Genomic DNA, 72,089 nt, shown 5'->3' with positions numbered 1-72,089 from the left:
TCTCATTGTGGGGCTTTTGAAAGGCACTGTAGATTTTCTATTTTGATGTAGTATTATAAAATGGGAAATCGACCCCTCCGAACTGGCCCCTTCCCAGCCAAGGTTATCTGGTTTGACTATATCATTTACATGAAGAAGTTAAAATGTTTTCATTAGTCTCTCTCTGTTCTGCTGATAGGCAAAGAGTGACATTGTGTAATTTAATTCCAGCTAGGAGTTGGATGGCACCCGACATTAGAGTTGCCAAGTGGTAGTAACAGTCTCTGACCTATGGCACCCAAGGCTAAAAGTCACTACCAATATTCTGTGACACATCAGGTAGCAGCAGCACACTTAACACTTTACGTTTCTTTGCCACCAAATTAAGGTGTTTAACTTGATGTTTATATTTTCTCTATTATTTGAAAGGTTTAATTATTAATGCTCATTGTCGGAATTATTTTTCTGAAAAATTTAATGCAACTCATCTTTATTAGCTTTAGCTGGTGGTATTTCCTTACAAGGTTGATATGACTTAATTGTCAGTACTGTGGTCAGCTTTAATAATCTTAGTTTTGTTTGGTGTCTTTGATTAACAAATACAAGTCTTTTGCAAAATAAATATTGTTTTCTTCTTAAATAGTTGTGTTTAAATTTACTTTTAGAAAATATGCTGGGATGATGTCATCCACCAAAAAAGCTAAGCCCCACATTTCCACTTGGAGTATAGTTTTAGATATGAAATGTAAAACTGAGGTATTAACTCTGTCATTTACAAAAAATTAATACTGATTTAGGGTCAAGATGGCAGAGTAGGTAACTGTTGTGCTTGCTGCCTTTCATGACCACATCAAAATTACAACTAAACTACAGAACAACCATCAATGAGAATTGCCTGAAGTCTAGCTGAACAAGAGCCGTACAAGTAAAGACATACAGAAGAAGCCACCTCAACACTGGTGGGAGGGGTGGAGATTCAGAAAAGGCCAGTCCCACACCCGTGTGTGACCATTAAATATCAGAAAAGATAGCTCAGCTACAGAGGCCCCCACTGAGGAGCGAGGAGGCCCAACCCCACACCAGGCTTCTTAGCCCAGGGTTTCACTGCTGCGGAGGGAAGTCCCCATAACTTCTGGCTGTGAAAACCAGGGGAGATTGTGACTGAGTGAGTCAAAGGGAGATTGCAGTCCCAGGCATTACTCTTAAAGGGCCCATGCATGGATTTACTCGCTGATGGACTCACTCTGAGCTCTAGCACAGGGGCAGCAGTTGAAAAGGCGCCAGGGACATACAAAGAGGAACTGAGTTGTCCGGAGGGGCAGCTTTCTCCAGGAGGGAGGAGCTGGTGGAAGCCCTTGTTTCTTCATGGAGGCCTCCCGCCTCCCGGAGTACGTACACTGGCAACAGCCATAGCTGAGTCTCCATCAGCCTGGTTAACACCATTCATTTGCCCCGCCCTGGTAATTTGCATCATTAGGGTATCAGAAGGATAAGAGTGAGAACAAGGAATGGAAAACCTAATTGAAGAAATAATGATAGAGAACTTCCCTGACGTGGCGAAAGAAATAGACATATAAGCCTTGGAAGTGCAGAGAGTCCCAAACAAGATGAACCCAAACAGGCCCACACCAAGACACATCATAATTAAAGTGCCAAATGTTAAGACAAAGGAAGATTCTTAAAAGCAGCAAGAGAAGGACAGCTAGTAATTTATAAGGGAGCTCCCATGAGATTGTCAGCTGATTTCTCAACACAAACTTTATAGGCCAGAATGGATTGGCACAAAATATTCAACATAACAAAAAGTGAGGGACTACAGGCAAGATTACCCAACACAGCTGTCATTTAGAATCGAATGACAGATAAAGAACTTCCTAGACAAGAAAAAGCTAAAGGAGTTCATCACCACCAAATCAGTATTACAAGGAATGTTAGAAGGACTTCCTTGAGAGGAAAAAAAATGTCAAAAACATGAACAATAGAAGGAGGTCATCACAATGGAGACGTGAAGTGAGCCTCTGCAAATCTCCCCTGGAATTTAGAACTCATTGAACAACAATAACTCCACAAGGAACTCCCTGCACAGCAGACAGGCAAGACGAAGAGGCCCACTACTGCATTCACCTAAAGGTGGGCGAATCGCACTAGTGGGGGAGGAGGGAAGGGAGAAGTATGGAGACGGAACCACGTGGGTGCAGGACGCAGACCTAGCTCAGTGCTCTGAGCTCACTGCATCCCGGAACTACCGCAGCTGCGGGAGAGGGATGAACTCGGACTGCTAGGGCTCCGCTTACGGCCCACAGGGCTGAGGGGGCAAAATATAACATGGCTGAACCCAACACTCACAGCAGACACCTCAGAGAAAAGACTGAGGGAAGAAGGCTGAAAACCGTGGTTTAAGCCCTCACTGCTGAGCAGAGAACGGAAGCCTTAGGCACTGAGACTATCAGCCCCCTCCCTACCCTCACAGAGCTCGCCCCACCCCCACCTGCCCAGTGCTAGAAGCAGAACAGTAGCAGTGTCAGATCAAAAGAACAGAATATTTGCTGTTCTGAGAACTATGGACCACAGACACAGATTCGGAGCCCAACTAGTTCCGGCAAAGGGGAGGGAGCTATGGAAGCAGGACCGGCTGTGGTGGTGGTCGCCGCCATTGCTCTGGGCCACCTCTCACAACTCACACTGCCCCTGGCCCTACCTATCTGGGCGGATCCCTGCAGGGGTAAACAGAACTGCTGAAACACACGGGCTCTGAATCTGGTGCAGGAAGAGCTTTGGAACTTCAAAAGCTCTCCGCATACCCAACACGGACACTGCGCCCTGTGACCCAGGCGAACTATTAACAGAGGAGAACCCCGTCACCCAGGGAACTGCCCCATTGTGTGAGAAGCTGGAATAGTGCAGATAAAACATAGCACTACCCTGTGAGAGAGGAAAAAAAAAGGTTGCAATCGGAGAGAAAATAAAACATTCTAACAACAAGTACTGGAAAACAAAAGAAAGACTTCTTCCTATCAACCTGTTGCAGAAGCCACTCCTGCAGATGTCTAGGAAGAGAAATAATAAATCAGTAATTGCAATGAATAACCAAGGCAACAAGACAGCTCAGAAAGAAAGTGAAAAGTCTCCAGAAAAGGAAATTAAAGATATGGAAATATGTGACTTAAATGACAGAGAATTCAAGATTGCAGTTCTGAAAGAACCCAACGAGATGCAAGAAAACACAGAAAGGAAGTTTAATGAACTCAGAAACACAATCAAAGAACAACATGAGCATTTTAAGAAAGAGATTGAAATTTTAAAAAAGAACCAAATAGAATTTCTGGAGATAAAGAAATCAATAGAAGAAATTAAGTACGATATAACCAGTTTAGTTAGTAGAGTTGACCAAATGGAGGAAAGAATCAGTGACATCGAAGACAGAAACCTGGAAATTATACAGATGGAAGAAGAAAGAGACTTGAAACTTAAAGAAATGAAAGAACTCTACAAGAACTTTCTGACTCCATTAGAAAGAGCAATATAAGCATAATGGGCACCAGAAGGAGAAGAAAGAGAGAAGGGAACAGAGAGTATGTTCAAACAAATTGTTGATGAGAACTTCCCAGACTTGTGGACATAACTGGATCCTCGAATCCAAGAAGCAAATAGAACACCTAACTATATCAATCCCAACGGGCCTTCTCCAAGGCACATTGTATTGAAGGTGTCTAAAATCAATGACAAAGAAAGAATCCTCAATTCAGCCAGGGAAAAGAAGACGGTAACCTACAAAGGAAAGCCCATTAGATTATCATCAGATTTTTCAGCAGAAACTCTACAAGCCAGGAGGGAGTGGAATCAAATATTCAAACTATTGAAAGACAGAAATTATGAGCCAAGAATAATATATCTAACAAAGATATCCTTTAGATATGAAGGAGGAATAAAGACCTTTCCAGACATGCAGAAGCTGAGGGAATTTTCTAATCACGACCCGCACTACAAGAAATACTAAGGAGGCTATTCGAACACCATCAACAGGGACAATTTGTGGCAACCAAAACATAAAAAGGGGGAGAGTAAAGGCCTGAACCAGAATATGGGAATGGAGAAAGTAAGTGTGCTGAAGAAAATGGAATACTCTAAGTATCAAACTTTCTTTTACATAAACTTAAGGGTAACCAATCAAAAAACAATCCAGAACTGAAATGCATACTGTAATAAAAGAAGAAACAGAGGGAAACATCATAGAATATCACCACACAGAAATAATAGACAACAAAAAGGAAAAAAAAATGGAGGTACAGTCTTACCAGAAAACCAAAGATAGAATAGAATGATAGGAAATCCTCACATATCAATAATCACCCTAACTGTAAATGGACTCAACTCACCAAAAAAAAAAAGGCACTGAGTGGCAGATTGGATCAAAAAACTAAACCCAACCATATGCTGTCTCCAAGAGACACCTCTCAGCTAAAAGGACAAGCATAGACTCAAAGTGAAAGGGAGGAAATTGAAACTCCAAGCAAATGTTAGCCAGAGAAAATCAGATGTTTCCATACTAATTTCAGATGAAACAGACTTCAGGGTAAAAAAGGTAACAAGAGACAAAGATGGACATTTCATAATGGTAAAGGGGACTATACAACAAGACGATATAACAGTCATCATTATTTATGCCCCCAATCAGGGAGCACCGAAATACACCAAGCAACTACTAACAGAACTAAAGGGAGAAATTGACCAAAACACAATTATACTAGGGGAATTAAATACATCATTGACAGTTATGGATAGATCATCCAGACAGAAAGTAAATAACAAAATAGCAGCCCTAAATGACACATTAGATGAAACGGACATAATTGACATATATAGAGCACTTATCAAAATTTTTGGGATGCAACGAAAGCAGTTTTAAGAGGGAAATTTATATCATTACAGGCCTATCTCAAGAAACAAGAAAAATCCCAAATAAATAACCTCATGTTACACCTTAAAGAACTAGAAAAAGAAGAACAAATGAAACCCAAGGTCAGCAGAAGAAAGGAAATAACCGAAATCAGAGCAGAACTTAATGAAATGGAGAAGAAAAAGACAATAGAAAAACTTAAATGTGACAAAGAGCTGGTTCTTTGAAAGATTAACAAAATTGACAAACCCTTGGCTAGACTCACTAAGATAAAAAAGGAAAAGACACTAATTAACAAATTCAGACATGAAAAAGGGGAAGTTATCACGGACACCCCAGAAATACAAAGGATCATCCAAGAAGCACTATATGCCACCAAATTCAATAACCTAGAAGAAATGGACAAGTCCTTAGAAACATATAGCCTTCCAAGGCTGAACGATGAAGAACTGGAAAATCTAAACAGACCAATCACCAGTAACGAAATTGAATCAGTCATCCAAAACCTTCCCAAAAGCAAAATTCCGCAACCAGATGGCTTCCCTAGTGAGTTTTACCAAACCTTCAAAGAGGATCTAATACCAACCCTGCTCAAACTCTTCCAAAAAACTGAAGAAGAGACAATACTTCCTAACTCATTTTATGAGGCCAACATTACCCTGATACCAAAACCTGGTAAGGACAGCAGAAAAAAGAACCAAAAAGAACTACAGACCAATATCTCTGATGAATACAGACACAAAAATCCTAAACAAAATTCTAGCAAATTGAATAAAACAATGCATTAAAAAGATTGTTCATCATGACCAAGTGGGGTTCATCCCCAGGGCACAAGGATGGTTCAACATCCGCATATCCACCAATGTGATACATCATATAAACACAATAAAGGACAAAAAGCATATGATTATATCAATTGATGCAGAAAAGCATTTGACAAGATACAACATCCATTTATGATTAAAACACTTAATAAAATAGGTATAGAAGCAAAATACCTTAACATAATAAAGGCCGTATGTGACAAACGCTCAGCTAATCTCCTTCATTAATGGTGAAAAACTGAAGCCCTTTGCTCTACGTTCAGGAACACGACAGGGCTGTCCTTTATCACCTTTGCTTTTCAACATAGTGTTGGAAGTCCTTGCCAGAGCAATCAGGCAAGAGAAAGAAATAAAAGGCATCCAAATTGGGAATGAAGAAGTTAAATTATCACTCTTTGCAGATGACATGATGCTATGTATTGAAAACCCTAAAGACTCCACTAAAAAGCTATTAGAAACAATCAACGAATACAGTAAAGTTGCTGGCTACAAAATCAAGGTACAAAAGTCCATTGCATTCCTATATACTAACAATGAAATCTTAGAAAAAGAAATACAAAAAAACAGTTACTTTTGCAATTGCATCAAAAAGAGTAAAATACCTAGGGATAAACTTAACCAAGGATGTGAAAGACCTATATGCTGAAAAGTATAAGACATTTTTGAAAGAAATTGAAGAACACACAAAGAAATGGAAAGACATTCCATGCTCATGAGTTGGAAGAAACAACATAGTTAAAATGGCCATATTACCCAAAGCAATATACAGATTTAATGCAATCCCCGTCAAAAGCCCAATGGCATTTTTTAAAGAAGTAGGACAAAAAACCCTCAGATATTTTTGGAATCACAAAAGACCCCGAATAGCCAAAGCAATCTTAAGAAAAAAGAACAATACTGAAGGCATCACACTCCCTGACTTTAGCTTGTACTACATGGCTACAATAATCAAAACAGCATGATATTGGTAGAAAAACAGACACATAGACCAATTGAATAGAATTGAAAACCCAGAAATAAAACCACATAAATATGGGCAGATAATTTTTGACAAAGAAGGTAAAAATATTCAATGGAGAAAAGACAGCCTCTTCACTCAATGGTGCTGGGAGAATTGGATAGCCACGTGCAAAAGAATGAAACTGGACTGCTATCTGTCACCATGTACCAAAGTTAATTCAAAATGGATCAAAGACTTAAGCATAAGACCTGACACAATAAACTGCATAGAAGAAAACATAGGTACTAAACTTATAGTCCTTGGGTTCAAGGAGCATTTTATGAAAATGACTCCAAAGACAATGGAAGTAAAAGCTAAAATAAATGAATGGGACTATATGAAACTTAAAAGCTCCTGCACAGCAAAAGAATCCATCGACAAAATAAAGAGGCAAACAACTGAATGGGAGAAGATTTTTCCAAACAGTGCCTCTGATAAGGGGCTAATATCCAAAATATACAAGGAAACTCATGAAACTCAACAATAGAAAACAAACAACCCAATTGAAAAATGGGCAGAGGACCTGAAGAGACATTTCTCCAAAGAGGACATACAAATGGCAAATAGACATATGAAAAAATGCTCAACATCACTAATCATCAGAGAAATGCAAACAGAAACCACAATGAGATATCACCTCACCCCAGTCAGAATGGCTATCATCAACAAGACAAATAGTAACAAGTGTTGGAGAGGCTGTGGAGAAAAAGGAACCCTCATACACTGTTGGTGGTAAAGCAGACTGGTGCAGCCGTTATGGAAGGCAGTGTGGAGGTTCCTCAAAAAATTACGAATAGAATTACCATATGACCCAGCAACCCCTGTCCTGGGCATCTACCCTAAAAATCTGAAAACATTTATACGTAAAGAAACATGTGCTCTAATTTTCATTGCAGCTTTGTTTACGGTGGCCAAGACATGGAAACAACCAAAATGTCCTTCGGTAGATAATGGATAAAGAAGTTGTCATATATATGCACAATGGAATACTATTCGGCGGTAAGAAAAGATGATATAGGAACATTTGTGACAACATGTATGGATCTTGAGAGTGTAATGCTGAGCGAAATAAGTGAGACAGAAAAAGCAAAGAACCATATGATTTCACTGATATGTGGTGTATAAACCAAAAACAACAAAAGAACAAGACAAACAAATGAGAAACAAAAACTTATAGACAGAGACAATAGTTTAGTGGTTATCAGAGGGTAAGGGGGGTGGGGGGTGGTAGATGAGGGTAAGGGAGATCAAATATATGGTGATGGAAGGAGAACTGACTCTGGTTGGTGAACACACAATGTGATTTATAGATGATGTAATACAGAATTGTACACCTGAAATCTATGTAATTTTACTAACAATTGTCAGCCCAATAATCTTACAAAAATGTGAACAATAAAATGGCAATAAGGACATATCTATCGAAAATCATTTTAATGTAAATGCATTAAATGCTCCTACCAAAAAACAGGGTGACCGAATGGATGAGAAAACAAGACCCTCACATATGCTGCCTACAAGAGACTCACTTCACATCAAAAGACACACACAGAATGAAATTAAAGGGATGGGAAAAACATGTTTCATGAAAATGGAAACAAACAGGTAAAACAGCTTGGATAGCAATACTTAAACCAGACGAAATGTGTTTTGAAACCAAGGGTATAACAAGAGACAAAGACTCAGTAATCCCACTTCCGTGTATTTATCTCAAAAAACCCAAAATGCTTCTTCAAGGGGACATGTGCTTCCATATATTCATTGCAGCATTATTTACAGTGGCCAAGATGTGGAGGAGGCCTGGGTGCCCATGGATGGATGAATGGATAAAGAGGAGGTGGTACATATATACAATGGAATATTTCTTGTCCATGGAAGGGAATGGGTTCTTGCCATCTGGGGCAGCATGGATGGACCTGGAGGTTATTGTGCTGAGTGGAGTATGTCAGATAGATGCCATGTGATTTTGTGTATATGTGGAATCTAAAGAACAAACAAACAAAGAAACAAACCCAATAGAAACAAACTCATAGATACTAAGAACAATTTGAGGGTTTCCAGATGGGTGGGGTTTGGGGTAGTGTGTGAAAAAGAGGAAGAGATTAAGAAATTCAAATTGGTTGTTACAAAGTAGTCATGAGGATGTAGAATATAGGATAAGGAATATAGTCAATAATATTGTAATAATTATGCATGTTGTCAGATGGGTACTAGATTTATCAGGATGAAAGATGGGATGGGGGTTAGGGGCAGGGTGGAAATGGTGAAGGGATTAAGAAGTACAAATTTGTAGTTACAGAATAGTCATGGGGATGTAAAAAAAGCATAGGGAATATAGCCAGTAATATGGTAATAACTATGTATTGTGCCTGGTGCATACTAGACTAATTATGGGGATCACTTCTTAAATTATACAAATGTCTCAACAGTATGCTTTACACCAGAAATTAATATAAAATAAAATACTGAGTGTCAAGAAATTAATTAATTAAAAAAATTAATGCCTCTGTTTACAAAAACCTATTCCCTGTGTAAGGCTTACATTCCTTGTGAAATAGCATATTCTTAGTATTCTTCTAGAAACTAGAGATAAGATTTTTTTGATTATATAGTTTACATTAAGAAGTTGGATAGAGGGAGATGTAACCTCTACTTTCAGGATAATAAGGAAATTAATAATTAAAATTTGAGTTGATTTATATGCCACATATCAGTGAAATCACATGGTTCTCTGCTTTTTCTGTCTGACTTATTTCACTTAGCATCATACTTTCAAGATCCATCCATGTTGTCACAAATGTTCCTATATCATCTTTTCTTACCGCCGAATAGTATTCCAATCATGGGGGAATTCTTTGTTTGATTTTGGGTTTCTTCGTATACCTATTAGTAGAACCTAGCTCACCTCTGATTGCCACACATCCACACAGTCCTTGAATTCAATGGTAAGGGGGAGTTAATCACAATTACAACAAAAGTGGGCAAAAACTAAAGCAGTTATATATGATTAATAATGACTTTCAGGTGCATGTTTTAAAATGCTTGGCGTTAACTGCAGAAAGAGGATATTGTCCATTACAACATTTGAAAGGGATGATGTGGGGACAGAGTCCCAGAGAGCAGTTTTCAGGCTCTCGGCCTCAAGTGGAGGGGTGCTGGCTCGGGTAGTAGATGGCTGTCAGCTGTGGCTAATAGACCATCAGCTGCAACCAGTTAGCCAATTAGCCACTGATGTAACTGCTGCGGCTGTGTTGGTTGGTCGGTCAGTTGGTTGGCAGGCAGAGAAGCGGGCGGCAGGTTGCAGGTGGTGTGGATCCAGCCACCAGTGAGACTATAGTGGTATGACTCCCCTACCTATGGCTCCGTGGGTGTTCCTTTTTGGCCTCACCATGTCCTGTGTTCTTATGTGGGGAGCGGGACCAGAGACCCTGCAGGCCGCCCCGCATGACAAATGGCGCAGCGAGCAGGGTCTCCAGCACGACAGATGACTTTTGAAATACGAATGTAGAATGATAAAACAGTTGGAAAATAGTGGCTCTCCAAATGCAGTAAATCAGATTTTTTTGACTGTTGAAATTAATGAAGCTAAAGAAACAAATATTTAAAGGATAATCAGAGCAATTTTCAAATAGGTATTTTTCACTAGATGGGCTAGAAGAAACTTAAATTTTCTTTAAGTAGTTTTTTAAAGTTAAAAGTTTTCCCTCATTATTAAAAAGAAAAAAACTAAGTCATAGGTGTGGGGACAGAGTCCCAGAGAGCAGTTTCTAGGCTCTCGGTCTCCCATGGAGAGGTGCTGGCTCAGGTAGTAGATGGCCGTCAGCTGTAACCAGTTAGCCATTGGCCACTGATATAACTGCCGTGGCTGAGCTAGCAAGCATGGATTGCAGTTAGCAAGGGGTTGGTTAGTTGGCAGAGAAGCACGGATTACAGAGCCTGCTTCCTGTGTCTCCAAGCCAACCGCCAGCGAGAACATAGTGGTATGACTCCCCTATCTATGGCTCCATTGGTGTTCCTTTTTGGCTTCACCATATTCTGTGTCCACCCGCCGAGAGCGGGACCAAAGTCCCTGCATTACAATAGGAAATATAGAAAGTAGAAAAAGAAAAAAATAATACACCACACGTCACCCTTAAAGTGGGTTGGTGTACTTATTTTTAAGATGGGTTTATTTTGCATGGTTAGTTACAGAAGTCCTTTATAAGCCAAGGTGTGCATGTGCACACTGGACTGTAAAATTCACCTCCACCTTCAATGTGCCAAATGTATTCTAGGGGTTGTCTCACTTCCAGGGACCAGGTGATTCCTGCAAGGCGGCTCTGAACTCCACTTTGAGAAGCAGAGCTAGCATGGGTATATTATCCGAAGCATGGAAAGCTTGGCAGGTTTGGCCTATTCCTGTAGGGGGTTGGGTTTATATTGTAGGCATCAAACTTTTATGGCTATAAATAACTAATATAAGGTATAAATGCTATTGCTGTGTTTCCTCAGAGCTCACACAGGATTCTTTGAGATGTGATGTGTTTAACCTCCTGTTAGAATCCAGTTTGGTGCTTTGCCAGTGATACAGTCAACCCAACTGATTAAATTATGAGAAGTGAAATAATATATGCATTTTTTAATGAAACTGAGGAAACTTTGGTTCCTTGCACTTTTCTGTGAGGGCTTATGTTTGTATTTGTAGAAAAAAACTTTTAATATGGTATAAATACCATTTCTGCTTTCCCCCACAGCATGCATAATATACATTGAGGTTTGATTTTCATTAAGTTTGCTGCCCTTCGAGGTTGACACTTTGCCTATGATGTGGCAAACCAAACTTTTTAATTCAAAAAGGAAAACAAAAGACTGATATATCAGAAAAGTACATACTTTGAAACAGTTACAGGGAAATGAGACTTCCATTTTTAAGTCATTGGTCTACAACTTCGCCCAGATTCCTTGTGAGAGAAAAGGCATGATTTAATATGGCTTTTCTATTAGGTAGAGACCCCATGGCATTTTGTAGAGTTAGGCACTTGTAAGAGCACAGCAAATGTTAATGAAATAAATGAATGAGTGAGTGAATCTAATTGTAATGGCTCTTTAATGTTCTGTGTGAAATAAATTGTTGATCTAAATATCTCATTCCATGTAAGCCACCGTTTATATAATAGAAACCACCTGCCCAGCCAGAAACCACTTAAACTCAGAAACCACTGCTAACTTCCTTCTGGTCACATCACTTTAGCTGTTTCTCTTTTTTGGACTCACTACATTCAATGCCACTGAAAATCCTTGTTTTGTTTTTACTTTTGACCTTGCAATATCCTTCTTTTCTTCCTTTTTACTGCTCTTTCTGGTTTACTTTGCTGTTTTAATTTCCTCTTACTTTTCAAGTGTGGCTGCCCCCAAAGGCTTGCATTTGGCTTTCTGCTCTTAGGTCATGCTGACTTTGGAGGAATTAAATGTAGATGATAATCAGGCCTAACCCCTTGCTCTCTGGTTGAACTCTTTAGTTGTGTGTTGGTCATAGCATCTTGTTTGTGTCCTCCCGCTGTCACACCCAAAAGCTTAGCATTCTGATCTCTTAAAAATTAAAAAAAAAAAATCCTCCCATAACATTTGTCCATGGATAGTAGGCACTTATTTGATATTGAATGAACTGGCTCCATCACCAGGAATAACAGTTTATGGGAATTGGGGGAATCGGCCATTTACTCTAAGAGTCCACTATTGTTGGCTCTGCCACATGCATATATTAGGTGCACATGAGTTCTTTGGGTAAGGTTTTCCTACTTGATCTGGTGGTGGTCTCATTATCACGTCCTCAATGTTTTTATTTGAAAAAATAAAGTGATTTGTAAAGCCTTCTCCCCAAGTTTCTCACCAGATTATCTGGGTAAATATAAGACTAGTAGCAGTATCCTCAAAGCAAATGAAATGGGTATGGTGCTTGCCTGGATATAGACAATTCACAAATGGGTGTATACAGCATATAAAGAGGTGATATAGTCTCAAGATCAATCCATGTTGTCACAAATGTTCCTATGTCATCTTTTCTTACCGCCGAATAGTATTCCATTGTGTATATATACCACAACTTCTTTATCCATTCATCTATCAAAGGACATTTTGGTTGTTTCCATGTCTTGACCACCATAAACAAAGCTGCAATGAACATTGGAGCGAGCACACATGTCTTTATGTATACATGTTTTTAGATTTTTTGGGTAGATACCCAGGAGAGGGATTGCTGGGTCATATGGTAATTCTAGTCGTAATTTTTTGAGGAACCTCCACTCTGCCTTCCATAACGGCTGCACCAGTCTGTATTCCCACCAACAGTGTATGAGGGTTCCTTTTTCTCCACAACCTCTCCAACACTTGTTACTATTTGTCTTGTTGATGATAGTCATTCTGACTGGAGTGAGGTGATATCTCATTGTGGTTTTGATTTGCATTTCTCTGATGATTAGTGATGTTGAGCATTTTTTCATACGTCTATTTGCCATTTGTATGTCCTCTTTGGAGAAATGTCTCTTCAGGTCCTCTGCCCATTTTTCAATTGGGTTGTTTGTTTTTTGTTGTTTAGTTGCATGAGTTCCTTGTATATTTTGGTTATTAGCCCCTTCTCAGAGGCACTGTTGGCAAAAATCTTCTCCCATTCAGTTGGTTGCCTCTTTGTTTTGTCGATGGTTTCTTTTGCTGTGCAGAAGCTTTTAAGTTTCATATAGTCCCATTCGTTTATTTTAGCTTTTACTTCCATTGCTTTTGGAGTCAAATTCATAAAATGCTCCTTGAACCCAAGGTCTATAAGTTTAGTACCTATGTTTTCTTCTATGCAGTTTATTGTGTCAGGTCTTATGCTTAAGTCTTTGATCCATTTTGAATTAATTTTGGTACATGGTGACAGATAGCAGTCCAGTTTCATTCTTTTGCACGTGGCTATCCAATTCTCCCAGTACCATTTATTGAAGAGGCTGTCTTTTCTCCATTGTATGTTTTTTGCTTCTTTGTCAAAAATTTTCTGTCCATATTTATGTGGTTTTATTTCTGGGTTCTCAATTCTATTCCATTGGTCTATGTGTCTGTTTTCCTGCCAATACCATGCTGTTTTGATTATTGTAGCCCTGTAGTACAAGCTAAAGTCAGGGAGTGTGCTACCTCCAGTATTGTTCTTTAATCTTAAGATTGCTTTGGCTATTCGGGGTCTTTTGTGGTTCCAAACAAATCTGATGATATTTTATTCTATTTCTTTAAAAAATCCCATTAGGCTTTTGATTGGGATTGCATTAACTCTGTATATTGCTTTGGGTAATATGGCCATTTTAACTATGTTGTTTCTTCCAACTCATGAGCATGGAATGTCTTTCCATTTCTTTGTGTGTTCTTCAATTTCTTTCAAAAATGTCTTATAGTTTTCAGCATAACGGTCTTCCACATCCTTGGTTAAGTTTATTCCTAGGTATTTTATTCTTTTTGCTGCAATAACAAAAGGAATTGTTTTTTTATTTCTTTTTCTGAGATTTCATTGTGAGTATACAGGAATGCAATGGACTTTTTTACGTTGATTTTGTTGCCGGCAACTTTACTGTATTCATTGATTGTTTCTAATAGTTTTTTTGTGGAGTCTTTAGGGTTTTCTATATATAGCATCATGTCATCTGCAAAAAGTGACAATTTGACTTCTTCATTCACAATTTGGATGCCTTTTATTTCTTTCTCTTGCCTGATTTCTCTGGCAAGGACTTCCAACTCTATGTTGAAAAGCATAGGTGACAGGGGAGAGCCCTGTCGTATTCCTGAACATAGAGCAAAGGGCTTCAGTTTTTCACCATTAATTATGAGATTAGCTGAGGGTTTGTCATATATGGTTTTTATTATTTTAAGATATTTTCCTTCTACACATATTTTATTAAGTGTTTTAATCATAAATGGATGTTGTATCTTGTCAAATGCTTTTTCTGCATCAATTGATGTAATCATATAATTTTTGTCCTTTATTTTGTTTATGTGATTTATCACATTGATGGATTTGCGGATGTTGAACCATCCTTGTGCCCCGGGGATGAACCCCACTTGGTCGTGATGAATAGTCTTTTTAATGCATTGTTGTATTCGATTTGCAAGAAATTTGTTTAGGATTTTTGCATCTGTATTCATCAGAGATATTGGTCTGTAGTTTTCTTTATTTGTTTTGTTTTACCAGGTTTTGGTATCAGGGTAATGTTGGCCTCATAAAATGAGTGAGGGAGTAGTGTCTCTTCTTCAATTTTTTGGAAGAGTTTGAGCAGGATTTGTTTTAGATCCTCTTTGAAGGTTTGGTAGAACTCACTAGTGAAGCCATTTGGTTCTGGACTTTTGCTTTTGGGAATGTTTTGGATGACTGGTTCAATTTCATTACTGGTGATTGGTCTGTTTAGATTTTCCAGTTCTTCATGGTTCAGCCTAGGAAGGCATATATTTCTAAGAAAGTGTCTATTTCTTCTAGGTTATTGAATTTGGTGGCATATAATCCTTCATAGTATTTTTGGATGATCCTTTGTATTTCTGTGTAATCGGTGATAACTTCCCCTTTTCATTTCTGATTTTGTTAATTAGTGTCTTCTCTCTTTTAATCTTAGTGAGTCTAGCCAAGGGTTTGTCAATTTTGTTAATCTTTTTAAAGAAACAGCTCTTTGTCACGTTATTTTTTTCTATTGTCATTTTGTTTTCTATTTCATTTAGTTCTGCTCTGATTTTTTTTAATTAAATTTATTGGGGTGACAATTGTTAGTAAAATTACATAGATTTCAGGTGTACTATTCTGTATTACATCATCTATAAATCCCATTGTGTGTTTGTCACCCAGAGTCAGTTCTTCTCCTTCCATCACCATATATTTGATCCCCGTTACCTTCATCTCCCCCACCACCCCCCTTACCCTCTGGTAACCACTAAACTATTGTCTGTGTCTATGAGTTTCTCTTTCTCATTTGTTTGTCTTGTTCTTTTGTTGTTTTTGGTTTATATACCACATATCAGTGAAATCACATGGTTCTCTGCTTTTTCTGTCTGACTTATTTCACTCAGCATTACACTCTCAAGATCCATCCATGTTGTCACAAATGTTCCTATATCATCTTTTCTTACCGCCGAATAGTATTCCATTGTGTATATTTACCACAACTTCTTTATCCATTCATCTATCGAAGGACATTTTGGTTGTTTCCATGTCTTGGCCACTGTAAACAAAGCTTCTGCTCTGATTTTTATTATTTCCTTTCTTCTGCTTACCTTGCATTTCATTTGTTCTTCTTTTTCTAGTTCTTTAAGGTGTGACGTGAGGTTTTTTGGGATTTTTCTTGTTTCTTGAGATAGGCCTGTAATGATATAAATTTCCCTCTTAAAACTGCTTTCGCTGCATCCCAAAAATTTTGGTATGTTGTATTTTCATTGTCATTTGTTTCTGTGTATCTTTTGATCTCTCCTCTAATTTCTTCTTTGACCCGGTCGTTTTTTAAATGTGTGTTGTTTAATCTCCATGTATTTGTGTTTTTTTCCTGCTTTCTTTTTGCAGTTGATATCCAATTTCAAAGCCTTGGGATCAGAGAACATGCTTGGTATGATTTCAATGTTCTTAAATTTGCTGAGGTTAGTTTTATGTCCCAATATATGGTCTATCGTTGAGAATGTTCCATGTACACTAGAAAAAAAAAGTATAGTCTAATGTTGTAGGATGAAGTGCTCTATAAATGACAATTATATCCATTTCATCTAATGTGTCATTTAGGGCTGCAATTTCATTACTTATTTTCTGTTTGGATGATCTATCCATAGCTGTCAATGATGTATTTAGGTCTCGTAGTATAATTGTGTTTTGGTCAATATCTCTCTTTAGCTCTGTTAGTGGTTGCTTGGTATAATATTTCGGTGCTCCCTGATTGGGGGCATAAATATTGATGACTGTTTTGTCTGCTTGTTTTATAGTCCCCTTTATTATTATGGAATGTCCATCTTTGTCTCTTGTTACCTTTTTTACCCTGAAGTCTGTTTTATCTGAAATTAGTATGGAAACATCTGATTTTCTCTGGCTAACATTTGCTTGAAGTTTCAATTTCCTCCCTTTCACTTTGAGTCTATGCTTGTCCTTTTAGCTGAGAGGTGTCTCTTGGAGACAGCATATGGTTGGGTTTAGTTTTTTGATCCAATCTGCCACTCAGTGCCTTTTTATTGGTGAGTTGAGTCCATTTACAGTTAGGGTGATTATTGATATGTGAGGATTTCCTATCATTCTATTCTATCTTTGGTTTTCTGGTAAGACTGTACCTCCATTTTTTTTCCTTTTCGTTGTTGTCTATTATTTCTGTGTGGTGATATTCTATGATGTTTCCCTCTTTTTCTTCTTTTATTACAGTATGCATTTCAATTCTGGATTGTTTTTTGATTGGGTACCCTTAAGTTTATGTAAAATAAAGTTTGATACTTAGAGTATTCCATTTTCTTCAGCACGCTTACTTTCTCCATTCCCATATTCTGGTTCAGGCCTTTACTCTCCCCCTTTTTATGTTTTGGTTGCCACAAATTGTCCTTGTTGATGGTGGTCGAATAGCTTCCTTTAGTATTTCTTGTAGTGCAGGTCGTGTATTAGAAAATTCCCTCAGCTTCTGTATGTCTGGAAAAGTCTTTATTCCTCCTTCATATCTAAAGGATATCTTTGCTGGATATATTATTCTTGGCTCATAATTTCTCTCTTTCAATAATTTGAATATTTGGTTCCACTCTCTCCTGGCCTGTAGAGTTTCTGCTGAAAAATCTGATGATAAACTAATGGGCTTTCCTTTGTAGGTTACTGTCTTCTTTTCCCTGGCTGCCTTGAGGATTCTTTCTTTGTCATTGATTTGTGATAGCTTCAATACAATGTGCCTTGGAGAAGGCCTGTTGGGATAGAGGTAATTAGGTGTTCTATTTGCTTCTTGGATTCAACGATTCAGTTCTTTCCTCAAGTTGGGGAAGTTTTCATCAACAGTTTGTTTGAATATACCCTCTGTTCCCTTCTCTCTTTCTTCTCCATGTTTTATGCCCATTATTCTTATATTGCTCTTTCTGATGGAGTCAGAAAGTTCTTGTAGAGTTCTTTCATTTCTTTTAAGTTTCAAGTCTCTTTCTTCTTCCATCTGTGTCATTTCTAGCTTTCTATCTTCGATGTCACTGATTCCTTCCTCAATCTGGTCAACTCTACTACCTAAGCTGGCTATTTCATTCTTATCTTGTTGTAGTGAGTTCTTAAACCCCAGAAAATCTGTTTGGTTCTTTTTTTAAAATTTCAATCTCTTTGGTAAAATGTTCTTGTTGTTCTTTAATTATGTTTCTGAGTTTATTAAACTGCCTTTCTGTGTTTTCTTTCATCTTGTTTAGTTTTTCTAGAACTGCAATCTTGAATTCTCTGTAATTTAAGTCACACATTTCCATGTCTTTAAGTTCCTTTTCTGGAGACTTTTCACTTTTTTTCTGATCTGTCTTGTTGCCTTGGTTATTCATGGCAATTACTGATTTATTATTTCTCTTCCTAGACATCTACAGGAGTGGGTTGTGCAACAGGTTGATAGGAAGAGGTCTTTCTTATGTTTTCCAGTACTTGTTGGTGAGATGTTTTATTTTCTCTCTGACTGCGGCCCTTTTTTCTCTCTCACACTGTAGTGTTATGTTTTCTCTGCACTATTCCAGCTTCTCACACAATGGCGAGATTCCCTGGGAGACGGGCTTCTCCTCTGTTAACAGTTCATCTGGGTCATAGAGCACAGTGTCCATGTGGGTATGCAGAGAGCTTTTGAAATTCCAAAACTCTTCCTGCACCAGATTCAGAGCCTGTGTGTTTCAACAGTTTTATTTGCTCCTGCTGGGATGCGCCCAGATAAGTGGGGACAGGGGCAGGGTGAGTTGTTAGATGTGGCCCACAGCAATGGCTGTGATCACAACCACAGCCAGTGCTGCTTCCACAGCTCCCTCCCCTTTCCAGAACTAGTTGGGCTATGAATCTGTGTCTGCAGACCACAGTTTTCAGAACTGCAAATATTCTGTTCTTTTGATCTGAGACTTTTACTGTTGTGCTTTTCGCACTGGGCAGGTGGGGGCGGGGTGAGTTCTGTGAGGGTGGGGGGTGGTGGCTAGTCTCAGTGCCTACAGTTTCCGTTCTCTGCAACAGTGAGGGCTTAAACCACTGTTTTCAGCCTTCTTCCTTTAGTCTTTGCTCTGAGATCTCTGCCTTGAACGTTGGGTTCAACCATGTTATATGCTGTCCCCTTAGCCATGTGGGCCATAAATGATAAACAGAGCCCTAGCAGTCCGAGTTCTTCCCTCTCCCGCAGCTGCAGAAGTTCCGGGATACAGCGAGCTCGGAGCACTGAGTTAGGTCTGCGTCCTTTGCCTGCGCAGCTCTGTCGCCGCACTTCTCCCTTCCCTCCTTCCCTGCTCACGCAATTTGCCCACTTTTAGGTCAATTCAGTAATGGGCCTCTTCATCTTGCCTGTCTGCTGTGCAGGGGGTCCTTTGTGGAGTTATAGTTGTTGAATTTGTTGTAAATTCCAGGGGAGATTTCCAGAGGCTCACCTCACGCCCCCATTTTGATGAAGTCCGTTGGATCCCTTTTTTTTTTTTTTTTTTTTTTTAACTCTCAAGTCTCTCCTTCTTCCATCTGTGTAATTTTCAGATTTCTATCTTTGGTTTCACTGGTTCTTTCCTCCATCTGGTCAACTCTATTATGAAAGCTGGGTATTTCATTTGTCATTTCTTTTATTGAGTTCTTAATCTCCAGAAATTCTATTTGGTTCTTTTTTAAAAATTTTCAATCTCTTTGGTAAAATGTTCATTTTGTTCTTTGATTGTGTTTCTGAGTTCATTACATTGCCTGTCTGTGTTTTCTTGCATCTCGTTGATTATTTACAGAGCTGCAATCTTGAATTATCTGTCATTTAAGTCACATATTTCCATGTCTTTAAGTTCATTTTCTGGAGGCTTCATTTTCTTTATGAGCTGCCTTGTTACCTTGGTTATTCATGGCAATTAATGAATTTTTATTTCTCTTCCTAGGCCTGTACAGGAGTGGGTTCTGCAACAGGATGTTAGGAAGAAGTGTGTCTTTTGCTTTCCAGCACGTGTTTTTAGAGTGCTATTTTCTCTCCAAATGCCCCCTTTAATTCTCTCTCACACTGTAGAGTCACATTTTCTCTGCACTGTTCTGGGTTCGCACACGATGGGTGGATTCCCTGGAAGGTGGGCTTCTCCTCTGTGAATAGGTTGCCTGGGTCATAGGGCTCCAGCTCCGTTGGGCAATGTGGAGAGCTTCTGAAGTTCCAGAACTCTTCCTGCACCAGTTTCAGAGCCTGTATGTTTCACAGGCTCTGTTTACTCCTGTAGAGATCCTCACAGATAAGTAGGGACAGGGGCAGGGTGGGTTATGGGAGGTGGCTCAGAGCAATGGCAACACCACCAGCACAGCTAGTCCTGCACCCAAGGCTTCCTCCCCTCCTCCAGAACTAGTTGGGCTGTGAATCCGTGGCTGCAGGCTGCAGTTCTCAGAACTGCAAATATTCTGTTCTTTTGATCAGACACTGCTAATGTTCCCTTCTAGCACTGGGCAGGTGGGTGTGGGGCGAGCTCTGGGTGGGTAAGAAGGGGTGGGATAGGCTCCATTGCTAAGCCTTCCATCCTTTGCTTGGCAGTGAGGGCTGAAACTACTATTTTCACTCTTGTTTCCTCAGTCTTTGCTCCAAGGTCTTTGGTGTGAGCATTGGGTTCGGCTGTGTTATATGCTGATCCCTCAGGTGGGACCATGGGCCATAAGGGGAGCACTAGCAGTCCGAGTTCTTCCTTCTTCCATGACTCCCATAGCTCTGGAATGCAGGGAGCTCGGAGCTCCAAACTCTCTGCATTCTGCGGCTGGCATTGTGGCCCATTTCTCTTCACTTCCCCTTTCCGTCCTTCCCGACTCGCTCATTTTTCCCACCTTTAGATGATTTCAGTTGTGTGTCTCTTAGTCTTGCCTGCCTGCTGCACACGGAGTCCTTTGTGGAATTATAGCCATTCATTTTGTAGTAAATTCCAGGGAGATTTCAAGAGACTCACCTCCCACTGCCATTTTTATGACGTAATCTTTTGCCTTCATTTTTAAGGAATAATTTTGTCAAATATAGAGTTCTGTGTTGACAATATTTTCTTTTCAATACTTTGAATATATAATCCCTTTTCATTCTGTCTTCCATAGTTCCTGATGAGAAGTACATTGTTAATATTATTGAAGATCACTTGTACATGCTAAGTCACTTCCCTCTTGTTGCTTTAAAAAAAAAAATCTCTCTTTGTCTTTCATCAGTTTGACTATGATGTATATCTGGGTGTATATATGCTTGGGTTTATATTACTTGGAGTTTTTGGAGCTTCTTGGGTATGTTGATTAAGTTTTTCATGAAATTCAAGGAGTTTTTGGCCATTATTTCTTCAAATATTTTTTCTTCCTCTTTCTCTGGTCCCCTTCTTTTTCTGGAACTCCCATTATGTGTATATTGGTATGCTTGATGGTGTCGCACAGGTCTGTGAGGCTCTGTCTATTTTTCTTCATTCTCTTTACTTTCTTTTATTCAGGCTGGATAATCTTAATTGACCTATCTTTTGGTTCTCTGATTCTTTCTCCTGTCAGTTCAAATCTGCTGTTGAACCTTTCTACTGAATATTTCATTTCAGTTATTGTACTTTTCAACTCCAGAATTTATATGTGGATCTATTAAAAATATTTCTCTTTTCATTCATATTCTCTATTTGGTGAGGCACCATTGTCATACTTTTTCTTTAATTCTTTAGACATGATTTCCCTTAGTTTTTAAAATATATTTCTCAAACCTTTTTTGAAATGCTTGTGTAGTCAATCTATTGTCTGCGCTTCCTTAGGTACAGTTTCTGTTGACTTCTTTCCCCCACTGTGTATATAGGCCATATTTTCCTATTTCTCTCTGAGTCTTTTAATTTCTGTGGAAAACTGGAAACTTTAGATGATATAATTTGGCAACTTTGGATCACATCCTTCCTTCCCCAGGGTTTGTTGTTAATGTGTTTCCCCAAAAATAAGCCTGAGTCTTATATTAATTTTTGCTCCAAAAGATGCATTAGGGCTAATGCTCAGAGGATATCATCCTGATAAATCATGCTGGGGCTTATTTTCTGGTTAGGTCTTATTCTTGGGCAAACACAGTGTTGCTGTTTTGTTAGGTTCCTGTTTGTTTGTTTATTTAGTGACTTTTCTGGGCTAATTCTACTGTATTGACTCTAGTGTACAGCCATGTAAGTCTATTAAGTTTAGTGATTAGATAATGATTCAACAGATATTTCCTTAAATGTCTTGAATCAAAAATTCCCTCATCTTTTGCTCAGGACATCAGGATGGGGGTGGGGCTCTGTGCTGTTTCGGGCATGCCTTCAACACTCAGGCAGACAGCTTACAACTTTGCCTTCACCTTCACTTCTGGCTTGCATAGAACTTTAAGGTCAGCCACAGATGAGAGACTGGTGTTCTTTCAGGTCTTTCCTGGGCATGTACATAGCCCTGCACATACATGCTGCCTCCTACATCCCTTGGAATATATCAGAGCTCTTTAAAAACCACTATGGACACCTAATTCCCTAGATTTTTCTTTTAAGTTTTTTGCTAGGCTCTTACTTGCCCAAATTCGTACCCGTGATGTTAAACAATTGCTGCTGATTGCTTTCAAGGAATGATTGGCAAGTAAAGATTTTCTCATGGAGCAAGCTGTGAGTTAGGTCAAATAGTGAAAACACTATGAATAGGGTTTTCCAGGCAGCTATGAGACAGGCTAAATTGTGACAATATTCTACATTGGGATTTAATTTTTTTTCAATTGCAGTTGGCATTCAATATTATATTAGTTTCAGGTGTATGACATAATGATTAGACATTTATATAACTTGTGAAGTGATCACCGGATAAGCCTAGTACCCATCTGACACCATACGTAATTTTTACAATATTATTGACTATATTCCCTATGCTATACTTTATATCCTTGTGACTTATTTATAACTGCCAATTTATACTTGTTAATCCTTTCACCTTTTTCACAAGATGGGACTTTCTGAAGAGTTCCAGACCCGTTCTACTCCAAATCCTGTCTCCTCCAAACCCTGTATATATGGGCCATATTTTTCTGTTTCTTTATGAATCTGCTCCCTCTGGTGGCTATAATGCTGTTGTTGTTATTGTCTTTTTTTTACAACTATTATGTTTGTGAGTCTGCTGTTTTTCAAGGTTTCTTTGGAACTGGGGAAAGGGACATGAGAGTAAGGCAAGCTAAAAATGACATAAAGTATTCTTCCAGAGGTTAAACAGTTTTTCATGACTAAATGTTCCTCAGATTGCTCAGGCCTTTGGTTAATTTCCAGATTTCTAAAAAAATTGATTTTTTAAAAATTTGCCAGTATTATTGTTGCTTTTATGTTAGAGTGGAATTACAGAAGTCCTCTCTTTGCCATTCCGGAACTCCCACTGGTTAGCTATTATTTTTTGTATAAGTTGCTCTTCAGCCTACTTCTTTTTCTCATTTAAAAATACCTCTTGGAGATTTTTCTATGTCAAGTCATGTAGATCTTCTGTATTTTTTTCAGAGTGGGGGTCAGCATAACTTATTTAACCAGGCCCTATGACTTGACCATTTAGGGTTTTTTTCCTACCACAATTAATGAAATAAATACTCTTTTGAATTATCTTTTTATATATATTGCAAGTATATATGTTTAGGTTAAATTCCCAACTGAGGAATAGTCAAAGAGTATGTGCAGTTCTAATTTTGATTGATATTGTCAAATTGCCCTCAAAATAGCTGCGCTAATTACACATTCTCTACTACTATATCCAAGTGCCTTTCTTCACATATATCTTCCAACACTAAGAATCTTCTCAATTTTTTTTAATTTAATACTTCAGAAAATGGTGCCTCATTCCATTAATTCATTTATTTAGTTTTTATTTGGTTTTGATATAAATATGATTAAGCACTCTACTATAAGGCCAGCTATGCTTACCTCACACACACAGTTTGAAAAGTCCTTTGGATCTAAGCTTTGTTATAATAAGCAAAACGAGAGGAAAAAGCAGTGGCAGATGTGGGAGCATCACAGATAATGCCTTACTACCAAAGTGGTTTTTCCAGTGGTTTGCAAAAGCAGTCTGGGGATAAAGCCATCATTCAAAACCTGCTGTTTCATGGATTTGGATAACTTCACGCTGTTGAGATTAATGGTGGTTGCTGGAAAAATGGAGTACTGCACCCTGGAATTTGGCATCACGCCTTAGGATAGTGAATGCAGCTCCCTCTCATAAATTGCTCTGGAGTCCTGATAAGCTCTGACTAGAACTTACAGTTGCTCACAACGTTTTGAGTAGCTACTGGTGAACTTTTTCTTTCACAGTTGCCACTGGAAAGAATTACACATTCTGTGGGATCACAAATTGTTTGTAGAGGTCACGAGAAGCATACTATTATGTTCGGGCTGCTTTAAAAGTATTCTATGAGAGTGGTATAGAGAAGGAAATAGTGATGTTTAAAGTGGGATTTTAAAAGACGGAAAAAAAAATCCGAGGTCTGCAATTGAAGACCTGATATACCTAAATGCCCAGGTAAATTCAGGAGAGATTGTTTTATGGCAACTGTAAAGAAAACATCGCCCTTGTCTAGGCAGATGTTTTCAATTATGTTAGTTGTCTTTTGGGCACCATCATGGTTTCCAAAAGCCAAGCCAAATTTGCTTAATATGAATTTTATTCTTCTATATTCTCCATACACGGCCACTCCCGTGCTATGGATATTGTGCAGCTCAAATCAAGCCAGTCTGTAGAAGAACTGAGTGGAGAGCATGCAGGCATTAGGGGTGGAGGGGAAGATAAGTAGGTCTTAACTAAGCTGCCACCGTCAACTCTGTGGTGACCTTGGAAAATTTGCTTAATGTCTTAGTTTTCAAATCTCTTAAGTGAGACAATGAATTAACAGGGAACACAGAAACCATTGTTAAAACATTATGGTAGGTGTCACTGAGATCACATACTATTCAGGTAAATTGAACTTGATCAAGTAAGCCTCTGATAAGGGGCTATGCTTCAAATCTTTCTTTGCTCCTCACAATAATTTTGTACTTTTATGCCTTAGTGAGTAAAGTACAAATCATATAATCACAAAGGGAAAAACAAAACAAAACACGAGTACTTTCCCTTTTAAATGTAGACAGTTAGTAAAACATAGTGGTTAAGTGCATGGGTTTTGGAGCCAGACTACCTGCCTTCATATCCTGGCTCTGTCAGTTACAAGGTATGTGACTTTGGGCAATGTCTCAGTTTCTCATTTGTAAAATAATAATAATAATAATAGTTCCTACCTTATCCATAGGATTAATATGAAGATTAAATTGGTTAAAAAAAGAAAAGCACTTAGTACTGGACAAATAGAAAACATTCAATTAATGTTATTATTATTAATTACACATACTCTCCTTTGCCCCGGCACCTACCGGAGATAGTACACTTACTACAGGAGATAGTAAGGCAGGTAGAAGCAGAGAGCTGGTATTTATGAGAGCCAGGAAACCAGAGGCTTTCCTCCAGTCCCACCAGGGAGATCATAGGTCTTTTTTATTTTTTATTGGGGAACTGTGTGTTTCTCCAGGGCCCATCAACTCCAAATCGTTGTCCTTCCATCTAGTTGTGGAGGGTGCAGCTCACCGGCCCATGTGGGAATCGAACCGGCAACCCTGTTGTTCAGAGCTCATGCTCTAACCAACTGAGCCATTTGGCCAACCGAGATCATAGTTCTGATGATGGTGTTGCTGACATACAAGTAAGTCATTATTCAGAGCATAATATCGGGGTGTTTTGTAAAGAGTATATCAATGTTATTTAAAATGTATTCCTTGAGCTACTTGCATTAGGACTACCAGGAGAGAGGAGAATTGATAAAATGCAGATTCCAGAGCTTCATCCCAAACCTGCAGAATCAGAATTTCTGGGCCTCAGATCTAAGACTACGTTTTTTTTAAATTTTTATTTATTTTTTCAATTATAGTTGACATTCAGCATTATTTTATATTAGTTTCAGGTATATAGCATAGCGGTTATACATTTATATAATTTACAAAGTGATCTTGCCAATAAGTCTGGTACCCACCTGGCAATATACATAGTTATTATAATATTATTGACTATGTTCCCTATGCTGTACTTTACATCCCCATGACTATTTTATAACTACCAATTTGTACTTCTTAATCCCTTCATCTTTTTCACCCAGCCCCCCAACCTCCCTCTCATCTGCAACCATCAGTTTATTCTCTGTATCTATCGGTCTGTTTTTGTTGTGTTCGTTCATTCACTTTGTTCTTCAGATTCCACAAATAAGTGAGATCACATGCTATTTTTCTTTCTCTGTAAGACTGTACATTTTTTAAAAATTTATTTTTAAAATTTATTGGGTGACAATTGTTAGCAAAATTGTACATTTTTTAAAAATTTATTTTTAAAATTTATTGGGTGACAATGGTTAGCAAAATTACATAGATTTCAGGTGTACAATTCTGTATTACATCATCTATAAATCCCATTGTGTGTTCACCACCCAGAGTCAGTTCTCCTTCCATCACCATATATTTGATCCCCCTTACCCTCATCTCCCACCCCCACCCCCTTACCCTCTGGTAACCACTAAACTATTAAGACTGTACATTTTTAACAGGAACCCCAGGAGCTTCTGATGCAGACTGAAGTTTGAGAACCACTGGACCAGGCTATATTTAGATATGGTTTGGTCATAACACAGTAAGCAGCTAGTAACACCAACAATAATATCAAATGGTCCTAGTATAATGAGTCATATTAAGCTTGACCCAGGGCCTGCTCTGACTTCACTTGCTTTTACTCTCAGGCTAACGAATAATCTTTTCTTGTAATTTTTGAACTCAGTTGGCAAGAAACCCTCTTCCTAGGCATAGTAACAAAATTTTAATTCCTGGTCCTATAAGGCTTTTGTCATAAATTTTTGATGCTGACTGTACCTCTTGATTTTACCAGTAGGGAGCGCAGTCTGTCTATTGATCTTAGCTTTGTACAACAAGGAAGTCTGAGATGGTCTTTTCTCTATTTTAGTATGGAAATCTTTTCCTGGGGGTTGCATAATAAGAGACAAGGGCCACTTCTGTGTGGGGTAGGAATATGATTCTCAGTAGTGCGATTGCTCATTTTTCAAAGATAACACAGAATAAAACTTTTAAATCTAAAACTTTCATATCTGAAAATTATGGTCTTGTAGGCATGCTACCCTATAAATAATGAAATACAACCCTTTTTTTTTCACGAGTAACATGCATTCCAATTGAGCACTTTGGAACAGTGTGTGAAATGTAGAGAAACATAAGAAAAATTATGAGATTTTGAATTATTCTATTTTTGAAAACAACATGCTTTTTGACATGTCGAATTAGACACCTGGAGAGAAATACTGGAATGCTTGATGAAAGATAAATTTCAATTTTCTGTGGTTTGAGTTGTTTTTCTCAGCTCCTATAGACCATTTAATTATCATCTAAAAGGAACTGGAAGGGCAGAGGGTTTTGGGGCTTTGGGGAAAAGTTAAAACACAGTTCAGCTTTTCCTCCCCTTCTCCCAACCCTCCAAAAATAAAAATATCTGAGACCATGATAGCAATACCCTCAAATGACAACCTTTCTCAGTGTTTCCTGTATAACTTTTCATAAACTCAAAGAGAAGAATTAGTTCCTTAATAAAATGCAGACACCAGGAAAACAAGTTTTAGGGAAAAAAAATTGGACTAAATATCAAGACAAGTAGAATCTCTGTGCAGAACTCTCTCAGTACTTGAAGTAGGCTTAATTCTTAAAATGCCTAAATATAACAGTAGGTCAAAACACTGGAGAATGTTGGTTAATATTTATTGAATGCCCATAATAAATGTGCTGTAGTGAATCGATTTGTGTTGATTGGCCTGAAGACTTTGAATACATTTCAAACTAATAATGTTTTTTCTTTATTTTTTTTTTCTCTGGTGGTCTAAATAGTCATTGTAGTTTCTCTGTATATAAAGGCTTATGCCCCTGGGATTGGTCTTTAGATTGGATACAGCCTTTTATATCTCCAAAACCATATTCATTGGTATGATGGATGGGATACACTGATGGTGCAAAAACTGAAGATTTAGAAAAATAAGTGTGGATTATCAGATACTTGAAAGAAAAGGGAAATTTCCCTGGGTGACAGTAAAATAGAACTTGTTTTTTCTCGCTTTAGATTCTCACTTTTGCTCTGTGTATGATGTGTTGTGAAATTTACACTGCTTTCCTAGACACATTTTGATTCCCCATCATGTAGAAGATGAGCTTTCTCTAGTCGATTTAATTCTGTCAAAACAAAACCTCTTGATGAATAATATTCATTTTATAAAGGTCTTACTCCAAAAACTGATGAGGATTTTTGAAAAGACAAACCTGTCCCATACTTTTCTTCAAAATGGTGCTCTATTTTGATTCCAAAATAAGACATACGTAGTAATTTGGAAGTTTCTTCTTTTCTTTTCTCCTTTCCCAACCAGTTCTAAATCTCCTAGTACCACTCCCTCCCCAACACGCCCATGCTAGTAAAAATGAAAAACAAATAAAACCTTGCAAAAGATAATGGTAAATAGAATTCTTTGCTTTGTGATATAGTATCTTTAGGTATAACCTACAGACTACAGCGACTGTGTACCATTGTATCAACCTAGACCTGTGGGATTAATCCTTGCGAAACTGTGAAGTAAGAAAAATTGGTTTTGGTTCTCTCCCTACCTTTAGCCTTTCCACCTGTAGTGCCTTGACTTTACAGAGTCCTGCAGCTACTTTCCCTTAACATATCTGTTATTTGTTTCCCCATTAGTGTTTTTATTTCCCTTCACTTATGGGCACATTCTTCAGAGAAAAAGTTAATCTTATAGACTGGTTTGTGATCATACAAATAGGCTTTTTTTCCCCCTTTTCTCTTTTTTTAATTTATTAAGATTGTGCGGCATATTTTTTCAGTCAATAAGGTGAATTACATTGATTTTTTAAAAAATGTTAGACCAGCTTTACATTCCAAGGATACATTCTAGTTGGCTAAGATATATAATCCTTTTAATATGCTTGCTAGATGTGATTTGCTAATTTTCTGTTTATAATATCTGCAGCTATATGTTCATGAGGGTTATTCATCTATAGATTTTGGCTCGTTTTTTTTCTTCTTCTGGTTTTGGTATCAGGGTTATGCTGGCTTCATAAAACGAGGTGGGAAATACTCCTTTTATTTCTGAAAGAGTGTATCAGATGGTAGTATTTTTTTTTACTTAGATGTTTATCATTTATCTCCCTCACACTGTGTGAACCCCTTTCCCCCCATCCACTATCCCTCTGACATCTCACAGAGCCATTACATTTCCACTGTCTCTATTCCTAACAAATGGGTCTTAATTTGTTAATGTTTTACCACTTTTCAAGTAATGTATTTGCATTTAACAGAGATTTTGAGAGAGGGCAGCTTAATACAAAAGAAATGACTTTAATAGTAGGGATTCTAGATTCTGTAACAAATTACCAGGTATGGCGAATATGGGCACTTGCCTCCCCAAGCATGACTTTTCCCTTTCTTCCTCAGTAACAGAATCGTGATTTAATTTGGTGTAATAATGCACCCAGAGCAGAGACTACTGCCACTCTCCTTTGAAGCTACATTTGGCCATGGGGCTAAGTTCAGGTTACAACATGTAAGCAGAAATCTCCCTAAAAGGTAAAGAACAGCCTTTTGTTCTGCCCAGCTTCTTTGTGATACTAATCTGGAATGTGAAGATGATGGCTAGAACTGGAGTTAGCTCAGATAATGAGATGACCTTGAGGATGGAAACCACATACTGAGGATGGTGGAGGAGAATGATAGACGCGTGGGTCAGTTGACTGGACTACCTGACTACCTACTTCTACCTTGGTTAAGTCACGTCATTTGGGGGTTTTCTGTTATATGCAGCTGAATCTAATCCTAAGCAGACAGAAAACGCATATCTTTGGGAAATCAGGGCTTTGTGGTATCTCTCAGCAAAATTGGTAGGCAAATTCTGAGAAAACCATCACTGTTGGCTTTTGAAAGGGAGTTCTCCATTTCTGAGAGCATATGGAAAATTCTTGCTCTCGTGAATCCTTCTGAAAGAATTCTGTCTCACACTTTCTTAGTTGTTTAGAGTGTGTAGCTCTTATCATGCCAAATATATTGTAAATGACCAGACAACAAAGAGGATAACCTATTTTCTACCTTCCATGCCACAGTTCTAGCAGAGTGGAATGCTGGTTTTCATATCTTGTTGATTATATTGGGGTAACAGTTCCCCTAGATTGACATGCCCTGGTAGAAAGACATTCTCAAAGAGAGAAGTAGTTTGGAGGGACAGGAAATGTAAAAGGTCAACCACAAACCATTCTGATTTGAACATGATATGTTGTAGCGTAACCAAAACATCAAAAGCTGTTATTGGGAACATGGGGGATTTACATCACAGTGGTACACCAGATAGATACACATGGCTAGAGCAACACTGCTGGGAAGAGGTACCCCCCACCCCAAGGAATAGATTTCAGTGGACACAGTGAATTTGTGAGTGACATGCCCTATGCCAAATAACCAAGCTCAAGTCCCTGTGTTCTATTTGTAGCTAGTCACACTGCTGCTTTTTTACCTGTCTACTTCAGCAACTTAACCAGAGCTAGGGCTTGTACCCTAAATCCCCAACCTTTGGCAAGTGTCCTGTTCTTGGCTCACTGATGATTGATATGGGTATGAGACTGAATTGTGTTTTAGTAACCAACATCTCTGGAAAACCAGCAGAAATACTGCTGTCAGTGGCAAATTCAGAATGGTAAATGATAGCATCATCAGGGAAGGATAAATACAAACAGTATATTCATTTCACTGTTAGAGATCATCTCAGCACTATGGAGTTTATTTGTTTGTTTTGGTGGAGAGATTTATTGTGGCTTGGTCTGTTTCCCTTTCTTCAATCTGCCTCTCTCGATCTGAGCCCTTTTAGCAAGGAAAATAGGCCTGAGTGTCCAATAAATGAACAGAAGAAAAGATAGGCAAATGGAACCCAAATATCAAAGTAGTAGGTATACAAGTGACTAATTCACTCATTAGGTTACTAATGCCAGAGCTGACTATTGATCTAAATAAATTATCAGTGCAGTCCTTGGGTAAGTAGCTTTCATGCAAATTAATTAGACACCAGAGGTGAATTAGAAGCAGGACTTTGGAATGAGCCATGGACAATATTTTTTGTGTGTACATTCATACCTAGTTTTTTAATATGGAGCCACTTTGCTTTCTTGTTAGGGAACAGAATGTTGTCCACAAAATTATGCCCCAGAATAAAACTTCTTCCAAAAAAGGAAAGCCAAAATAAAATTATTTTTAAGGGTATAAATAAAATAGATTCACGCATTTCCTGATAGCCTGAATGAGAAGGTCCATATTTATCTCAGTAAGCTTTTAGTGTAAGACTTTAGGAGCCAAAGTGACAGTTTTGGACTCAGCCAGACAGTGAGCCTTATATATAAAGACTCAAAATAGATTTCCTTTACCCCTAGTCCTGCCAAAGAGCCATTTCAGGTGTGCAGGAAAGGTGCTGAGCACACTAATGCATAATGCCCTTATGTTGAGTGGGAGCAATGGATGGCTTCGCCTAACCTGACTTTTCTTGATTGGAATTTAGATCCCCAAAGAATCTGAAAGGTAATATATTTCTTGTGATTTCATGGCAGATGTGATTTTTGCCTTTTTTCTTTTTTTATACATGATATCATTGAAAATTGAGAAGAAAATGCAAAAAGCCTGCATTTGTATAATAGAAATAGATAATCGAGCTGTGGGCAATCATCTCTGCTTTTGATCATTCTGGGATTAGAGGAATTCTTCATGCTTGTAGAAATAGCCTGTGTCAAAAGATAAGGAACACCAAAATGGATTTAGTAAGATAAGAACTTTCATCCCAAATTTCAACAGAACTCAAGGCCAACTTTTTGTTATAATATTCTGAAGAGCCTTGTAGCTATGCTTTTTTTTATAACCTATTTTTTCTCTGCCTTCTTCCCTCTCTTCTTTCTCATAGGCTTCAATCAAAAAAAATTAAAGGCCGTTTACATGCTTTCGATACTGTGCTAGGTTTTGGACAGAGCAAAACAGGAGAGTGTATAGGCCCTCTTTTAAAAATTTGCAAGTTAAACTTGTATGTAAATGGCAAATACATTGAGCGATAGATTAATTTATACAGGCATGGAGTGAAGTAGAGAGGATTTAGGTTTCATATTTAGATAAGAGAGAAATGGCATTTTTAAATCTCTTCAAATTAGCAAGAGAAAACTCTGTAATCTCTGTAATCTAGAGCTTGAAGAGAAAATAGAGCTTGAAGCTAATGTCCCTGAGACAAGCAAAGGGGGTAGGTAGAGTAATAGGAGAAAAGGGATATGAGATGGTGGTTAAGGGTGATTTGAGGAAGGACTATTTAAATGCAAGTTAGGCCTGATCCTTAACGTAAAAAGTAGCTATTACAGACTTTCAGGCAAGGAAATGGCATTCATAAAATCTATAAGTGAAAAATAAACTTTGTAAAAGCATTCATTGTACCTTCTGTCTATAGCCTGGAAACTTCAGCAGGGAGGAGGTTTTAACAGCTGTGCTAAGAAGTAACCTGTGGCTTGGACAATAAGCATAATTGAGGGGTGGTCTAGGAGAACAAGCTGGATGTATTTGTCATGAGATGAGTGGAGGACAGAGATACGTTAGAATTACTGCTAGGTCTCTGGCTTAGGAGGTCAATGTGACTTTGGTGTCATTCCTTGTGATGGGGAGGCTGGATTTAGGGAAGGGTGGTGGAAGAAAGAGAGTCTGCTCTAGCTTCTGTGGGGTTGGCCTGAGACAAGTGCAAGGCATGAGGTAAGGAGTCTGCGTAGGATTCGAAAGAGGAGCAAACATCAAGGACAGGAGAGCGATACCACACTTTCTCCGTTCTCAACCTGCCCTGGGCCTATAGGAAGTGACAGGCTAATGTGTTTGGGTTTGTTTGCTGTTTCAGTTTGCTTTTTCCTAAGTCTGAGATGATTTGAATGCTTTCTAAAGCATGTCCCTGTATTTTCTTTTAAACTCCTGGTCTGCCTCATTAAGGGGATTATATTTTCCCAATGTAAAATTATGTGGTGGTTAAAGTATCTCATTTGAACATGAAATGCTTCCTGAATTAAAATATGTGAATAGGAACTCTTAGTCCTAAAATGTGACGTGGAACCTTCTATACCTTGTGTATGTGTCTGTGTGTGCAAATGTATATAGCATACCACCTATAACTGTAGTTAGTTGTTATATATAAGTTTCTGTACTTGGGCTTATATATTTTGGATGTCTTCTATTTTTTGGGAAATAAGGAGTATATCTTCTACTTCATTTGTACCCCCCACAGAGCATAATATATATAATATAATGTAGACTGCATAAAATTGAGCATTTCAGGAATTTAAAATTATTGGCTGATCTTAAAAATCAATGTTAAAAATGAATAATTTATTATAAAAACAATGATAGAGAACATCATAAATTCCATACAACCTCAAATTAATTTCATATCTTTTACATTTTTCTATTTCCACTATAAATTAATGCCTGTTATGATCACTGAAGTACTCCAAAATTCTCAGATGTCTTCTAAATCATTAATAACAAGAAAATATTTTTAGTAATGTTGCATTGTTAGGTATTTTTACTGTGCTCTCATTCTGTGAAAAGTGGTAATCCAACTATAGTATGTATGCTAATTTTCAATCAATGCATACCTAACCTTAACTCATCCTTGGGCAAATCCATTTCTATTTGCTTCCTCAACTGAATGGGGGAAAATGACTCCTGGCTCACAGGCATCTTGGTGAAGATTTTACTCTTTGAAAATGCTTTTGTGATGGAAAGTGTCAGACAGAAACCTTCATGACACAATAACTTTGAAGTTGAGCAATGCAGAGATACCCTCAAATGAAACTGAAAGGGGTGACAGATTGGTCAAACAGGAATTTTGAAACTAGAACTGGCTGAGACATCAAGGTTAACATCACCCTCTAACTACTTTTCCCTCTCCTTTGCCTTTCCTGCCTCCCCAAGGTGATCGGGAACTAGGCCTTACCCTTCCTTTTAAGAAAGTGGCATATTGCTAGTTCCTTGTGGTTTTGGAGGACAAAAAAATCACATTTGATTCCTCACCTCAATAATTTCCTATGATGCCTATTTCTCTGAATGATATTTATGGGTCCACCTTTTCCAGACAATTGCCTTGGAAGGTTATGTAACCAGACGCTGATCTAAAGAGAAGTCAGACCTGAAGGTTATGAAGTGTTGAATTTGTCCAAAGTTGAGTTCCTGTTCACAGGAGGAGAGCCTGGGACCCTTTTTTGCTAGGTTAGCTTTCTCCTTTGCTGAGTCTGAACACTTGGAATATTTTAGTGTTGGCCTGCTGTGACTCACAGCCTGTCCAGCAGCTTAATAGATGCTTAAGCAAGTCCACAATATGTCTCTCACATAATTAAACATTGGGGCTATGCACAAAAGGACAAGTTTTTATGCATTAATTATAGGGACATTTTTATCATCAGCCTCTCATTTCCACTTTCTCAATACAGCACAATAAAACATGGTATTTGAGAATTCTTATGCTCTGCCCTTTCCTACTCCCCAAACCTGATGAAATTGCAAGTTTCTGTTGTTGTCATCCATGTTAGACAGATCTGTTCAATCTCAGTTGCAGGAAATAATCTTAGCAAACACTTACCCAGTGTGTTCAGCAGCAATCAGGCCATTGATGATGATGTAGAAGTTTATTAGAACATGAGAGAGGAATTACTTACAAGTAATTCCAGAGTACTGGCTACCAGGAGCCAAGTGCCTCATAGGCAGAAATTCATTGAATAGCATGCATTTATTATATGTAGGCTGCCAGAAATTTAAGCAAGGAGCTCAAACTTGCTCTTAGACCCTCCCCAGCATGCGGGCCACCCACCACTTGCAAGGCATGATGACACGACAGATAACCCGCCCTCCTTGGTAGCAGTATGGATATGGGTAGTAACCTAGCAAAGGTTCACAGACGCGGCGGCAGTAGCGGTTTCCTCGACGGCAGTAAATACAACAATAACCTCTCTCATCCAGCATGGGATCAAATTCTATTCCATTTTCAGTCTGAAAGAAGAAGAAGCCAGTGTTGGAGGGAAAGGGTCACTAGGAAGAGGCCCACCAAGCAGGGGAGGACTATAAAACTATATGAGTTGGGGACTGGTGAGAAACAAAGTTCCTTAGCCTGATCATGGAGAGATACCTCAATAGACATCAAGACTGATTTTGAATGAGCCTCTTGGGATTCCAAGTTTTTTAAATATTTTTTTGTTACAACAATGACCATTCTCCTTTCAATGATTTTGATCTGAGGGGTAGTGTGTTTTGTGAGGGTTCTTTGTTTTTCCTCTAACAAGAATAACAGGAACATAACTCACATAGTCATTTATTGGAAGTTCTTCTTCACTTGCTTGTCTGGTGTGACGCATCTTCTCCGCCTTCACCTGAGGGACCACCCACTGCTCATTTTGTTCAATCCCTTTTTTTCCATTGGTAGGAAAGTGAAGGTCTTCACCATCCTCCTCAAAGTCCTGTAACTCTGAAACTAAGGTAATAAATACAAAGTTGGGATAGATACAGAAATAAATATAAAACTGCTTTCAAACATTTCTAAAAGACGCTCTTGGGGAATAGCATTTGGGGGTAGAGATTTTCCTTGAGTCCTCTCTCTGCCATCATTTAGCATACGTGACTACTTTTCAAAGATCCTCCAGCTTATATTTTAAGATGTAATACAGAATTGTACACCTGAAATCTATGTAATTTTACTAACAATTGTCACCTCAATAAATTTAATAATAAAAAAAAAAAGATTTTCTGAAAGAAATCGGACTATTTACGTGGACACAGACTGCTTTGCTCATTTGGCATCATGCACTTGCTCTTTTGCATACTAAATTAAAAACTGAGGACAGAGGACCTTTGAGTCTCCCCCACTGATTTTATCCACGGTAGGTATTCAAATATTTTTTGGTTGCCTGATTTAATTAAGTGCCCTCTGACCTCCTCTCCTCTCCTCTTTCCTGTCATACATTTTTTAACTTCCTATTTAGAAATAATCTTTGATTCACAAAAAGAGTTGCAAAGATAGTGCCGAGTTCCTGTATATCCTTCACGCAGTTTCCCCTAATGTTAGCATCTTACATAACCATAAGGCAATAATCAAGCCAAGAAATTAGCATTGGTACAATACTATAAACCATAGACTTTGTTCAGATTGCATCATTATTTCCTCTAATGTCCTTTAGAAAAAGAACACTGAAGCAGAAGTTCTAGCATCCAACCCAGTATACCACATTGCATCTAGTTGCCCTTTTCTAAGGCCAAGGAGTACCAATAGATGCCTGCATTGGTTAGAATGTCCTCTCTTGGGTAATATAGTGATGTATGTTGTCCAGAACCAGGGAGGCAAGTTCTACATTAGCGGGGCAGAATAAGGCATCCAGGAATCTTTGTCTTCTCTGTGGGCTCACTGGAAATTTAGAGCTGGACTCTTCTACTCTGGACCTCTAGTCCTCAATTACTTTTATCGTGATTCCTAAAACAGCCACAAAGACATTTGTTTTGCAATGACTGTCCTATCTTCTGGGGAGAATGCCACCATTTGACAAAGACAATCCTTCTTGAGACAATAGAGCATTGTTTTGGTCCTTTTCTCTTCTGGTCTTGGGTTGGGCACACAGAGGTTTGAGCAATAGTCTGGTATCCTGACTGCAATGAATATAGATGTACAAAGAAAGACAGATTAGCTTTTTGCCATCACTGGTCACATTAGGGTGGTGTTACCTTTGCTGGGATATTTAAAAGCCTGTCAGCATTAATTTATCTGATTCATAAGTTGGCTGTGAAAAATTCCCTCCTCACTGGCAGTCGGCATATACACTTTCATCTAAGAAGATGTAAGCAGATCATTTGTTTTTCTAGAAATATAGTCTCTGAATGCTGGGAACATTAACCTGTTACTGACTTTGGGAAGAGGAGGAGGAGGAGGAGACGGTGGTGGCCATACCTGCTATTAGAGTGGGATTGATCCAATACATGGTCACGTTATGACAAATCTCCAGAATTTTGGAATTTTTAAGGAAGTCTCGGTTTTCAATAGGCTTTTCTGCTGGGACCCAAATCACTGACTGTTCAAAGAAAGTTGTGGTAATTTCTTCATTCTGAGAGAAGAAAGTAGTTCAGGGTGAGGATGGGCAGAGAAATTAATCAAATGAGTGAGACATTATGGGCTACTGAAAAACAAACAAACCCAGTTATAGTTTGAATCTGAATAACAATCTCAGTCCCAGGGCTGCCAGTGAACTAGCTATGTGCCTTGCATACAGTAGATGCCCTTGGGAGAGTTAACAACCCATTTGTCTTTTAACAGTAAGGCTGCTCACTGAGACAGGAGCCTTGTCTACTACCTTTTCACTTAAAGTCAGGAAGGCTCTCCCTCATTATCTGGGCCATGTATGTTTTAATTTGGGCTTCTGAATCCTGAGTGGTTTGCATTTGTTTTTTCTCTTCTACGCTTAAATGGATGTTGCGAGTGCCTGCCTTGTTTTAGGTTTGCAGCTAGGGTTGCAAGCCAGATTTGATCTCAAACTGAAAAAAACTGCCACAATCAAAATTGGTGAGATCAATGAAATAACAACCGAACCTAATATTTTGGTTTTTCAAGATTTGCCTGTTAATGCTAACCAGGTGTAGTACAAAAAAATGTCCTTTTAGTTTTAAAGTCATGACTCCAGATTGTGCCTTCACTGGCCTCACCACTATTTTACTCCTTTCATCTTCTAGATGCGTAGTTTGTCTCACAAAGTGTTCTTTCTTTAGGTAGATTTTCTTATATTATCAAGAGAGCCACCTTCTTTTTCGGTTTCTAGTATTGGAAGTAGCTGTCTTGTATACCTAGTTCTTTCTTACTCATTTGTCTTTTGTGTGTCAGTATGTTTCCCCTTTCTCCTAATAAGGTTTTTCCTTTTCAATTTTGTTTCTTTTTATCTTTATGATTTTGGTGTTTTATTCTCTGAGATCTGGCTTTGTATAATCTTACCCTAGTCATTTAAAACTCCAGTCTTAGCTCCTTTGCCCTTGAGTCTGTAAAGACCTTGGGATGCATTGAAAGGGACTGTATAAAATGAAGTTGATATGCTGACTAGCTTTGTTAGCAAAATCAGGGCTATTTATGTACCTGCTCTGCGTGTTTAACATACACGAACCATGGATACAGAGGTGAGGAAAATACAGACTAAGAGGGTTTTTGTCATTCAGGACCACAAATTTGTCTCATAAAAAAATCCGTAGCCTGAATATAAAAAATAGGTTTATCTTGAAGATAAAGTAATCTCACTATCACGAGATGAATACTTGTGTTATTTAAAAGATTTGGCAAAAATAACTGAAGAATAAATTAGAACCAGACATTATGGGCCTTTGCCTTTATTTATTTATTTATTTTTTTCAGAAAATAAATACTGTCGTGTCAGTTTGGACTCTCATTACTGGCTGGCCCTACTCAAATGCTTATATTATTTTCTGCAAAATGCAGCATATGATATTGGGTATAGTAGATTTTATCCTAGTCACTCTACTTTCATATTACCCTTGCCTCCTATAGTAATTCTAATATCCTGGAAGTTATTCTAATCCTCAGATGCATCTAACTTCTACATATTTGAAAAAAACAAATCTCCCCAATTTTTCACTACTGCAGACCTTGGGAGTAGATCATCTTCTTTGGGGGAAATTCTAGTAATAGGGGTCTGTAACTTTTCTGGCCATGAGGAGATCAGTAGCATGCCCATGGGAGCCCATGACAGGTCTGAGACTTGGGTAAGAGAAAGGAAAAAGTGCTCCCCACCCCACCACCCCCAAAATAAGAAAAGCATAAATGGGTAGATGAGAATTAAGATAGAGAGAGCTGGGTAGGAGAAAAGTGAAAAAGGACAGAGGAGAAAGAGAAGAAAGAGAAAAGAGGTATTTATAGTATATAAAGAAGCAACCATGTCATTGCTATAATATCATTTTAGATTTGCCAGTTAAACTCTAAAACAAGCCAAATAAACATTTGTTTGTTCCTGGCTACGATGTGGGTATGCTGTCACAATATGGCCTTAGCTAAGGTTCCCCTTCTTCCTCAACTGATAACAACATACTGTGATTGCAGACAGAATCTCAAGGAAAAATTAAGAGCCTCAAGGGCTTTATTGATGGCTTTATTTTAGGCAATAATCCTCCATCTCTCCCTAGGCTTTCAGGGGCCATTCAGTGATTACTCCAGTACCCTAGATTACCTCACCCAGGCCTAGCAGTATGTTTTCAGAGAAATTGTATTACACTGTAGTTCTTACTTTGATTTAGCCTTTCCTAGTGAGATTAAATGGATTATTCCATTAGCAGCCCAGCATAAAATGGTAAGGTGAATCAACCAAAATCTTTAAAATAGTGAATGTCACAGTATTACAAAAGTGGCAGGATCCCCAGTGCCTTGGAACTTTTCTTTTTAGGACTTTACCTTAGACTGGATTGATTTTGTTCTACTGTTCACCCCACTTAACTAGAAATCTTTGGTTTGGGAGCAAAGCTATATAATGTTAATGGCTACCCAGGTATGAAAGTACAGTGTTGTACCTAAAAGCATGAATTTATTTTTTTAAGGCCTGACTTCAAGATTCCAATCTGCTGCTCTCTAGCTGTGTGACCTTGGGCAAGTCACTTTTTGGTTCTGAGTCCCAGTTTCCTCATCTGAAAATGGGGATAGTAATAGTACTTATCTATAGGGTCCAAGTAAGAATCAAATGAGAGTAAAATATTTAGTACAATGTCTGGCACATAGTTAGCACCCAATAAATGGTAGCTTTTACTACCACCATTATTCTTACATACCTCATCTATTTCCTCCTCTGGTTCAGAAAATTCAGGAATCACTTTGATCTGTGTTTTGATGAAGCATTTTTGAAGACCTACAAAGTAGATGCCAGTGTAGCCCTATAAAACAGATTAAAAAACAACAAAAAACACAGCAACCCTGAAATAACCACAATTTATGAGTTCCATGATCTGTCAGGGCCCTAGTCTGGCAAAATTTGAATTCAAAGGGAAAGCTTTGTCTCATAAATTAAATGGAGGCTACAGGCTATTTTCAACTCAACTATAAATGTTCTAATATTTTTAAATGGGAAATCTTACGGGGAAAATATCTAACTTACATTTTTAAAGTCATGTACTTCCAATGTTTCATCAGTGCCATTTCCACTTCTGAATATTTCGGTTCTGGTCACAGGATCAATTTCCATGTAAATCGTCTTCTTTTCTCCGTTGCTGTAGAAAGTGTGCTCCATGTCGTATGTCTAGGACAACAGAGGAAAACAAGCTCTAAGATACTCAGTGTGTCCCTTCATAAGACACTTTAATTGAGTAATATCTGGGGCAAACTTCTCTTTTCAGAACTTTTGTAGTGAGGCGCCATCTCAGGAGCTTGCCATTGGGAATTCTCTGAGACTCGAGATTAAAGTGAGGTGCTTTTGACATTGAAGCTGATGATATGGGGATCTCTTGTGAACCAATATTTTGTATTCAAGCCAAGTTACTGAATGAAGAATCCCAACGGTTTTCTTGGTAGCTTTGGTAAATAGCAAGTGGTGTTTTGCAAACCAGCCTGTAAAGTATAGCTTCCTTGTCTTGAACAGACGGATCCCCTAAAACCTTTGCTGTTTCTTTATGCTACCACTTGCCTTTCCAAGTGCTCATGGATCACCTTTCTCTCCCATGAAGCTCAGTAGGGCTACATATTTAAACACATGTAGAATGCCTAGGTATTGCTCTTTACCTCCTCGTCTCTCCAAGGCTTTAATATTGGCTCCACAGTGTCTTTTTAGAATCTGAAGACTAATATTACCATTGGCCAATATCAGGTAGTAGTCTTACCCTGACCTCAATTGCTTAATTTTGCCCTTTAAACTCCAGGAAACAGGTATTGCCTTCCCCTAACCTTCTCTTTGATGGGCTAACCAATCCCACTCAGTTTATTCCCGAGTTCTGCTTTCCAAAACTGATTCAATTGGCTTCAAGTCCTCCAGATTCTCCTATATATAGAATTCAACAACTGTGTCAAGGGCCCTGCACTAAGTAATATGGAGTTTCCCAAGAAGAGTGCCTTGGAAAGGCTACTTGTTAGGTAGGTCATTTTTGAATGGTTGAAATAAAACCCCAGACTGTCCCATCCTCTAAAAGAGACACTTCTCTTTCTGAGGACCAAGAGGACCAGTATTACAGTGTCCCAGTTTAGAAGTAAGCCCATTACCTATAACTGAGAGCATTTTTATAGCCATAAGCAAATAACAAGACTAAAGGAATTTGCTACCTGTCACAAACCAGGCCAGACCTGATGGTGCCGCGTGGAAGTCTCTCTGATCCCTGTTGTTGGGAAGCCTTCAGCTATCAAGTTTCTTCTTACTCATTTTTCCTTACAAAAAAAAATTGGTAAACTAAAAGCCTGAAAAGCAAGTCATCTACAGAGCCAATGTTGCTTTCTAATGATACAGTTCTCAGTGGCAGCCTATTAGAGCGTGTGCTAGTTTAGGTTGTTTTTTAATGTCTGCCTGTGTTTGTGACTGAATGTTAGTTTAACCTGGTCAAATTTTCCCCAACTCAAGTAGAAAAACAAGTTGGAAGGGTTTTTAGAAGCAATGTTACTTCAAGTGTGAAAAGTCTATGTAGTTGCTGAATAAGAGAACAAGAGACAATATCCTTTACCTCTTAGTAGCCCTACAGTTCCTTGGACATGGTCAGCACTTAAGTATTTGTTGAATAAGTTTTTCCCACCCATAGCAATTTCTCATCTTCTTAAAGAGAGATTTTGATCACAGACAAGTTTTTTTAAGAGACTGTATTTTAAAAGGCAAAGGAAAACAGTATTTAGAACCTTCCAGCAACTGCAGAGTTAACTCAAGAAGTGTGGCCTGGTTTGTGATAGGTAGCAAATTCCTTTAGGCTTGTTATTTGCTTCTAGTTATAAATATGTCATCAGTTCCAGCTCTGCAGCCAGCTTGGGAAACTTCTACCTAGGACAACAAATTGAGCTCTCAGTCAGCCTGACCTAAGGAGAGGAGAGCGGCATCTACTTCAGATCCAGTCTTGTCAGATCTCCCAACAGGGGAGAATTCATTAGAAATACTACCCATTGTTGAGACAAATATCAACACCACCAGTCATTGAGGGTGGGGTGGGGTGTTTGTTTCATCAGTAGCACCACTGATGGATTATTGCATGGAAAAATGAGGTTAGAAACCAGGGGTTGTTGGAAGGCTGCCTACCTGGGCAAAAGAGAACATGCAGGCTGTGTTTTCAATCATTGGTAGAAGACTATGGAACCATATTGGTGACATTTAGAATTTCAGTGTACTTCTGTGCAATGAGTTTTCCTGCACTATTGGCAATGCACTCCACTTGGATACCTTGCTAGATGAAAACTGTTAGAAACTGCCAAGCTCAGCCGATCTTGATTAATTTCAACATTCCTTCAAATAGTTTTGTTTTGTTTTGTTGGTGGGGGAGAAGGGGTCCATTCTGATCATATTCATTAACCAGCTTGTTGCCTTTTTGTTAGCAATGGTAGGTTGCTAAATAGAGTAGGATCAGAATGACTTCATTTATGCGTGAATCCAGGTAGGGAGCTATATATATTCACCCAGATGGAATTCCGCTATCAAAGGTGTCTTTTTGGAACAGACTATCCTTTGTCTAGGAAGACGATGCTGGTGGTTCACTTTGGACTGTTTGGGGATGAGTTTGAGCAAATCCAGACATACTGTCTCGCCCGGGTCCCTGTGGAGAACATTGCCTGGGTAATGGCTATGCAAGCTTCACTGGCCCATATGGACACTGAGCTCATGCCTTTGGCCTCAGAAATACTTTTCTCTCTGCTAAGCTCACTGGCTCAGGGGCTGAGAGGGTCTTTCTGAAGATGAAGGATTAAATAAATGTTTTTTTCTTCTCCGGGTGCATACTAAGGTAGACAGGATGGCTGGCCTGAGAGAGGTGTGAGTAGGCTCCCAATAGCTCATCTCACTCAGACTGTCCCCAACACAGCTGTATTCCAGGAAGGACAGAGCAAAGATAGAGTATGATGAGGAGTATACTTCTGCCAAGTTGGCAGATTGGGAAAGTTAATCTTTGGTGTTTCAAGTCTCCTTTCTCTGTACTTTTCATATCCTGTTTGTTCACATTGTACCTCCTATCTCTTCCCCCTCTCCCCATCTCTCTCTAACCTTTTATCTCCTGTCTAGGAATCTCTTGGTGCTTCAGGTATCTTGTGTCAAAGAAAAAATCATTCTGACAAATGACTTCATACTAAGATGTTAGTAATGGGTATTTGTCTGTTGAAAAAAAATTGTCAATTTTTTTCAACAAATACCCATCAAAGGGATGGATTACTAATGGTGGATTTTAAGCACAATGGCACCAGGAATCAGTGATATTTTGGGGGGCAAGGGCATCTTTCCAGCACCACTCAAATGGGTTCATACTCCACCCACACATAAGACTGGTCTTAACTCTAAGGACTAGCACACTGGGATGGGGCAAGGAAGCCAGTGGAGTGAAATATGATTCAGAAGTGAAATGAAATAGGTATGTGGTTAAACCCGGGCAGTGAGAGATGTCAGAAGACCACACTGACAAAACATGGAGAGAACACAAACTCATTTCTCTTCCCTGCCCAGGAATTCTTTCCTCAGTCCAGTTAAATCCTCCGCTTAGGCAGCAAATGAGCCCTAACATCCCCCTTTCACAGTTTTTTCTTTTTTTTGCTTCAATTTGTGACAATTGCTGAGATCAGAAAAGAAAGCTTTTTATAAAGAGTAAAACTGCCTCAGACCTCAGTGTGATGGATCTGTTTGGGGGGCAAGTAGCTTTAGCCTGTCCTGAAAGGGATTTGAGGACATTTGGCTTAGGTTTGTTTTTTGAAGCCTGTGATTAATCTAGCTGTGTTTCTTTCCACCTTCATCCTTTACTGTCTGTTTATGAGGTACACTCTCCAGCGGTGAAATAAATGCTCAGAATAGCTGGCTCTGATCAGGTGTCAGGCTGGAAGGAAGGGAAGGGAATGTATTGTACCATATTATTACCAACCTAGCCTGTGGGAATTAAAAGGCCTCTGAGTATTTCTTTACCAACACAGATCAGACAGATTGTTTCTAATGCAAAGCTGGACCTCTGCATCTTCAATCACCAGTTCTCAGCCCTGAAAAACACTGGCATAAGCAGCAGACATTCCTCTTTTTCAACAAGAAAAAAAAAGCACATTTCTTTCATCTACAAACCAAAGCTGGCTGGGAAGTTTTCCCCTACTCACTCCCTCCCCCACCTACCTACTATTCTTAAATGCAGCTGAAAAATAGTGGAAAGAATCCCCAGACCAGGTTCTAGTCCTAGCCTCAACTCTGCCACTTACAAGCTGTTGGGCAAGTTTCAGTTCTCATCTTTATCTCCCACCTATTGCCAGACACAATGTTGAATAGCTGACAAAATCAGATCTGCTCAGATCTGGGTTGATGATATATGTCAGGTTGACCAGTGGACTGCCACTACCTGTTGAACACCTGAGTTGCTTTCCCCTTACAGCCACAATCTCACTCTCAGCCACTAAAGAACAACTCCTTTTGAAGACCCAGGCTTTCCTTGCTGGTGCTACATAAGTTGCTCAGCAAATGCTGCCTTAGAAGAATGAGACTGAATAAGAATCTGCCCATAGTTGCCAGAGTCCTGCTCTACATAATTGGAGAGGCCCTGAGTACTTCAGAGCAAGAGCTGGTCCAGCAAGAGTTGCTGTACAAAGGTGGACTTTGCTCCTGTGATGGTTTTGGAGAAAAATTAAATGTAGGAAAGTCTTCTCTTTTAAAATGCTGATGTGGTACTATTTGGCGAAGCTCAGTCCCAGTGCTAAAGAGATTCCAGCTACCACTCTAAGTTTTTCCTTGAGGGTGTGAATGCTTCTCCGGGCCCACATTTCACCCATCAAACTGCTGTGTAGGAAAGCCCAGGGAACTCAGTGAGGAAAGTTGTATCTCCTGTGTGCCTAGAAGGGGAGTGAAGAAAGCTGGTCTCTGGCCAATGCTAGCATTAGACAAACAGGCACAGGATAGCTGAACACAGACTTAGCAAGAAGGTTCTTTTCTGAGCAAAGGATTTTCAGCCTAGGATGGTATTAGGCTCGCAGTCCTGAGTGAGACTGTTTTAACGGTTGTCTGCAGTTGAGTTGGGGGTAGGGGAGAGAAAGATGCCCACCTATCCCTCCCACTTCTCATCTCAAGTTGGTAGTATGTAGAAGTGGAGGGGACATCCCCGGGAATCTGTTGATAGCTGTGTGGGCCTTAGAACTTATGGTTTCTAAACAACCCTAAAGTCACCAGGAAATTCCTAGATATGGCAGGAAAAGCAGCATTTCATTTATTTAATTTATTATTGGTCTGCCTCATTCTTCAAAATATTGAAGGCAATAGGCTACAAGGTCTGTGCTACAGCTAAAAACTGTCGGTTTAAGGGCTGGGATTTTTCCAACTCGTTTTCTCCATGTTGAATTAATTAGCTGGGGAGTTTGCTTCTAATTGTTTCAAGTTAAATGTGTAATACAGGGAGCTTTAAGCAAGAATGTTTCTCCAGGGAATCTGCTTCAAAGATCCCCGGGCAGTCACTGCCTGGAAGTGAAACCTCGTTGTGATGCTCTCTAAAAATTTCTGGGACTGAATATGTCCCCTCTGCTAGGTTAAGAAAGCTGAATACAGAGCTTGATGGATTGGCTTTTATTCAGCTCAAATGGCTCCTAAATGTGGCTGTGGGTTAGGGTGGCTGTAAGCCTGTAAGTGAGTGCCACAGCTCACCCAGAGTTAGTCCTTGTTGGTTAACTTTATTTTGATCCCTTTCTCTCTCTGGTGTGTGTGTGTGTGTATGTGTGTTTAAATATATGCGTGTGCTCATGCCTGTGGTGTGTGAGGAGAGGGAGTAAAGCATGGCTTACTCCCCATTTGGGATCAAGAATTTGGATCTTTTGCATATACCAAGGTGGGAGGTAATGGAAGGAGGGAGAGAACCTCCTGGCATGGAAATGTCAACATCAGATGTGGAATGTTAAATAAACACTGTTTATTATAAACAAGTGTTTATTGAAAAACAAAATAAAAAGGAGGTGTGGTGGAGGTTAGAGGAGCAAACACTAAGAGCTTAGAGGGAGCCCCAGGAAAGCAAATAAGTCATTGACATCCACAAGCACAACAGCATCAACAGTTCTCTCCACCAACGGCCCACCATCTCCATAGGTCCCACAGGCTTGTAAGGGGAAGTCCAGAAGAGGCTTGGTTTTAATCTAACTGTTGTTTCCTGCTAGGTCATATTCTTTTTTTTTCTTTTTCTTTTTTTTTTAAATTTTATTTTATTAAATTTATTGGGGTGACAATTGTTAGTAAAATTACTTAGATTTCAGGTGTACAATTCTGTATTACATCATCTATAAATCCCATTGTGTGTTCATCACCCAGAGTCAGTTCTCCTTCCATCACCATATATTCGATCCCCCTTACCCTCATCTCCCACCCACCACCCCCCACCCCCCTTACCCTCTAGCAACCACTAAACTATTGTCTGTGTCTATGAGGTTCTGTTTCTCATTTGTTTGTCTTGTTCTTTTCTTGTTTTTGGTTTATATACCACATATCAGTGAAATCACATGGTTCTCTGCTTTTTCTGTCTGACTTGTTTCGCTCAGCATTACTCTCTCAAGATCCATCCAGGGGAGAGTCTTTAATTTGTGCGAGATGTCTAGCTCCTTTTCCTCTGCAATTCTTCTTCTAATACTAATCTGACTACGCTTCTCTTCCCAGGATTCATAAGTCAGCTTGGAGGCAGGCTTATTGGCAGTATTAGCCAATAATTAGACCATATATGTTAGACCATAGATGGTCTCTTGGGCTCTTTGTATGGAAATTGAAGGTAGTAATAGACTGAGTGAAGCATACATATCTCCAGCTGGTTCCTTAGATTGTAATGGATCCTGCCTGGTCTTGTGGTGAAGGCCCAGACTTAAATGTCAAAGACAATAAATTGCAACTCCCCACTGGAATGGAGAACAAACAATCTTTACTCAAGGTGGAAAAACTTGCCCCAGGAGGCATCTATTGTCTTTTACCAGATTTCTTTGTAATAACTTTGTTCATTTCTGAGACTCCCTTTGCTGAAAAATTACATCCCAAGATGGATTACTTCATGAGAGATTTGGTTCTTGACAACCTTCATCCAGTAGCATACCCCACCTCTTCTGTGCATGCACTGACTAGGTTTTACTTTTTGTTTGAAGAATCACAGGATTGCTTCTCATAATCCATCAAAAAGGAGAACTGGAGTGAGAAGCAAAGATGGTATAATACAGAAGCAGAGGGGACCATGGGCACTGTCAGTGAGTTTGGCAACTTGCAAGAAAAAGCAAATTCCCCACCTAGTCATTTACAGTTTGCACTGAGGAAAATAGCATTCTAAGTTTAGGAAAACACATAAACTCTTTCAGCATAGCATTGTTAATACCAGCAGCTACAATAAAACAAGAAAAGACATCTGGCCCCACATTTAGGTATGTGTGTATGGGTGGTCAAAAGGGCTAGCTACCTACCACATTCAGTTAAGTACATTATGGCCATGGAGAACAAAAGGGTTTATTGTCCTCTAACTCCTCTATAAATGTCAAAAGGATCCAATTGAATTGTAGGGCAACATATCACCTTGTGAATTAGCTAAGTGGTAGCAGATTTGGACCAGAATGCATTTTGGCATTCCTATTCATTTTCTGTTTCCTTCCTGATGTCAATTGCTTTGCTGACCTTGCTAGCCTGAATATAGGGGCTTCTCTAGGAAGACATGTGAGCAGTAAGTAGTTCCAGAGCAGGGAGCAATGAGAGAGAGAGAGAGAGAGAGAGAGAGAGAGAGAGAGAGAGAAAGAGAGAGAGAGAGAGAGATTGGTTGAAAGGGTTAACTATAGGCATTGGGAGATGCCTGAAATGCTTTCTGAAACAAGGTGTAAATGAGAAGACAAACACAGTAGGCTGCCTTGCTCTTCATTCTCCCTCTTACTTAAAGTAAGGTAGCCCTTAGAACTAAACGAAAGAGGGTATGGCAGCAGAGGTGAAGAATCCAAGGTGGCTCAGCCTTCTCTGTTTTCTTTTGGACACTTGTCCAGCTGAGTCTCTATTTTCTCCCTCTCTGCCTCTCCTTCCACATTAATCCATATTCTTTCCTCTCTACTCCTATCGCTCCTTTGGCTCCTAAAGGTCCATGCCAACCCATTTTCTTCTCGTCTCTCATCATTGTTCCTGGATTTGTGCCTTTCCCTTCCTAAACCTGTTACCAAATAGAAACGAGCATCGTATGACAACAATTTAATAACAACAGTAACAACAATCTACAAGCAGAGAGAAAAATGTGGCAAAGACAGAAAACCATCTTCACACCTGTAGCTTGTACATTTATTAATTCTCTTTGAAATAAACATTTTTACCATGAAAGGACTATGATTTTCCTTCGGTCACATCTAAACTTGCCCATTGCGTAGGAGCCCAGGGATAACAATAACACTAATACCAACTACAATCGTCAGCCAAGCTTCACCAAATGACCCAAATATCAGAAGCTTTCTGAGATACCTGTGATTTATGACTTGGTGTCACTTGTTTCTACTTTGTGGCACTACTATCTCAGTGGAACAGTGACGATTATGGCTGGTGAGGAGCGGAAAAGCTCTAGTTTATTTTTTTAAGTTATAAATAAATGTGAACTCAAGTATGAGAATTGCTCCTTCTGAAAAGGAGTTTTCTGTCTGTCCTCACAGCAGATGCATTAAGTGAGAAACGTAACCCCTGAAAATGCTTTGCTGCCATTTCTGGTGTTTTTTCTTTTCTTATGTGGTGGTATAATTACTTTTCCATCAGTTTCTGCCCAGATAATTGAAAGATGGAAAGTATTTTCTTCTTACAGTAAAATTTTTGCTTCTAGGAAGAGTATTAACTCCTTAAAGCCAAGCATTATAAAAGAATGGGTAATTCTACATCTTACCATTACTAACCAAAATACAGAAAACACATTTTTTTCCTTACCAAAATAATTAGTCAAATAAAAGAGAGCTAAATCTTGATTCAATTTTTTATACCACCAGGAAATAAACACAAAAAGGACTTAATTGTTTTTATTTTAAGAGTAACATACATGTCAATCACCAATTAAATTCAATCAAACTCAAAACAGAAGCACTGGACAATAATGTGCGTTTACTTACTTTTTTGGGTGTCTCCAGCCAGAAGTACTTGCCCCCCCAAAACAGGACAATTAGAGTTAAGGCCAGGATACCGAACACCAACCCACAAATCTTGAGTGATTTACATATCTTCTTGGATTTAAAAGCTTCTGCCTAAGCAAAGAGCAGAGAAAAATAAAACAATACACAATAATCCTTAAAATAGCAAGCCATAATTCAAAGTCATTTTTGATTTCACTTTCTAATGTTCACAATGCAGTACAATAAGTCTGTGAAACCATGATTCTGCTCAAAAGGGGAAAAAATATGAATCAACTTACATTTAGAATGTGACAGTCCTCACAGTTCTCTGGAGGATTCTTGGCCATGGTCTCTCAGCACACTGCACTCTTTCCCGGCTTTGAGAGAACTGAGACCACTGCTGAGGTGGAGTTGCAAGTCGGCTAACAGATGCCAGAGGAGAAGCTGAATTTATATGGCTCAAATATGTCATACCAGAGCCTGAGGGAGCCCAGGGGGCTCCTGTGCTGCTATTTGTTACATAGATATACCCATATATGTATATAACTTCTGTGCAGACAATTCCATCCAGAATGGCAAAGACAGAAGGTTATAATGAAAACTATTGTCCTGGGGGTTGGTTTGGAAGGGGACCAAGCCTAGAACACATTGAAATAATTTTTCACTGTGAACTTAAAATATCAGCAGCATGCTGCACACTCCAGAAATAAGCAAACAAAACAAAAAGGGGAAGGAGTCATGATTTCAATTCCATTTGATTTTACAAATATTTATTGCAGGGATATTAAATGTCAGGCACTGTGCATGGCTTTGGAGAGTCAGAAATGAATAAGGTGTTGCCTCCTCCACTACGTTAAAGCTCTGTGAGCACTGAGATCAATATATACTCAACTAATTATAATTAAAAACAAGATTAAAAGGGTTAAATAGAAGTTTTCTCTCTCTCTTCATCCCATCTCTCAGATTATTTTCCTTTCATGGGTTCTCTTCTCTAGTCTGTTACTTAATGTTGATATTCCTCATGGTTCTGTCCTTGATGACCTTCTCTCTATAGATACACTTCTTAGATGATTTTATTCACTCCAGTTTAAAATATCACCTATGTATGTATCAATGATTTCCAAACCTGTATCTATAACCCTGTTCTAGCTCTTGAATTGCAAAGCAATTTGAAAATCTCTACCTGGGTGTACCCCAGGAATCTCAAACTCAGCATGTCCTGCATCAAACTCTTCTTTTTTTTCAATACCTCCTTCTCCCAATCTACTTTCTTTCCCATATTCTTCATCCTGGTTGGTGGCTAAATTAGTTTGCTAGAATTGCCATAACAAAGTACCACAGACTGGGTGGCTTAAACAACAGAAATTGATATTCTCATAGCTCTTGATGCTAGAAGTCTAAAATTAAGGTGTCAGCAGAGTTGGTTTCTTTGGAGGCCTCTCACTTTGCTTTATAGATGGCCTTCTTCATTGTCACATGGCAGTCTCCCACTATGCATGGCTATGTCTTAATTCCTCTTCTTCCAAGGACACTAGTCATATTGGATTAGGGTCCATCTGTAGGACCTTATTTTTCCTTAATTACTTCTTTAAAGACCCTATCTTCAAATACAGTCACATTCTAAGATAATGACTCTTAGGGCTTTAACATATGAAATTGGTGGTGTTGGGGGGTGGACAATTCAGCTCATAATAGAGGAATCATCACCTACTCAGCCTCCAAAACCAAAAACTTGAGGTTTGTCCTGACTCCCCTCTCTATCACATTCCCTTTATCCACTCACCAAGTTTTATCAATTTTAAATTCTTACAGTGTTCAAAGTCATTTTTTTCTCTCTTTGTTGACTGCTACAGCCTTAGTTTAGGTTGCTATCTTCTCTGACAAGTCTCAAATCTGTATCTCTAACCCAGGCTGCTCTCTCAGGGCTCCAGACCCATGTGTTCATCTAACCTGCTGGACATCTCCACTTGGATAGTTCACAGGCACCTCAAATACCACGTCCCAGACTGAATTAATTATCTCCCTTTCCAAACATACTCTTCCCTCCATATTGCATCTCTCTGTAAGTTATACAATGATCACTCTCTAGAATAGAAACTTCTGAATTATCCTTGATTTCTTCCTCTTCTTGTTCACCTTCCATGCTCAATCAGTTATTAACTCCAGTCAATTTTGCCTCTGAATTGTCTCCCCAATTCTATTCTCTCCATCTTTAATTGCCAATTGCTGTAGTTGACGTTCTCATAGTTACTTTTACTGTTGCAATAGAAGCCTAACTGATTTCCTAGCTTCTAATCCATTGCCTTCAAGGAGATCTTTCTAAGATTTGAATCTGAGTATAATCTCTCCCTTCCTTAAAATCCTTCTGTGTCTATAAAATCAGAGCTATTTATGGTAACATCATAGCCACTTCAGGGTCTGGACCCTGCCTATCTCTCCAGCTTTGATTTTGGACAATTTCCTCCATAGAGGCGGAGCTAACTGGGGGGCAGGTGGATGCAATTGGACAGAGCCATGGAGCATGTACATGTGACTTCATTCACATCCTAATGTCTCAAAGGAAAATAATTTTCTAATTGTTGCCAGCATGATCATGCATGAAATTGATTATGCAATTTATTAAATGTAAGTCATGGTTTTATTTGCTCTGCAATACTTTGGCCAAGCTTTGAAAAAGGAAAGTCATGGAAAAAACCTATATTTATTGTGTTAGATGGTTTCCCCTCACACCATGCCCCCAGTGTCTTCCTTACATTTTATTGATATTGAGCACACTCTACTTTTTCACACTAAGGGCATTTACACATGCTATTTTCCGGATTTCCCTTTCTCCCCTTGTCTACCTGGAAAATTCCCACTTAGCTTTTAAAATGCTACCTAGATGTTGCTGGCTCCTAAATCCCTTCTGTGGTCTCATCTACCATATCATTGAGTTCATCACCCTTTCCCTTGTTCTATCTTTGTATCTTATTCATACTTCAAATGTTGCACTTATTGTACTGTATTATAATTAGTTTTTATGTGTTTTCTCTTGAATAGACTTTGAGATCCTTTAAGACATGCCTTATTATTAAAAGGATTGAATTAAAATAGTGTTCAAAGCAATGTGCTGTGGAAGCATAAAAAGAGGAGTGATTAATTTTGATTCAGGAGAGCAGGGAAAATGTACATGGAATTTCAGTAGATTGTACATTTATTAGCACTGTTTATGCAGTGTCCTCTTTGTGGTAGGCACGGTTATAGGGGATGGATACATATATAATAGTGGACAAGACAAACACAGTCCCTGACATTATAGAGCCCAGAGTCTACTTGGGGAGACAGAAGTTAAACTAAAAGGAAAATAATCCTATAAAAAAAAATTAAAAATATAAATTATAAAACGTGTAAAGAAGGAAAAGTTCAACCTGCTATGAAAGCACCTAATTTGGATTAGAGGGTGTCAGGGAAGTGCATGCCGAGGAGGTGTCCCTTAAGCTTGAACCAGAATAATGAGAAGAACTTAGCCAATGAAGAGTGGGGAAAAGATTATTTTTGGCAGTGAGAACAACACATGCAAATACCCTGAAGAAGAAAAGATGTTGTATTTGAAGAATAAAAGATGTGGTTGTAATACAGTGAATAAAGAGGAGAGTTGCTTGAGATAAGGTTTAAGAGGTAGGCAGGAACCGTATCTATAAAGACTGTTTTTGGCTACAAGTAACAGAAACCAAGTTATGGTGCTTTAACAAAATAAGGGGTTTATTTTTCTGACGTAATGGACAGCATCAGCAGTCCAGAGCTCATGCAAGTTTCATCTTTTTTTTCTGTGACCCTTTGAGCATGGCTACCCTCTTCATGCTTCTAAGATGGCTGTTCCACCTCCAGGGAAGACAATGCAAAGGGCAAAAGACATGTGACAGCTGAATCTGTCTTTTTCCACCATGAAAGTAATAGTTTTTCTCAAAGCCCTATCCTGTACATTTCTGCTTACGTAATTTCCCAGAACTGGGTTGGATGCCACCCCTCCGTTTAATGGAATCTGGGGCGGTTTTATTTTCAACTCAGCCTACTACTATTCCTAACAAAATCCTGTTTTTTTTTTGTTGTTGTTTGTTTGTTTTTATAGAAGGGAGAAACATACTGAGTAGGCAACTTACAGTTTCTGTCACAAGGGATGTGGTAAGGCCTTTGAAGTTTACTCTAATGGCAATGGAAATTCATTGAAGGGTTTTAAACAGAGGGATACACAGTTCCTTTTATGAGGTGTGATCAAACAATACCGTGAATGTTTAATTTTAAAAAGTTATTAGAGTAAAAGACACATTGCCATTAATCTTCCTCAAAATACACCCCCCCCCCCACTTAGAACACACTTATCCCATCATTCTTGCCACTTTCTGAAGCAGTTCTGGAAGTCCTCTTTTGTGAGTGTCTTTAGTTGTGCTGTCATGGCTGCCTTGGTGTCCTGAATCATTTTGACTTTGGGGAAGAGCCAAAAGTGCCAGATCCGGTAAATAAAGTGGATGAGGACATACCGTAATGGTTTTATTTGACAGAAATTGCCATACCACAAGTGACATGTAACATGGTGCCTTTCCATTGTGGTCACAAAATACAGTGAATGCTGCCACCAAGTAGCATCCAAGGGAAAGGCAAGGATCTTTAATACAGGAAGCGGTGCATCGACCTTAGTAACAGTGTGTGAGAAGTTTAACTTGTTCGGTGTAGTCAGTCGGGTTTGAGCTATGATTGAGAGGATGTCTGTTTTAAAGTGTACCATAAATCATGGATCACAGACAACACATGAAAATGAAATGGGCAAAGGTTTAATTCTCCATCATAACAACGTTCTGTGTCACACATCACTTCTGGCATGGTAATTTCTGTCAAATTAAAACATTATGGTTTGTCCTCATCCACCTTATTCACTGGATCTGGCACTGTGCGACTTCTGGCTCTTCCCCAAAGTCAAAATGACCATGAAAGGTACACATTTTGAATAGATTCAGGACATCAAGGCAGCCATGACAGCACAACTAAAGACACTCATGAAAGAGGACTTCCAGAACCGCTTCAGAAAGTGGCAAGAATAATGGCATAAGTGTGTTTGAAGTGAGGAGGCGTATTTTGAGGGGGATTAATGGCAATGTGTCTTTTACTGTAATAATTTTTAAAATTTAAACATTCACTGTATTTTTTTTATCACACCTCGTATGTATATTAGCACCCCTCTGGCTGCTGTGAGAAGAATAAATTATAAGGGAGGCAAGACATATAAGAGGTTGTCCAGTTAGGAGATAATTGCAAGAAATGATGGTGGCTTGGGCTAAGGAAGTGGTAGTGGAGATGGAGAGAAGCAGATAAATTTAGGATATATTTTAGAGGTAATATATACTTGGTGATAGATTAGATATACAGGGTGAGAGAAAAGAAGGAATAAAAAATGATTCATGTATTTCTGGTTTATGCATTAGGATGGAGAGTTGTGCCAATCACTGGGATTAGGAAACACGGATGAGGACCAGTTTGAGGTGATGAGTATGTCTTTGGACATGTTGAATTTGAGGGGTGTATGAAGCATACAGGAGGAGATGTCTAGTTGGCAGTTGGGCATATATGTCTGGAGCTCAGAAGAAAGACCATGGAGAGAAAATACAGATTTGGGAATCATTTGCGTACAGATGGTATTCAAAGCTGTGGGTGATGAAGACATGGTCCAGAAAGAGAGTGCAGAATAGAAAGAGAAAGATTCAAGACTGAGCCCTGTGGAATCTTCACAGCTATTTATTTAAAGACATACTTTTAGAGTGGCTTTCATGGTTTTTTTTGGGGGAAAAAACAATACACACTCATATAAAAAGCAAACAGTATAGAAAAGTGCAAAAAAAGAAGAAGAAAAAACCCCTCCAAATCTGCACTAGCTAGGAATAACCATTTCTGTGCCTTCTAAAACGTTCTCAGACAAGCTTCTTTATCTGAGAAAAGAAGGATAAAATAATGCTTCATTACAGGATTGTTGTGATAACTTAATGAGGTAATACATTTAAAGTGATTACTCTGCTACCTGGCAGAGAGTAAACACTTTACAAACATTGCCTGCTAAAATTAATGAACATTATTCTGGGCATCATTTTTATTATATAGGATTACTAAATAGATAATAGAAATAATATAAATATTATTTTTAAAAGTATGAATTTAAAAATGCTTGAATTAAACAAAAAGAAACTCAAACTGAAAGTAAAGAAATTGATAAACTTAAGATAAATGTTTCTTCCCCCTCAAGAAATAGTAGTCCCTGAAAGATGATTTGAAAGTTAAGATCATGTTCCAGTCAAGATGATGTACTAGGAAAATTCTGTGCTTGCTTCCTCCCATGACCACATTAAAATTACAACTAAATTATAGAATTATCAATCTGAAAAACTATCTGAAGACTAGCTGAACAGAAGTCCTATAATGGAGGACATAAAGAAGTCACATGAATACTGGTAGGAGGGATGTGAAAAGGGCTGGCCCAACATGTGTGTGGCAGTTGAGAGTTAAGAGGGATATCTCAGCTGCAGAGGCATCCCCTGAGGAGCAAGGGGCCACAGCCCAACATTGGGTTGCCCCGCCCAGAGCATCAGTCCTGAGAAGAGGAGCTCCTACATCTGGCAGTAAAAATCAGTGGAGATTCTGTCTTTCCGGGTGAGACGGAAGGCTGCTGGCAACCCAGGAATCCTCTTAAAGGGCCCACACACAGGCTTTCTTACTTCCAGGCACTGAGCCTGGGCTCTGATGGAGGGATGACAGCTTGGAAGGTGCCAGAGACATACAGGGAAAGACTGAGTTATGTGGCTTCTGTGCAAGGGTAGGAGGGCCCTGTGTTGAGCCCTCCTCCTGTGTACCCAGCAGGGAGACACCATCTTTCCTGTATTGAGCCCTCCACAACATGCACACAAATATGAATCTGCCTTGGCCTGGAGAACTCCACTCACTGCACTCTGGTGACTCCCTGGAACAATGCCACACTCAATTCAACACCACCTGCAGCTCTTTCAGCAGTGGGTACCTTCTTTGTCCCACACTGCAGTCTTTCTTGGACTACTTCCTGGGGTCCACAGGCCCCAGGCAATTGTGACTGGCCTCAGTGTGCTCTGTGCCTTTTTCTGAGTGGCCCAAGCATCAGCACTGTTGCCAAATCTGAATCTGCATTAACCTGGTGAAAGAGGACTCATCTCTCCCTGAGACCCCATGCCACACAACTCCTGCACCACCAGGCTCTTTTAGGATCTGAGACTTACAGGCAGCTGGCAGGTAGCATCAGGACTTGGGGTGCCCTGTGCCTTTTCCTGAGCTGCCCCAGGCCTGGTAAGGGTGGCAGCCGTCCTTAGGTCACAGCGTGGCCTCTCCCACACACTTCCAGGTCTCGCACAGGAAGCAGCCCACCATGGTACACTTTGTAGGTCTTACCAGGTAGCACAAGGCCAGTCATAGGCAACAGTTGACCTTGACCTGCACAAGAGCTTATCCCAAGAGGCCTCAGAACCAATACACTTGGAAGCTAGCTTCAGACTGCAACAAAGCACCACCCAATTAGCTCCACAAGTGGCACACCAAAAGACTAGTCTTGACAGGCACCAAAGCACACTGGGGTGAATCCTGCTCCATGGGGTCAGGCCACGCACAGCAGCTCATATGCTGTGGTCATAGCCAATCCTCATAGCCAGTAAGTCTGCAGGTCAGTCCCACACACAGACATGACAACAGCAATCAAGCCTCAAATTTAAAAGGAAGGCACACACAACCCAGACAAGGAATACTCCTGGAGCACCCAGCTCAGGTGATCAGGGAGACTGTATCACGGCCCCATAGGACACCTACTACATCAGGCCACCCAGCAAGATTAGGAGATGTAGCAGATCTACCTACTACATAGAAACAAACACAGAGAGGCAGCCAAAATAAGGGAAACAAAGAAATACATCCCAAATGAAAAAACAGGAGAAAAATCCAGAAAAACAAATAAACGAAATGAAGGCAAACAACCTACAAGAGACAGAGTTCAAAACAATGGTTATAACAATACTCAAGGAACTTAGTGAGAACTTCAACAAAGAGATACCAAGCATAAAACCAGGCATAGAAACCATAAAAAAGAACCGGTTAGAAATGAAGAGTACAATAACTGAAATAAAGAATGCACTAAAAGGAATCACCAGCAGCTAGGTGAAACAGAGGACTGAATAAGCTACTTGGAAAACAAGTTAGCAGAAAACACCCAGTCAGAACAGCAAAAAGAATTTTAAAAAATTGAGAATAGTTTAAGGGACCTCTGGGACAACATCAAGTGTGACAACATTAACATTATAGGGGTACCAGAAGGAGAAGAGAGTGAGCAAGGAATTGAAAGCCTATTTGAAGAAATAATGATGGAAAACTTCCCTAACCTGATGAAGGAAATTGATATAGAAGTCCAGGAAGTGCAGAGAGTCCCAAACAAGATAAACACAAACAGGCTCACACCAAGACACATCATAATTAAAATGGCAAAGGTTAAAGACAAAAAGAGAATCCTAAAAGCAGCAAAAGAAAGGCAGCTATTTATTTACAAGGGAGCTCGCATAAGACTGTCAGCTGATTTCTCAACAGAAACTTTGCAGGTCATAAGGGATTGGCATGAAATATTCAAAGTGATGAAAAAGTGAGGACCCACAACCAAGAGTACTCTACACAGCAAGGCTTTCATTTAAAATTGAAGGAGAGATAAAGAACTTCACAGACAAGAAAAAACTGGAGTTCATCACCACAGTATTACACAGTATTACAAGGAATGTTAGAGGGAGTTCATTAAGATAAGAAAAAATATCAAAAATATGAATAATAAAATGGCAATAACTACATGTCTATCAACAATTACTTTCAATTAAATGGATTAAATGCTCCAGTCAAAAGATAGGGTGACTGAATGGATAATAAAATAAGACCCTTACATTTCCTGCCTACAAGAGACTTCAGGTTGAAAGACACACACAGACTGAAAATAAAGGGATGGAAAAAGATATTTCATGAAAATGGAAACAAACAAAAACCCTCAAAACAACAACAACAACAAACCCAGCTGTGGTAGCAATACTTATACCAGACAAAATAGACTTTAAAACAAAGGCTATCACAAGAGACAAAGAAGGAAGAAGTAATCCTACTTTCAGGTTTTACCTGAAAAAATCCAAAATGTTACTATGAGGGAATGTGTGCATCCATATGTTCATTGCAACATTATTTACAATAACCAAGATATTGAGACAACCTAAGTGTACCTGAATGAATGAATGGATAAATAATAGGTGGTACATATAGAAAATGGAATGTTACTCAGCCATGGAAGGGAATGGGTTCTTGCCGTCTGTGGCGACATGGATGGATGGACCTGGAGGGTATTGTGCTGAGTGGAGTATTTCAGACTGAGAAAGACAGATGCAGCTGGTTTTTTCTTATATATGGAATCTAAAGAACAAAACAAACAAACAAAACAGAAATAAACACATAGATAAAGCAAACAGTTTGATGGTTGCCAGATGGGAATGGGGTTGAGGGGGTGGGTAAAAAACAGGAAGGGATTATAAAGTACAAATTGATGTTACAAAGTAGTCATGGGGGAGACAGCATCAAAATGGCAGCGTGAGGTGAGACTCTGTAAATCTCCCCTGGAATTTACAATTAATTGAAAAACTATGACTCTACAAAGGACTCCCTGCACAGCAGCCAGGCAGGATGAAGAGACCCACTACAGAATTCACCTAAAGGTGGGCGAATCACCTGAGCTGGGGGGGGGGGAGGGAAGGGAGAAGTGCGGAAGCGGAGCCACACAGGAGCAGGATGCAGACCTGGCTCCGTGCTCTGGCTCGCTGCATCCTGGAACTACTGCAGCTGCGGGAGAGGGAAGAACTCGGACTTCTAGGGCTCTGCTTATGGCCCACAGGGCTGAGGGGGCAGCATATAACACGGCTGAACCCAACACTCACGGCAGAGACCTTGGAGAAAAGACTGAGAGAAGAAGGATGAAAATGGTGGCTTAAGCCCTCACTGCCCAGCAGAGAACGGAAGCCTAAGGCACTGAGACCAGCCGCCCGCTCCCTATCTCCCCAGAGCTCGCCCCGCCCCCACCTGCCCGGTGCTAGAAGTGGAAAAGTACCAGTGTCAGATCAAAAGAACAGAATATTTGCTGTCTGAGAACTGTGGGCCGCAGACACAGATTTGCATCCCAACTAGTTCCGGCAAAGGGGAAGGAGCTGTGGAAACAGGACTCGCTCAGGTGGTGGTTGCCGCCATTGCTCTGGGCCACCTCTCATAACTCACCCCGCCCATGACCTCACCTATCTAGGCGGATCCCTGCAGGAGTAAACAGAAATGCTGAAACACACGGGCACTGGATCTGGTACAGGAAGAGCTTTGGAACTTCAAAAGCTCTCTGCATACCCACACAGACACAGCGCATTGTGACCCAGGGGAACTATTAACAGAGGAGAAGCCCATCTCCCAGGGAATCCCCCCATTGTGTGAGAAGCTGGAATAGTGCAGAGAAAACATAGCACTACCGTGTGAGAGAGAAAAAAAGGCTGCAGTTGGAGAGAAAATAAAACATTCTTCCAACAAGTACTGGAAAACAAAAGAAAGACCTCTTCCTATCAACCTATCAACCTGTTGTAGAAGCCACTCCTGTAGATCTCTAGGAAGAGAAATAATAAATCATTAATTGCCATGAATAACCAAGGCAACAAGAACGCTCAGAAAGAAAGTGAAAAATCTCCAGAAAAGGAACATAAAGATATGGAAATATGTGACTCAAATGACAGAGAATTCAATATTGCAGTTCTGAAAAAACTCAACGAGATGCAAGAAAACACAGAAAGGCAGTTTAATGAACTCAGAAACACAACCAAAGAACAACATGAGCATTTTACGAAAGAGAGTGAAATTTTAAAAAAAGAATCAAATAGAATTTCTGGAGATTAAGAACTCAATAGAAGAAATTAAGAATGAAATAGCGAGCTTAGGTAGTAGAGTTGACCAGATGGAGGAAAGAAACTGTGATATTGAAGATAGAAACCTGGAAATGACACAGATGGAAGAAGAAAGAGACTTGAGACTTAAAAGAAATGAAACAACAACTCTAAAAGAACTCTCTGACTCCATCAGAAAGAGCAATATAAGAATAATGGGCATAACAGAAGGAGAAGAAAGAGAGAAGGGAGCAGAAAATATATTCAAACAAATTGTTGATGAGAACTTCCCAAACTTGTGGACCGAAATGGATCTTCGAATCCAAGAAGCAAATAGAACACCTAATTACCTCAATCCAAACAGGCCTTCTCCCAGTCATATTGTATTGACGCTGTCTAAAATCAATGACAAAGAAAGAATCCCCAAGGCAGCCAAGGAAAAGAAGACGGTAACCTACAAAGGAAAGCCATTAGATTATCATCAGATTTTTCAGCAGAAACTCCACAAGCCAGGAGGGAGTGGAACCAAATATTCAAACTACTGAAAGAGAGAAATTATGAGCCAAGAATAATGTATCCAGCAAAGATATCCTTTAGATATGAAGGAGGAATAAAGACCTTTCCAGACACACAGAAGCTGAGGGAATTTTCTAATACACGACCTGCACTACAAGAAATACTAAAGGAGGCTATTCGACCACCATCATCAGGGACAATTTGTGGCAACCAAATCATAAAAAGGGGGAGAGTAAAGGCCTGAACCGCAATATGGGAATGGAGAAAGTAAACGTGCTGAAGAAAGTGGAATACTCTAAATATCAAACATTTTTTATATACACTTAAGGGTAACCACTCAAAAAAAAAAAAAAAATCCAGAACTGAAATATATACTGTAATAAAAGAAGAAACAGAGGGAAACATCATAGAATACCACCACACAGAATTAACAGACAACAACAAAAAAGCAAAGAAACAATGGAGACACAGTCTTACCAGAAAACTAAAGACAGAATGACAGGAAATCCTCACATATCAATAATCACCCTAAATGTAAATAGACTGAACTCACCAATAAAAGACACAGAGTAGCAGATTGGATCAAAAAACTAAACCCAACCATATGCTGTCTCCAAGAGACACATCTCAGCTACAAGGACAAGCATAGACTCAAAGTGAAAGGGTGGAAATTGACACTCCAAGCAAATGGTATCCAAGAAAATCAAGTGTAGCCCGACTGATATCAGATGAAACAGACTTCAGGGAAAAAGGTCACAAGACACAGATGGACATTTCATAATGGTAAAGGGGACTATACAACAAGAAGATAAAACAGACATCAATATTTATGCCCCCAATAAGGGAGCACCAAAATACACCAAGCAACTACTAACAGAACTTAAGGGAGAAATTGACCAAAACACAATTAAACTAGGGGACTTAAATACATCATTGACAGCTATGGACAGATCATCGAAACAGAAAATAAATTACAAAATAACAGCCCTAAATGACGCATTAGATGAAATGGACATAATTGACATATATAGCGTACTTCATCCTAAAACATCAGAGTAACATTTTTTTCTAGTGTACATGGAAGATTCTCAAGGATAGACCATGTATTGGTACATAGAATCAGCCTCAGCAAATTTAAGAAGATTGAGATCATACCAAGCATATTCTCTGATCACAAGGCTTTGAAATTGGATACCAACTGCAAAAACAAAGCAGGAAAAAACACAAATACAGGGAGATTAAACAACATACTTTTTTTATTTTATTTTATTAAATTTATTGGGGTGACAATTGTTAGTAAAATTACATAGATTTCAGGTGTACAATTCTGTATTACATCATCTATAAATCCCATTGTGTGTTCATCACCCAGAGTCAGTTCTCCTTCCATCACCATATATTCAATCCCCCTTACCCTCATCTCCCACCCCCCACCCCCCTCCCCCCTTACACTCTGGCAACCACTAAACTATTGTCTGTGTCTATGAGTTTCTGTTTCTCATTTGTTTGTCTTGTTCTTTTGTTGTTTTTGGTTTATATACCACATATCAGTGAAATCACATGGTTCTCTGCTTTTTCTGTCTGACTAAACAACATACTTTTAAAGAATGACAGGGTCAAAGAAGAAATTAGAGGAGAGATCAAAACATACATAGAAACAAATGACAATGAAAATACAATCTCCCAAAATTTTTGGGATGCAGCGAAAGCAGTTTTAAAGGGGAAATTTATACCATTACAGGCCTATCTCAAGAAGCAAGAAAAATCCCAAATAAATAACCTCATGTTACACCTTAAAGAACTAGAAAAAGAAGAACAAATGAAACCCAAGATCAGCAGAAGAAAGGAAATAACACAAAAATCAGAGCAGAACTAAATGAAATAGAGAACAAAAAGACAACAGAAAAAATTAATATGACAAAGAGCTGGTTCTTTGAAAAGATTAACAAAATTGACAAACCCTTGGACTCACTAAGATAAAAAGAGAGAAGACACTAATTAACAAAATCAGAAATGAAAAAGGGGAAGTTATCACGGACACCACAGAAATACAAAGGATCATCCAAGAATACTATGAAGGACTGTATGCCACCAAATTCAACAACCTAGAAGAAATGGACAAGTTCTTAGAAACACATAGCCTTCCTAGGCTGAACCATGAAGAACTGGAAAACCTAAATAGATCGATCACCATTAATGAAATTGAATCAGTCATCCAAATCCTTCCTAAAAGCAAAAGTCCTGGACCAGATGGCTTCACTTGTGAATTCTACAAAACCTTCAAAGAGGATCTAGTACCAATCCTCCCCAAACTCTTCCAAAAAATTGAAGAAGAGACAGTACTCCCTAACTCAGTTTATGAGGCCAATATTACCCTGATACCTAAACCTGGTAAAGACAACACAAAAAAGAAAACTACAGATCAATATCTCTGATGAATACAGATGCAAAAATCCTAAACAAAATTCTAGCAAATCGAATACAACAATGCATTAAAAAGACTATTCATCACGACCAAGTGGGGTTCATCCCCGGGGCACAAGGATGGTTCAACATCTGGAAAGCCATCAATGTGATACATCACATAAACAAAATAAAGGACAAGAAGCATATGATTATGTCAATTGATGAAGAAAAAGCATTTGACAAGATACAAAATCCATTTATGATTAAAACACTTAATAAAATAGGTATAGAAGGAAAATACCTTAACATAATAAGGCCTTATATGACAAACCCTCAGCTAATCTCATAATTAATGGAGAAAAACTGAAGCCTTTGCTCTATGTTCAAGAACACGACAGGGCTGTCCCCTATCACCTCTGCTTTTCAACATAGTGTTGGAAGTCCTTGCCAGAGCAATCAGGCAAGAGAAAGAAATAAAAGGCATCCAAATTGGGAATGAAGAAGTTAAATTGTCACTCTTTGCAGATGACATGATGCTATATATAGAAAACCCTAAAGACTCCACCAAAAATCTATTAGAAACAATCAGCCACCCTATGTCTCTTGATTGGAGCATTTAATCCATTTACATTTAAAGTGATTATTGATAGGTACATAGTTATTGCCATTTTTTAATTTGTGGTTAGATTGTTTTCATCTTTCTTCTATTTGCAGAAGTCCTTTTAATATTTCTTGCAATGCTGGCTTGGTGGTAATGAATTCCTTTAGCTTATTCTTTTCTGGGAAGCTCTTTATCTCTCCATGAACTTTAAATGATAGCCTCTGCTGGATAAAGCAATCTAGGTTGTAGGCCTTTGTTTTTCATCACTTTGAATACCTCTTACCCTTCCCTTCTGGCCTGCAAAGTTGCTGTAGAAAAGTCATTTGATAGTCTTACAGGAGTTCCCTTGTATGTAACCCGCTGTCTTTCTCTTGCTGCTTTTAGGGTTCTCTCTTTGTCTTTAACCTTTGCCATTTTAACTATAATGTGTCTTGGTGTGGACCTGTTTGGGTTCATTTTGGTTGGAACTCTCTGCACTTCCTGGGCTTGTATGTCAGTTTCCTTCACCAGGTTAGGGAAGTTTTTAGTCATTATTACTTCAAATATGTTCTCGATCCTTTACTGTCTCTCTTCACCCTCTGGTATTCCTATGATACGCATGTTGTTGCACTTGATATTATCCCAGAGGTCTCTTAAACCATTTTCATTGTTTTTTATTTTTCTTTCTTTTTGTTGTTCTGTTTGGGTGATCTCTGCTAACTTGACTTCTAAATTGCTGATTCGATTCTCTGCCTCATTTAACCTACTGGTAATTCCTTCAAGTGTGTTCTTTATTTCAGTTATTGTATTCTTTAGTTCAAACTGGTTGTTCTTTATGATTTCTCTATCCTTCTTTGTGTTGTCACCAAGCTCCTTAAACATTGTTACCATCAGTGTTCTGAACTCTGTCTCTGATAGGTTGATTACCTCTATTTCATTTGGTTCCAATTCTGGAGGTTTCCTCTGTTCTTTTATTTGGGACATGTTTCTTTGTTTCCCCATTCTGGCTGACTCTCTGTATTTGCTTCGATGTATTAAGTAGATCCCCTAGGATTCTCGGTCTTTGCTGGGTGATCTTATGTAGTATGTGTCTTTTATATTTGACTTGCACCACTTCTCTATTCTCCTGTGAGTATACTCCAAAAGTGACCCGTGTGTTGTGTGTATTCTCCTGTTAAAGTTGAGCTTTAATTGCTTTTGGCTTGTCAGTAGGTTGGATTGACTCCTAGGCTGACTAGCTGTGAGAGTTGGCTATGCCTACAATGGATGAGCTGTTGTGTGAGGGTTGACCATTCAGATGAGGCTTGGCCCCTATGGGCTCTTGTGCCTGTAGAGATTTCCCTGTGGGTGTGTCCCTTGTAGGTCAAACCTGGTAATACTCTGGTTTGGTCTGGAGTTGGCTTCTGTGTGTGTTGGGTCTTGTGCCTCTTGGGCTGGGCCCTGGTGTAGGGCAATTTCAGAACAAAACAAATCAACAAGCACAACAAAGAGAAAAACAAATACACTCATATGTAAAAATAACTGATATTCCACACTCAACACAGGCAAAAATATCAAACACACACACACACACACACACACACACACACACACACGCACACACAAAGTGCCAGTCTTGTCTTAAGCTCACCAAGCATTCTCATGGTTGTCCTCTGGCATACAATTACTCCTCTGCATCTTGTGGAGGTAGAGCTGGCCACCTGGCACCCAGAGTGGGGCTATGGGATGTGGATGGTAGTTTTTACCAAGTCAGTGCAGTTTCTGCTCTCACCTGCATATATGCATGCTGAGAGTGCCACAGCCAGCCACTGGGAGGTGGGCTTATTCCCTGTGCCCAGGTCTCCTGAGTCTTAGGGCACTTCTTTTTTCGGGGGATGTGGAAGGTGTAAGATTTCTGTGATACTGAAAGTCCAGAGCTGCCTCTGCCACGTGCTGCTGATCGGGTGTGTCTCCACAGGTGTATTTGCCCTGACACTGGCAGGCCAGAAAAGGTGGGGGCTGAGGATGGAAGAGTCTTCTCTCTCCTAATTCAGCAGTGTCACACTCTTCCCAGCCTCTTCCCTGGGTCACAGCAGCTGCAAACTTGTCCTCTCAGATCTTGAGGGCTACTGCTCCTCTGTAATCTGACAGTACTCCTCAGTTCAGGGGCCAGCTTGAGTCTCTGGAAGGGCAGGGGGTAGGACTGCTGTGGGAGAATCGGGGGTCCCAGGTATGGTATTTGCTTTTTTGTTTGACCTAGGGCCCAGCTGGAGATCTCAGCTGAGGTTACTGCCTCAAATGCTGGACACACTGCTCTCTCAGCAGGAGAGATCAGCTGTGGGGACTCAGGGAAAGAGCCCACTTCCTGGCTCTTGTGATCTCTGTTTTGTGTCCTGGGGCCCCCGTGTCTCCACAGCTGCGGATGCGAGCCATATCTCCACTCTGCTCCCTTCCCTCTTCTCCTGCTCGCCTGGTTTTCCCACCTTCAAGTAATCCTTGTATGAGTCTCTTAGCTGTTCTGTGTGATGAGCAGAGTCCTTTGATGTGTTATAGATGTTGAATTTGTGGTAAGTTCCAGAGGAGAACTCAAGAAACCCATCTATCTGCTGCCATTCCTATAACGTCACCCCAGTATCACACTGTTTTGATTACTATAGCTTTGTAATAATTTTTAAAAATCAGACAGTGTGAGTTCTCCAACTTTGTTCTTTTTAAAGATTGTTTTGGCTATTATATGTCCCTTTCATTTCCCTGTAAATTTTAGGATTAGCCTTTCAATTTCTGCAAAAGAAGCAGCTGGAACTTTGATGGGTATTTCTTTCAATCTGTAGATAAATGTGGGGATTATTGCCTATTTATCAATACTAAGTCTTCCAACCCGTGATGATATGATGATATTTTTTCATGTATTTAGGTCTTCAATTAATGTCTTTCAGTTACGTCTTCCAGTTTCCATTGTAAAAGTTTTACACTTTGGTTAAATCTATTCCTGATATTTTATTCTTTTTGATGCTATTGAAAATGGAATTGTTTTCTTAGTTTCATTTTTGGATCACTCATTGCTAGTATATAAAAATACAAGTGATTTTTAAATATTGATATTGTATCCTGAAGCCTCGCTGAACTTGTTAATTAGCTCCAATAATTTTTTAGTGGATTCTTTAGGTTTTTCCACTGTAGGATCATACCATCTGCAAATATAGTTTTGAGTCTTCTTTTCCAATTCTGATGCCTTTCATTTTTATTTTATTTTTTTGCTAATTTTCCTGACTAGATCCTCCAGTAGATCTACTGAGTTTGCAAATTCAGTTTTGGATATGCTGAGTTAGAGTTGCTTGGGCACCATTCAAGTGGAAAAGTCAATATGTGATTGACTATTCAGGTCAGGAGAGAGATCTAGTCTGGAAATCCAGATTTAGTAGATGTTAACATATGGATGTTAATTGAAACCCCTTGAAAAGATGACTTTGCTCAAGAAGAATGCTTAGAATGAGAAGAGGGCCCAGAACACAGATTAATATCCCATAAGGATTGGGGATAAGAAGAAGAGATCAGAAAGGAAATTGAGTAGTCACTGTCAGAAAATTAAGAGTTAAATCATGAAAGCATGATGCCATGGAAGTCAGGGGGAGAAAGTTTCCAAAAAGTGGGAGTTGTCATTAGTTTGGGGGATATGAAATGTTTCAAATGCTGCTGAAAAGTTGAGTAAAATAATATCTGGGGTAGATTAGAGCATGTTAAAATGCTCAAAGTACAAGGTCAGTGAAGTTGATGGTGAGGATGCTAAAGACAAGGGATAATCAGCAGCCTATATTTGTTTCAGTCAGTAAATACTAGCTTTGGATTTGAATTAATATCTTGATATTCTGTGTATTGCTAATGCTTTTTTGATGTGGTGAAAAACTCACTGTAGAGAATCCTTTGCTTGAAAGACTGTATTCTAAAAGGCCATGTATGAGCAATTTCCAGGTAAAGGGGTCTCTATATGTTTTTTCTACCCCAGAATTTCTCAAAGTATGCCCTGGCTTGCATTAGAACCACCAGCAATACTTTGGAAAATACAAATTTGTGGGTATAATTACAGATTGCTGAATTACAACCCCAGGAGTGTACCCTGGAATCTAAATTTTAACAACTTCCCTCAGATAATTCTTATGCATACATAAATTTGAAAAGCTTGGTTCTGGAAGAGTCACCTTCTAAAAATTAGTTAAGCTGAGTCATTTACTCCAGTGTAATAGAGAACAGACCTACTCAAAAGTGATGCTTACTGTAGCAACATGAGTTTATTTGTCTACCTTTGTGTACGTGGGTGTACAGCCTCACAGAATGTTTGTCAAGTGTCAAACATGCTGTTATATTACCAATGATGTTATCAATATTTGGTGGGAACAATGGTGCTAAGGTCTTCTTTCATTGGTCAGATTCCATCTTTCTCTATTTTTCATCTCTTAAGGTCAAGATTCCTTGTTTACAACCCATTCTCGTATATCTCCTTTGATCAGTAACAACATCAACCTACAAAAAAAGACAGCTTAGGGGTGGAAGTTGGTCATCCAAGTCTTCAGGTTCTCTGTGAAATGACTGACCTATATCAAACAATATCTAAATCCATTCATAGGTTTCTAACCACATCTCATGCTTTTCAGCTTCATGCCTTCAATTTTTCTTTGTGTACTGTCTTCTGTCCTGAACAACAAGTTAGCCTCTTGTCTTTCCTATTTGTTCCATGTGCTTATTCACAGAATATTTTTCTTTTATTGGTCATAGCATCAAGGAAAGTTGGGACTAAAATGAACTTAGAGATTTTCTGCTCCAACTGTTATTTTTGTAGATAGGGAAACTGAAGGCCAGAGTCATGAAACAACTTGCCCAAAGTAACACAGCTAGTTAGTGACCCAGGTAGGAGCAGCCCCTGGACTCCTGATTCCTTTTCTCAGGGCTCTGCCCACTATAGCAGAGATAGTTATCATCAGAGAAGACAAACTAATAATTTTTCGTATGTTCTTCAAATAGTGGTCCCAAGTTTGGGGTGCAAAAGGAAGAGCTGAAGGAAAATAGTGAGCTTCTTTTTAAGCTTAGTCTGTTAAAGAGATTTAACTTTCAAATACTATATTACTTTTCATTTTTTCCCTCTTCTCTGCCAGAAACAATAAAATGACTGCTGTGGTACTGAGACCAAGGCAAGTTATTATATTTAAATCTGAGTTTAAATGATTTACAATTGACTGAGAAGACTGTCTGGTGTACTGGGTTTACCAGGCTCTTTCTGAATGCCACAAACCAGCCATGTGACCCTCATCAAATCACAACAAGAATATGTCCCTCAGTGTTTTCATTTTACAGGGAGGACTCTACTCAGAGTGCCTCAGCAGAGACCAATGAGAAAGCAGTGGGGGAAAAAAAGAAGTTGCTTATATTTAAGGGGTATTAGCTCCGGGCAACTTAGTGACTGCTTTTTACGAAGGATAAGATTGAGGCATAGAAAGGTGACTAGACTCCTCCCGGCCTCATACTGTGGCTTGATTAATATTCACTTTTGAAAACTTAAAAAAATCTCAAGATAAATATAATATCATAGTTTAAAATGGGAGTAAAATCTGGAGTAAGAGAAGATGCTTTTCTTCCTACTGATCTTTTCTTTTTCTAAATAAGCCTTTTGGGTATTTCCAAAAGAATCATTAGAAAGTGAGCATGAAAGGGACAGACAGAAAATAAATGAGATCATTCAAAGAGAATTTGACAAAAGAACAATGACTGTAGGGATTAAAAAACAAAACCTCAGAGAAACGTGGTAAAGTCAAGCAATTTGGGTGAAAAGAACATGTGGTGCTGTGTAGTAGTAGATGCCAAGGAGGATAGGTGGAAAATAGCATATGCCTGGCCAAAGAGCTTTGTATTTATTTTTAATTTTAATTTTATTTTATTTTACTGAGAACAGTGGGAGATAAATGGGCAGTGTCCAAGGTGCTCTGGAAAATCAATCACAAACATCATCTAGAAGCAGCTGACTTAATTCATTCTATTACAATAAATCTGACTGGCATATAAAATTCGTATGCCTGGAAATACTAGCTTGAAAAATTACTGTTGTGCTCTTGCTTGAAGTTTTACATAAATAAAGAAAACTAGTATTACAGGAAGAGAGAGTCCTTGGCTTTGCGTAGGAAACAATTCAAGCGTGATCCGTGAGCCAGTATAGAGTTTAAAGTAAAAGTAAGTTTATTTAACAGAGAAAGTAAAAAAAGAAAGGGAAGGCCACCCAATAGACAGAGTGGCGGTCTCTAATCGCTAGTGGAAGAGAGACACCCTTCATCGGCTGAGCTAGGGTTTATACGTGTTTCTTGTTTCCATGGAAAACTTTTAGGTATGGGAAACTTCTGCAAGGTAAAAGAATAGGGGCAGGTTTATCTTTAACTTCTGTAAGGTACAGCCCGTGGCTAGTTTGTAATAGGTTTGATTAAGGGAATGGCCATAATGGAATCTCATTGCTCAATAGATGTTAATCTGTTCTGTGTGATTAACATTTACGGGATTTCTGTGTCTTGGAGCAGGTAGGCAGAAGGTTTGGAATCCAACCTCCTACGTCCTTCTTCTGTAAAAATAGTCCTCATGCCCCGTTCCTATAATACTAGGAAGACACCAAAAACCACAGAGCACTAGACTATTTTCTTCTCCAGAGAATGTCTCAAGATATAGATCCAGACTAGTGTTTGGATAGTAATGGACAATGTAAAATAATTTGTAAATTTTGGTTTTCAAAAATGAGGATGCTCTTTTTTCTATGTGAAGAAACAGAACTTCTATTAGAACAGATACTTGGAGTGTTTGTTTTTTTTCTCATACTGGGGGTGGTTTTGTATGAACCCATCTGTGTTTTCTAACCCTGCTTCCCTCGTGTTCAATGCTAAGAGGCTATCCAGGGAACAGAATAAATTGAATGGCCCACCCAGGGGTTGGGCCCATGACTGGGACCTCATTAGCACCTTGGCTCAGCTAACTGATTTTAATGAAAGCTCCACTGAAGTGGCTGTCATGGATTTCCAAGCCTTAAATTAAAGCTACTAAAAAAAATAGTATCTTTCACACTGTTGGGCTTACTGCAGATCAGCTCCCATTGATGATAAGCAAATTACTTCAGAGTGGTCAGTCTCTTTTTGTGCATTTTGCTGGGCACTTGGTGGGCTCACCAAGTACTCACCAAATACTCTAAGGACTTGTGACCCTTAATCCTGGGAAAAGTTTTTGCACTATTTATTTGGTAGTTTCATTCCCTACATTTTCTCTCTTTCTGAACTTCAATTAGGTGGATATTAGACCCCAGATCGATCCTCAAATTTTATTATCTTTTCTCTCCCATTTTTAATATCTTTACCTTTTGATTTTGCTTTTTTGAATTTTAATTTTAACTTTATTTTTTAAGAGCAGTTTTAGGTTCACAGCAAAAGTGAGTGGAAAGTACAGAGATGACCTATATCCCCCGCCCTCGTATATGCACAGCCTCTCCTATGCTCAGAATCCCACAACAGACTGATACATTTGTTATAATTGATGAACTTACATGGACATATGATAATCACTCAAGGTTCATAGTTTACATTAGGGTTTCTGCTTGGTGTTGTGCACACTATGAGTTTGGACAAATGTATGCATAGTGATATGTTATCTACCATGATCATATCATATAGTCTAGTTTCACTGTCCTAAAAGTCCTCTCTGAGCCTATTCAGTCCTCCCTCCCCACTAATCCCTGGCAACCACTGACACTTCGCTGTCTCCATAGTTTTACCTTTCCCAGAATGTCTTATAGTTGAAATCATACAATACATAGACTTTTCAGATTGGCTTCTTTCACTTAATATGCATTTAAGATTCCTCCATGTCTTTGCATAGCTTAATGGCTCATGTCTATTTAGTGCTGAATAATATTCCATTGTTTGGATGAACTACAGTTTATTTATACATTCACCTATTAAAGGACATTTTTGTTGCTTCCACGTTTTGGGCTATTATGAATAAAGCTGTTATAAACATCTATGTGCAAGCTTTTGTGTGGACATGTTTTTTAATGCCTTTGGGTAAATACCAAAGAGTGTGATTGCCAGATTGTATGATAAGCGTATGTTTAGTTTTGTAAGACACTGCCAGAATGTCTTTCAAAGTGACTGTAACCACTTTGCATTCCCAACAGCAATGAATGAAAGTTCTTGTTGCTCTACATCCTCACCAACATTTGGTGTTGTCACTTTTCTGAATTTTGTCCATTCTAATAGATGTGCAGTGCTATCTGAATATTGTTTCAATTTGCATTCCACTGATGATATGTGATGTGGAACATCTTTTCATATACTCATTTGTCACTTGTATATCTTATTTGGTAAGGTGCCTGTTAAGGTCTTTGGCCCATTTTTTAAGTG

General features: G+C 39.0%; 1 protein-coding gene across 1 annotated transcript; it reads right to left on the bottom strand.

Moving 5' to 3' along the window:
• Positions 1-34,615: 34,615 nt before the first annotated feature.
• TNMD (tenomodulin) lies at positions 34,616-49,750 on the bottom strand. The gene is made up of 7 exons (XM_019716631.3): positions 49,524-49,750; positions 49,225-49,356; positions 40,121-40,261; positions 39,798-39,899; positions 36,934-37,087; positions 35,303-35,469; positions 34,616-34,991 (listed from the first exon to the last, which is right to left on the bottom strand). The coding sequence occupies exons 1-7, from the start codon at positions 49,569-49,571 to the stop codon at positions 34,782-34,784; spliced, it is 954 nt and encodes a 317-aa protein (XP_019572190.3). The 5' UTR covers positions 49,572-49,750; the 3' UTR covers positions 34,616-34,781.
• Between the last annotated feature and the right edge of the window lie 22,339 nt (positions 49,751-72,089).

This window comes from Rhinolophus sinicus, chromosome 18 (assembly GCF_057876585.1).
Source record: "Rhinolophus sinicus isolate RSI-liver-muscle chromosome 18, RSI-T2T, whole genome shotgun sequence".
In the NCBI taxonomy this organism is placed as follows: domain Eukaryota; kingdom Metazoa; phylum Chordata; class Mammalia; order Chiroptera; family Rhinolophidae; genus Rhinolophus; species Rhinolophus sinicus.
This window is presented reverse-complemented; position numbering and strand designations above follow the sequence as displayed.

Coding starts and splice junctions, on each gene's coding strand:
- TNMD (XM_019716631.3), bottom strand. CDS start 49,571: ATGGCCAAGAATCCTCCAGAGAACTGTGAGGACTGTCACATTCTAAAT. Junction 40,262..49,224: donor GGCTGGAGACACCCAAAAAA/GTAAGTAAACGC, acceptor CTGTTGTCCTAG/ACATACGACATGGAGCACAC. Junction 34,992..35,302: donor AACTTCCAATAAATGACTAT/GTGAGTTATGTT, acceptor TTCTTCTTTCAG/ACTGAAAATGGAATAGAATT.